We start from the raw sequence: 72,089 nt of genomic DNA on the forward strand, positions 1-72,089 counted from the left end.
AGAAATTGAATAGAAGATAATAACTGAGAATAATTGAAAGGGTCCACTATTTACCTAGGAAAATTGCACTGTAATGTTCAACCTTGGGTCCTAACAAATTATTCAACTTGAAAGATTTTCTAAAATAGGACCTCTCAATAAACATCTAGATTATTTAACAGAACAAAAATCAACTTGGCTTTAGACCTTCAGGAACAACAGGTATGTATATCTCTATGCCTACAGACATATATGTGTATATGGTGCCTGTCCTCTTAGTACTTACGAAGTAGTCTCAACTCATGGTACCAATTGCATGCCTGTTTTCATTTGCATTGACTACCTGGTTTGGGGGTTCACTATTTGAATATAAGAGGTAATTCATGGGTCTATTCTAACTCTGCTGATGTGGAAATATTCTTGGAACTAAAGAAGTGTTTTGCTTTCACTCTCTGGCTTGCAGAGGATTTTGTTTTCTTTTATTGTCCTTGCTTAAATGTATTTCAGCATGTTAAGCTGTTCAACAGTGATTTGCTCTGAATGTTGCTACATCATTCATCTCCATACTCAATTTGTTGCTGACAGTAAAATTCACCCCAGGAACCCAAACCAACATACATACACACTCCCTCCCTTTCTTCCCTTCTTCTTCCTTCCCTCTCTCCAACTCTCTCCCTCTCTTCTTCCTTCACTTCCCTTGCCTTTGGGAGGGTGTGATGGTTAATATTGTCCACTTGATTGAATTGAAGGATGCAAAGTATTGTTTCTGGGTGTGTCTGTGAGGTGTTGCCAAAGGAGATTAATATTTGAGTCAGTGGAATGGGAGAGGCAGACCCACCCTCAATCTGGGTGGGCACCAACTAACCAGCTGCCAGCACAGCTGGAATAAAGCAGGCAGAAGAACGTGGAAGGACTAGATTGGCTGAATCTTCTGGCCTACATCTTTTTCCCATGCCAGATGCTTCCTGCCCTCAAGCATCAGACATCAAGTTCTTCAGCTTTTGGACTCTTAGACCTTTGGCCACAGACTGAAGACTGCACTGTCGACTTCCCTACTTTTGAGGTTTTGGGACTCAGACTGGCTTCCTGGCTCCTCAGCCTGCAGATGGCCTATTGTAGGACTTTACCTTGGGATCGTGTGAGTACTCCTTAATAAACTCCCCTTCATACATACATCTATCCTATTAGTTCTGTCCCTCTAGAGAACCCTGACTAATACAGAGGGCCTGACCTATCTTGCTTCCTTGCAATATCTTGACTAATTCCAGTGGCATTAGTTTATAATTAAATGAAGTGGATTAAGGTTTGGGAAGTATTCACTGAGGACTCGGCAATAAAGGCATTTTGAAGAACACAGAAGGTATCATTATCAGGTACATAAGCACGGGAGATTTTCCTGATTTAAATATTATATATCGTTCTGTTTTTGTTTCTTAAATTTTGATTTCTGCTCGTTAATACTACATGGAGGGATAAGAACACCGTATAAGAAATTTGGGTGAATAACACAAAACATGTAAGAATAATTACAACATCTGATGAATACTATAATCAGGACAGGAAGCAAGTGCTGGGAGGCAGAGTGGAGACCAATTTTATGCTGCTTGAGAGGTTAGGTATTTACTTGACAGGGACGTGATTTTTTTTTAGTTCTTTCTTGGAGGATAAATAGAATTTCACTATTTAGAGAAAAGGAATGTGGCTTCTCAGGCAAGGAACCAGTGCAAAGAGGAACAGTGAGAAGCTCTTTAAGATTATGTTTTAGGGTAGTTGAGACAAAAATGGAGTAAAAGGCTGGGAAGCACTGTAGGCTGAGGACACAGCCCAAAGTTAGACTTCATCCTTCCTTTGACAGGGACCATCACAGGGTGTTAAGCAGGAGGACAGGATTAGATCAGTGTTTTAGAGAGATTATTATTGAGGTGGCAAAGAGGGTAGATGATGTGGCTGGAGAGACTGCCAGAATAATTCATGTAAGACAAGATAGTCTAAATACGTTGTCTTCAAACATTTTGCTCGTGAATCCCTTAAAAATTTTTGAAAAACTATGTTCCTTCTTGCATATTTTTAAGTTGAAGCATACATTTTTATCATAAGTTTAAATAATGGCAAAATGTTATTTTCAGTTTGTCATAACAATTGATATTTTAAGATGAAACAGTATAAAACTATTTTAAATGTATCCAATAGAATAAATATGATAGCAGTTTTATTCTTACCCACGAAAAAATATACAATATCTTATTTAATCTTTATATCCTTTATTCCTTTCTATCCTTTAGCTTCTATTTCTATGCTGCTTCTCTTCCAAAAATGTTATGATCATATATTTTACTTGAAAGTCTTTTATTGTTCATCATGTATTTCTTTTCAACAAAAGTCTATATATACACACAAAATATGAAATTTTATTTCTTAAAGACAATAAAGCTCTAAGAGTGTTAAATTTTCCTCTGGGTTGAGTTTTCATGGTAACTAGTGATAACACATAAAGTTCTTTAAACACACTACAAAGTTTGATAAATATTTATTAATTATTGTTATTATTATTTGAGACAGAGTCTCACTCCGTCACCCAGGCTACAGTGCAGTGGCACAACCTTGGCTCATGCAACCTCTGCCTCTCGAGTTCAAGCAATTCTCCTGCCTCAGTCTCCCGAGTAGCTGGGATTACAGGTATCCATCCCTGCACCTGACTGATTTTTGTGTTTTTGGGAGAGACGGGGTTTCACCATGTTGGCCAGGCTTGTCTTGAACTCCTGACCTCAAGTGATCTGCCCACCTCGGCCTCCCATTATAAGCATGAGCCACCACGCCCAGCCAAATTTTGATAACTGAGACATAAAAAGTAAACAGTTATTAGTAGGGCATTTGCTAATGAAAGTGATGGAGGACTTTTTTCCAATTAGTTCATGTATCCCAGGATAAATATTGTTTATGTATTGACTGGATGATACAAGATTCATTAGCAACTTCGTAATTCTATTTCTTATTTAGTTATTATTTTTTGAGACGGAGTCTAGCTCTGTCACCCAGGCTGGAGTACAGTGGCATGATCTCAGCTCACTGCAACCTCCGCCTCCCAGTTCAAGCAATTCTCCTGCCTCAGCCTCCAGAGTAGCTGGGATTACAGGTGCCTGCCACCACTCCTGGCTAATTTTTGTATTTTTAGTAGAGATGGGATTTTGCCATGTTGGCCAGGCTGGTCTCAAACTCTTGATCTCAGGTGATCCGCCCACCTTGGCCTCCCAAAGTGCTGGGATTACAGGTGTGAGCCACCCTGCCTGGCTCATTTTTAAAGATTTAAGCATTAAGAATACTTATGAGTACTTCAAGCATAAGTATATGGAAATGGAAGAAGTTTTGATATAATAATGACAATAAACTCTTTGTACTCCTTCTGAGTTACATACCAAAAATCACGGAGTTACATTACTAAGTATAATTTTTAATGACCCATAGATTGACAAGTCAGGCCTCTTTCAATTCTGGAGAAAGCACAGAATTAGGAATCACCTGATTTGCAAATAATTTTTAAAATCCAGTTATTAGAGTAATTCACTTTCTCAACACCAATATCAATATTTCAAATCATTCCTTTATGTGATGGCTTGAAAGTTTCATAGCATTGCAAATAGATGGGATATATACAGTTCCTTTGAAAGAAGACCTATTTTAAGAGGGAAAGTGAGCTTGGGTACCTCTCCTCCCACCACAGGTTATTTCTCAAGCAGACCAATTTTAGGAGACATTACATATAGAAATTAAATGTGAAAATGGATTTCCTTAAAACTATACACGTCCACCTATCCCTCAGAAAGCTTGGAATGTTTCCAGGGCACACCTGTCCCATTGGTAGATCATCCATCTACCTTAAGAGTAGGAAATAGATAATGGAGAGCAAATGGCAGGGTCAAGAGATTTAGGAAGAAAATTGACCTGATGGTAAGGCAATGAGAGAAAATGGTGAAATGTAACTACAGAGTTTCTAGGTGGATGGGGATATCATTGATCCAGGAAAGTGAACATATTTTGAGCCCATGTGTTTTAAGCTACATTAAGTTTAAGGGATGTGTGAAACATTCAGCTGGATCTATTCAGAGGTAATATACATATGTGGCTCTGGTCTTCAGGAGAAAGATCTGAGTTGGAATTATAGATTTGGAAATCCTCGTTGTTTAGATTATTATGGAAGGCACAGATGTACTTATCTTCTTAATGAGAACATTCAAAGTTGGAAGAGTTTTGCAAACATTTTCCCTACCCCTAGAAAGTAAACACTTTAAGAATCTAACTTATACCTTTAATTTTCCCAGGGACCCCAGTACAGGGTTTGGGCAATGTGAATGAGTAAATATCCCTTGCATAACAAGGAAAGCAGAGTGGGTGACTACAGCTAAGCCTTATGCAAGCATCTGGAATCCACAGATTCCTTCCTTAGGCTCCATCCAGACCTGGATGAAATTCTTTTTTGCGGGGGACGGAGTTTGGCGCTTTTTGCCCAGGCTGGAGTGCAATGGCATGATCTCGGCTCACTGCAGCCTCCACCTCCCGGGTTCAGCAATTCTCCTGCCTCAAGCCTCCCGAGTAGCTGGAATTACAGGCGCCTACCACCATGCCCGGCTAATTCTGTATTTTTAGTAGAGACGGGGTTTCACCATGTTGGCCAGGTTGGTCTGGAACTCCAGACCTCAGGTGATCCGCCCACCTCAGCCTCCCAAAGTGCTGGGATTACAGGTGTGAGCCACCGCGCCTGGCCAGATGAAATTCTTGATAGCTGATAGCAGCCGATGGCTTCTGGAACCAAGGGAAAGTATAGTAATACATTCAGCTTTGTATTCTAACTCTGATTGAGGAAGGCAGTAGTTGTTACTTTACATCTAGAATAGAGATTTCTAAGACAGCAGAAGTTACATAAATGGAAAGTAAGCCTGAATTCAAGCCTCAAATTTCTCCACTTCTCTTAGTTCAACTCATGGACAAAGCTTTAATCATTGCCACATTAAATAATTTAAAGAATTGCAGCACAGCCCTGAAAGCAGTGACAATTCCCACATTTGTCTTACAAATAAGGATTTTGACTACACTATGTAATAACGATTGCATTTTTCCCTGGCTTTCTTCTTTCAGGACAAATCAAAGATTTACCACATGAATGCCAAATCAAATGGCTAAAGAGAATACAGTGTCACTCGGCAATGTCAGGTCGAATTTTCTTTTCTTTTCTTTTTTAATGTAGAGGTTTTTAAAAATTCCAGATTGTATAGCATAGAACTTTCTCTACTTGTAAGCACCTCTGTATCTTCCTAAGTACACTTGCTTAATGATTCCATAGGAGTCCACTTTAAGAGGTTCGTTGTTACAGATTTAGTCATAATAGTAATGACCATTTCTCATTCGCGTATCTACTATTCTGTTGCATATTTTATATATGTTGTCTCTAATCTCCATTTTGAAGAAGATGAAACTGAGGTTCATGTGTATGAAAACTTACCCAAGCCCTAACAGCTAGTTAGTAAGGGAGCCAGGATTTAAACTTTGTTCTTTTACTATCCCTACTGACGCTTAAAGTCACTGAAAATATAGTATAGGTACTTAGAGAAAGAACACACTGAAGTCTATGATGTAGTTTGTTTGTAAAACTGCCAGCCTTATGAAGTCAGTTCTTTTTGTTTTTTTACGTCATACCAATTATATAAAACAATGTTAACTTTAAGAATATTCTGATTCCGATGGTTTAATATTCTTATTGTTATGATAGGTTTTCGCATCGACTTTTCTCTGTGGTTCCATTAGACAGGGCAAGGACAACAGCAAAACCTGAGGGTGTTTTTAAAGGTACATACCTACTTAACCATTCTTTACTGTCTTCCTGTTTCCAGTTTCAGGACTTCAAGTTTTTATGAGCCTCAAATATAACATAATTTATCCATTAACCTTACTGTTCATAAAGGCACAAGCATGCAGTCACAATCTCAGATGCTAAGACCCAGGTGTAGTGTGGTTATAGACTGAGCAGATTAGCCCTAGATGGCTAGCTTTCCCTACAGGAAAACAGACGATTTCTACAGAAAAACACAATACTTGTTAATCTTACTGATTTCATTTTTGCATATTATCTTCCAATCTTTAACTGTATACATACAATCACGGTATAACCACAATTTTGAATTATATGTTTTCACACATTAGTCTCTCTTATTTTTAATGACTGCACAATACTCTTTTGAGTTTCTTCTATTTGTTACCTATGGTGGGCATTAGATTTTTCCAAGTTTTTGCTTTCTAGAGACATTGTAAAGAATATCATCATGCATGTGGATCTTTAAAAAAATATTTCCCTAAGGTAATTCCTCCAATAGTGAATTGAGTTAGAGTATGAATAGTTTAATGATCGTTGATTCATATTTGGAAATATTCCTTCTAAAAAGATAATCAATTTATACTGTTACTAAAAATAAAGGGCTAACCCTGACTTGAGCAACTTACAATGTTGGTGACGTGCTTTAAAACATGTTCTAATCCCACAGCTGTGAAATGCACCCCTCATATGTAAAGCCTGCTGTCAGGGAATCATCAATCTTCCAGACCCTTCACTCATTGAATTTCTTAGATGGTTTTAAACTTGATGTCAAAATAAGGTGAAGCCAGACTGCATAGGTTCAAAGTCAGTTCCGCCATCTATCAGCTGTGTGATCCTTTGACAAATTATTGAATGACTTTGCATTTCAGTTTCCTCATCCGTATAAGTAGAGTACCTACTTCACAGGGTTTTTCTGAGGGTTAAATGCGATGCCTACCACATTTTGAAATTAAGCATATGTTCTTTTGAAATGAAGCCTGTATCTTTTTTCAGTATCCTAAATTGTGAACAACAGCAACAACTTTCAGGATAGATTGAATGTTGGTGAACAGCACAAAGCTATCTGGAGGCAGGTCTACAACAGAGTTCATTTACGAAGCTGGGTCATAAATATCTCGTCTATCAAATATGTTTAACCTTTTTAAAATGCTGGCATTTAAGCATTAGCTTGGGAAGAAAATTTACGTCTTTGGATTCATATTCTCGAGCCCGTCATTTCATTGCTGATCAGTGCCAACCGAGTTACTGCTATTTTATTTGTCCCCAGTCTGTGTAAGTTTGCCTTGTTTCCCCTTTAAATGGATGGATGAGCTTGATCCCAAAGAAAGTAAGTAGAATATTTTATTAGTCTTGAGCTCTGAGAAAATTAGCTTGTATTATTTACTTGTCTTCTACTCTCCTTAAGAAACTTCTATTAGACAGATGCTAAAACTTTGTATCTATCCTCCATGTCTCAGTTTTTCTCTCATACTTTTGAGTTTTTTGCTCTGTCTGCATTGTGTTCTATAAAGGAACCAAACTTAACCCTCCACCTCATTAATTCATTTTGTATCTGCATTCATTCTCCTATTGAGCTCATCTATCATGTTTATTTTCATGATTCATTCATTGATTCAGCAAATTTTATCAAATGCTTCTGTGGTGACAGGGGTTGTCTGAGGAACATTTTTGTAGATTCCCAGATCTTTGGGGGGATTGTAACATCCTCAAATCTAAGCTTATTTTGTTGTCTTGTTTAGGGTGCTGATGTTCCTCAAATTTCTCAGATTTGATTCACTACTTTGTCATTTGAGAATGCCTCTGTCGTCTAGGATCATCCATGTGGGATCGGTTCAGTGAAAGGTAGCCCATGTTGATCCTGCAGAACGCTGGCTCATGCTGCCACATGAGGGAGGCCAGGAGCCCGCTCTCTGTGCAAAAGGGCCTCTCGTCTCATTGGGGAGCTGTAGCTACTGAAGGTTTTGTGGGTATTCTCTGGCCCAAGGCCCACAGTCAGGGCTTTGGCCTGAGAACCACTGCTGCTGCCACCTCCTGCTCAGCCGAAGTGGGAGAGATGGTCACATGATCCAGCTGTTTGAAGCGCAGCCTCTACAAGGGCATTTTCCAAGACCTGCTCCTGGTTTGCGGCTTCCCTGTGGTTACTCCCATTTGACCTACACTCGTCATTTCTGCAAAGCTATGCTTTCCTCAGGTCTTATTTATCAGATCCTGCTTCTATCTTTCAGAAACCCCTCAAAAGCATTGGTCAATTGATGAGATTTTGCTTGCACAATGCCATTATTTCATTTTTTTGTCTCTTTTTTTTTTTTTCCTTTTTGGTGAGGGAGGTTTGGGGAGGAAGAGAAGACAATGACATTTGCGCAGTCTAACCATCTTTATCCCATCTCCCTTCTTAAATGGCATTTACTTCAATTCTGTTCACTGGTCAGCCTAGGTCTTGGAGCTTAAATCTGTCTAAACTGCCAGATACCAGTAATAATACTCAGAAGACTGTTCATGTATTTAATTCTCCCTTATTTCATGTATTTATCTCCCTTAAGTGTCATAAGTGAAGTACAAGGAAAGTGCTCTGATGTTCTGAGTTCTAGTTGAGTGAAGGCATCTGAGTTACACCTGGAGAAAAAGGAAGAATTTGACATGTAGGACAGGCATATAAGAAGATAGCAACTAGGCTGGGCACAGTGGCTCATGCCTGTAATCCCAGCACTTTGGGAGGCCAAGGTGGGTGGATCACTTGAGGTCAGGAGGTCGAGACCAGCCTGGCCAACATGGTGAAACCCTGTCTCTACTAAAAACCCAAAAATTAGCTGGGCGTGGTGGCGGGTGCCTGTAATCCCAGCTACTTGGGAGGCTGAGGCAGGAGAATTGCTTGAACCCAGGAGGCGGAGGTTGCAGTGAGCCGAGATCTTGACACTGCATTCCAGCCTGGGCGACAGAGCGAGGCTCCGTCTCAGAAAAAAAAAGATAGCAACTAGTTTGGTTTGAAACACTAATTGATGACAGAACTTTTAGATACTTAAAGCAATAAGGAAAAAATATTTGCCAATTTTTGGAAAAAATAAGCTGTGTGAAAGATGCAATAGAAAAAAATTTCAAAAACTTAAAAAGTTATAAACAATAATCAGATGATTTATCACAAAAGTAATCAAGTGATAAGGCTAATATTTTCCATTAGTGTGTGCATAAACATATACAAACATATATACATGTGTATATATACATGTATATATACACACATACACACTAATGGAAATATATTGGCCTATATACATATATACACATAGTGTGGGTGTGTCTATATATATGTAAATTCTTCACTTATATTACTAAGTCATTTTTTTAAGCAAGCATCTGTTTTTATTACAAGAGAATTTAACCTAATACCTTAGAAGATATTGATAAGGTGCTTTCGATGGAATGGCCCACTCTTTAGATGCTTTCTGCAGAACCATTGAATAGATTCTCAATCTCAATTGGCATAATTGTGACAGGGTTGATCCTCTAGGGAGTCATTTCTGAATATATAATTTTATTTTAAAAATTCAATATTAAAAGATGATTTATGGCTGGGCATGGTGGTGCATGTCCGTAATCCCAGTGCTTTGGGAGGCTGAGGCAGGAGGATTGCTTGAGCCCAGGAATTCGAGACCAGCCTAAGCAATACAGCAAGACCTCATCTGTACAACAAAAAAATTTAATTAGCCATACACCTGTAGTCCCAGATACTCTGGAGGCTGAGGCAGGAGTGATGGCAGCAGTGGCCTGTCTGAAGCATCATGCTCCGTGGAGCCAGCAGGGGTGGGAACAGGTGGGAGGCCCACCCCCTACTGAGTTGACAGGGCAGGAGCCCCACACTCTTGGGTGCAGTTGCAGCCACCCAGCTATGGCTCCAGACATGGGCATCCCTGCACTCCTGGAAGCCCCTCTGCCACCACAGGCTCAGAAGTGCCTGCTCCTGCTTCTCCCCACTCCTGGCACCTGCTCCAATTCTGGAGCAAAGTTGAGGCTGAACCCAGGTGCTATCTCAGCCTGGCTGGGTGTCCATGTGTAAGGTGGTGCTGACACACCAGTCCCACCACCTTGGCCCCCTTTGAATTCTGGGCACCAACAAGCAGGGGAGGGAGGCCAAGGGGGCACTGAGGGCAGGTTGGCACAAGCCTGCAGGTGCCCCTTGGTAGGAATAGCCTGGTTGCTGTGGATGGCATGTTGATGGCGGCAGGATGGAAAAGGGTGGGTCCTGGTGAAACCTGACCTTCAAGCCAGGGATGGCCTGAAGCCTGGGGCCTGAGCTGCAAGTTCCAGGTGGAGTCCACTGTCTGGAGTGAGAACATAAGGTGCTTTTTCCCCCCGACCCACCCATGGCCGTCCATGGACCAATCAGCACACACTTCTGCTTCTGAGCCCATAAAAACCCTAGACTCACTCAGACTCAAAACAGACCCTCAGGACTACCAGCTGCAGGAAGAAGTACTCACTGCGGGCCTCCTTGACTCTTCTGGAAGATCTGCCTGTGGAAAGGAGCTACCCACTGCAGGTCTCCTTGACTCTTCTGGGTGACCTGCCTGTGGAAAGGAGCTACCTACTTCGGGTCTCTTCTCTGCTGAGAACTGGACACTCTTTGGGATGACCTGCCTGTGGAAAAGAGCTACCTAATGAGGGTCTTCTCTCCACTGATAGCTGGACACTCATCAGGATGACCTGCCTGCAGAAGGGAGCCACCCACTTTGGGTCTCCTGAGAGCTGTTCTATCACTCAGTGAAGCTCCTCTCTGCCTTGCTCACCCTCCAGTTGTCTGTGCACCTCATTCTTCCTGGATGCAGGGAAAGAACTCAGGACCTGCTAAATGGTGAAACTGAAAGAACTGTAACACAAACAGGGCTGAAACACGCACCCCCCTCGCCCCACCACTCACCACACCACATTGTGCGTGACGAGAAGAGGTGCAGCTATCTGGGGAGTCCAGACCTAAGGGGTCCCTAAGCCAGGGCTGTGACACCCTCTTTGGAGCTCCGTGGTTCCTGGCATCTCCAAGCTTCCGGGCGGCAGTGTCCCCTTGTCCAGATGTGGGTGCCTGCAGTGGAAGCCACATGTGGCACATCTGGTCGAGCTGCAGCCTCGCATGAAGCTGCCTGCACCAACACAGCACCTGGTGTGCCTGGCTGTGTGCAGTGTCTGGACCCTGCATGCACTTGCCCACACACCCCTCGCTGCTCCATGCCTGGCTTGTTCTTGGCAGGTGTGGGATCTGGACTGGAAGCAAAAGCCAAGCACAGCCTGCCAGGCTGAGTGGCCAGAACAAGCCCGGTGGGCATGAGCAATACTCAGGCAGAAGGCACCACCGGCCACAGATGTTTCTGGCTGGCAAAGTGACACCCCAAGGATCCTGTGACAGGAAGATCACTTGATCCCAGGAGTTTGAGGCTGCAGCAAGTTATGACTGTGCTACTGCATTCTAGCCTCGGCAACAGAGCAAGATCGTGTCTCAAAAAAAAAAAAAAAAAAAAAAAAAAAAAAATGATTGACCAACATTTGCAAAATCCTAGCTGAGGAACTGGGGGCAGAAACGGTCAAGTCTATGTTACCAAGAGAGGTCTCAAATGGTGAGGCATAAAAGTAAAAATTTTAGCCTTACCCTAAAGGGACATGGATTTTTAAAAGGTTGAAAAATAGTGCTTTAGGGATGGTTCTAGGACCTAAATCCTCAATAAATTGCTTTTTTCCTCAAAAATTAAAAATGACCAAAGTTTTTGGAAACCACAGCATATATCTAATGCCACCAAACCATAAGCAAAACTCATCTGTTCTTTAACATATGCAGTTTGGTTCTTCTACTGACTTTTTAAAATAACACTGACCTACAATTTAAGAAAAAGTATTAGGAATTTAGCTTTTATTCAAAATTAAATAAGCAAAAGCAAAAAGTTTAAGAAATGTTTACAAATTACTTACATTAAAGAAAGTTAATAAAGACAGTCACAAATTTGCAACAAATAATTACAAAAGTCTCTAGGGCGGCATGAACATAGCCATGTCGCAGCGCGGCCGTCTAACTGTGACATGAGTAAGGCAGAACTAACATTTGCACCGAGACCAGAATTAAAAACAAAAACAAACTTTAAAAGCTTAGTTCTATATTAAACTTCTTCTCTTCTCCCAGATCCTTAATGGGTTTATACTATGCATTTTTTTTTAAACACATCATGTCAAACTATAAATTACATAAATGGGCAGTTAATGTGAAAAGCCCCCTAAAATGTACAAACTAACTGGTACTGAATTGAGTTCTCCATTTACCTTTATGTACAATTAAATGTAAACTATATTTTCACAGTTTTGAGTGTTTTATGAATAGATGCACAGTACCATGTCAGGTTTACAATAGTTCCTGAAAACTGGCTCTAGGTTCTGCATCCAATGCCTGTCGGCCACTGTGATGCAAGTATTTACATAAATAAGAAACTGTGTCATAGTCAATGGTCAAGACAGTTCAGCAAGAGCAGTATTTCCAACAAAGAATGATCCTCAACACGGTATTTTACATACTTGTGCAAATATAAGCATTAGGACAGATATATCTGAGGCAAATTCAATTTCCAAAAACTTGTATCGCTACTCTTGTAAACTTGGGCAACAAATGACCCTCAGCAAGTTCTGCTCTCTATGGCTTTTTTGTTTGTTTTAAAATTTTAAAGCCAGAGAAAATGCACACACACTACCCAACCCCCACAAGCACGCACGCACGCACACACACACACTCTCTCTCTCACAGACAGAGTTCTTATTTCATTTTAGAGTATGGTACATAGTGCAACTTCACAATGTAGAGGTTTAACACACATTCAGTGCGTGTTTTTCTGTGCAAGTTCTTAGTGGTCTAAATCCTAGTCGAAGGTATTCATTTGCAGAACCACATGATTCAGGAGGTTGAAGGAAAAAGAAAAGTTTCATTACATTTCTGAAACCAGCACTAGATGTGCAAAGGCAGCGGACAATCTGGCCATCGATGCAACCAGATTAGGGTAACTTTAAAGGGAGATCCAAGCAGTTACTTAGATTGGTCTCTAGAAAAATAGGTCAGTATATGCTGTATCTTTGTCAACCGTTCTTTCAAAGACTTCATTGACAAAACCGACAGCTGGTACCGTGGATCTACAGGGAGAACTGCAAGAAGCCACCAACACCATGCGGGTCCATTAGGGGTTGCCTAAAAACAATGGGCAGTTCATAGCATTAATAAAACAAGGATTTATGTAATAACAACAGTAGCAAACCACCAAAAAACTACTATTTATTGAACACTTTTACTGTGCACCAGGTGCTATCTCCAGTGTCCTTAACAATTATGCACAGTATAAAATGGGGGAAATTGAAGCTCAGCAATGTATGCAAATTGTCCAAGATCTCTCGACTCATATGTGGCAGAGCCGAGATTCAGATCTAGACCTGACTCGCCATAGTCAACACGCTCTCCTTCCTCCTATTCAGTACTGCCTGAAAGCAAGGCTTCTCGACCCCAGGGTACCGACACTTTCAGCCAGATAATTCTTTGTTGTGTGTGGCTGTCCTATGCACTAGAGTACATTCAGCAGCATCTCTGATCTCTATCCACCACATGCCAGTAGCACCTTCCCACCCAGCTGTGACAGCCAAAAATGTCTCCAGATAATGCCAAATATCCTGTGGGGGCAACATGCCCCTAGCTGACAGCCACTTTCTTGGGCTATATATTTAAAGCATTAAGAAATGTTAATTGAGATTTAAAATTTCCTCAAAGTATGATGGAACCCTTGGAAAGATAGAAGAAAAAGGCCCCAGCTTCCATTTTTGTTCAAAAAAGAAACATATCTCCAGTAAAAAGGTCCCATTGATGTTGTAAGGGCTATATTAGCTATTGAAAAAACTAGAAATTTCCATAAAAGGATTTGTAAGCCACCTTCAGTGAACCTTGAATTGCTATTTTATCAGACTTAAAATATAAAGCTTCAGAATGACAAAAGGAGCTTTGGCATCAGTGCTGATCTCAGTAGGCCCCTCTAGAATCAGATTTGGTTTCTCTATCTGTGTATTGTCTGCTGTCAGCTAGGCATCGCTACCTCCTCAGCTGCATTCCAGAGACGTCAGAACCTGTCTCCCAGAATCCCCTCTGCCATAGGGTTCCAGGTTAGAGTTGGCCGATGAAAGGCACTCTTGTGGGGTGTGGAAGCTGGAAGAGAAGTCATTATCCTCTGAAGATTGTTGCAAAGTATGGGGAGGAACTTTCCAGAGGGCTCCTGGAAACCCCTTCCTCCACTGCTGTAGACTGAGATAGTGGTGGGCACTCGCCACGATTCCTAAGAATTATAGCCACTTCCCCGCTAGTTCTTCCGAAGCACCCTGTTGGCCGTTTCTGATGCGGGATCTCTGCTGGCAGATTCCCTGACTTCTGCAGGTGACACCCTGACCTTCACTCCACAGCTCTCCCAACCACTATATCAAGTCTACATCCTGCATTAAACCCTTCATTCCGGGAAGATGAAGAGTGGTTGCTTTTGCTTTGCTGCCCGAATCCTAACTCACACATCGCTATCAGAAAGCAGTGATAGAGGACAGGGTAATCAAAGGCAAGGGTGGTGAAGGTGATGGGAAAGTTACGTTGAATTTTTCTATAACCTGTTTTGTTATTTAAAATTTGTTATTCAATATTGTTCTTATCAAAGCCTATTTCTATAATGTTTAATCAGATTCAAGTAATCAGTTGAAACAAATAGATGGCAACTGATAATATGCTAAACAGAATGAATACTAAATTTGGAGATGGCCTAATGTTGGTGTTTCAAGTTGAGGTGAAGGATTCACTTGGGATTCAGACAGACGTAGACCAACCCTTGAAACCGGGAATGAGGCGATGTGCATTACAATGAGGCCTCTTATCTCTCCATCTTCACATATTTACTGACAGCCATTCCTTTGTAAAGTCTATCACCTTCTGATCAGAAACGTTTAATTCAATTCAAAATGCTTATGCCTAAAACGAAGTGCTTTAGTGAGTCTATGATCAGATTTTCCAGGAGCCAGACCCTTCTTTTATGCCTCCTGCAGTTTTGCTTGCACAGAAAGTGCCAGATACACATTTATTAGACTAAGCTTAAGTGTAAACCCTAAGTACCAGCAAGACTAAAAGAATAAGTTTCATGAGGAGTGAGGTATTAAACATGAAGAGACAAAAATGAAGTGGTGGGGTCAAATGTTGGGAGATACAAAGAAAGGTGAGAAAAGATGTTTTAAATGTATAGAAAATGGTTAAGTCTCGCTGTTGTCAAGGAATAACAGCAACAGGCAATGGGCTTGAAGGCATGGTTAGTTGTCTCACAGTCACAGTTTCTAGATAGTAACATCCCATTTTTAATTCCTTACCCCTCCTAAAAATCCTAAGGCCTTGCTCCCTCTCTGGCACTCTCTGCTACAGGCATCTCAGCTGACACCTATTTCCAGCCTCGACCTGTACAGAATGTAGTGGATACCACTGCTCTAGAACACTCATGATTCTAAAGACCAGGTGGGGCTGGTGTGGGGAAGGGGGTAGTCAAAGAAAAGGTAGTGCAGAAAGGACAGTGAAAAAACAAATGTAGAAGTTTGCAAATTTGGGTTTACAAAAAAGTGACTTTTGGAAGAAGAGAAAAGCCACCATACCTGAAGGTTTTCCTCCCTCTCGGGCATTGATCCAAAGTGCTGAAGAATTTGGCTTCGAAATCTGTCTCTTAAATTCTGAAACCAGCTGCAGGCTTGAGAGTAAACCAAATCATGAAGCTCTCTGAGATTCTTAATCTCATCTTCATCCTCAACCTAGAAATACAATAGTCAGTAAGACTTCTGTATCTAATCCCCCATCCATATGCCAACCGACACAAATGGAAACAGGCATCAGAAGAACAGGGCAGTATCTGTTCCAGTGCTGACCTCCCAGAGAGTATTATTCCTATGCTAGACTACATATTTCTGTCTCACATGGGGCTGACCAGACTAAAGAAAGACAGCAAGGCCTGACCTGTGCCTAACCTTGCTGACTTAGCAGTGCAACATTGCAGAACCCTACTAAGAGCCCCCAAGTGGGAGGAGTAAGACTGAGAGTGCGTTTTGGTTCAAAGGTCTACACTAATTTGGAATTCCTTTTGTCTTTATGGATCAATGGCTTTTGAAAGCAGTGGAACAAAAAAGTGGATGATAGTTGCTACAAAAAAGAAAAGATGAGTGGTTAGGGTGTAGATGACATGACAGAAAGTAGTTAACAGGAGGAGTCCACGCACAGTTATATCTTTTACTAGGGAACTGGGTCAAAACACAAACACAAACAAAAAGCTACAACAAATAAGTTAGCATATAAAGCCAGTATGTCAGAGTCACACAATGATGAACCTCTGCTGGAAAGGCCCAAGGCTGGCTGGGCGTGGTGGCTCACGCCTGTAATCCCAGCACTTTGGGAGGCCAAGGCGGGCGGATCATGAGGTCAGGAGATCGAGACCATCCTGGCTAACATGGCGAAACCCCGTCTCTACTAAAAATGCAAAAAATTAGCCGGGCGTGGCGGCGGGCGCCTGTAGTCCCAGCTACTTGGGAGGCTGAGGCAGGAGAATGGTGGGAACCCGGGAGGCGGAGCTTGCAGTGAGCCAAGATCGTGCCACTGCACTCCAGACTGGGAGACTGAGCAAGACTCTGTCTCAAAAAAAAAAAAAAAAAAAAAAAGAAAGGCCCAAGGCTATGGCTACCTCTGGAACCCCTCAGTGTATTCTTTAGACTACTGGGTCACCAAACTGCAAATGTAAAATTAATTGCATCAGGCTTCCAGCCTGAGATAGAAGGGTGGTCTCAGAGAACACAGGTGGGAATATCTAAGTTTAACTCATCCATCTTATATTGATTTCTTTAATGCACACTTACATCCCACTTGCTACGTGCCAGGTTGTGCTCTGTCTCATATGCTCAAACTCATCTGAAAAAATACCAGGCCTGACTCAGCCTTTCATACTTCAAGGATGACTCATATAAAAACAACAAAGGGACTCCGAAAACATTTTGAAACATAAAAATAAGACTACAGCACACCAGAGACTAAAAAGCATACTTTTTACTTTGGAAAGATTTGAAATGAAAATTAAAACTAAAGTTTAAAGAGCATCTGCTTTTTGCATAACAATGTGAATGTACTTAATGCCACTGAAGTGTGCGCTTAAAGATGGTTAAAATGGTAAATTTTATGTATATTTTACCACAATAAAAATAAACTTTTTAAAAAAGGTAGAGGAGCCACACAATTGAAGAATTTTGGTCCTGAAATGACTACGCAAGATTCGGGCCGTTGCTAACATACACTGACAGGAGCAAGAAACAAAACTTATGACTTGTTCAATCTTTTTTGTTTTTTTTTTTTTTAAAGCATCTGCTTTGCACCCTCACAAAATTCAAGAAAACAAATGACAGGCTCTAGTAAACAAGGAATGATAACAATTATAAGAGTCTGTGATGACAAACGGAGCTGGCCAAAAAGCAGGCAGAGATGCTTTTAAAGTCTCTGCCTGCTTTTTGGCCAGCTCCATTTTAAAAGCAAGCTTTTAAAGTCAAAGTACTTTACTGTGATAATTTTAACAGAACTTAAAATTTCATTAGAAGTCACAGAAAACAGAATTATTGTAAGAAGAGGAAAATTTGCTATAAAAAGCAAATCTGAGAAGGTTTTCCAGAATGGACAAGAAAATCATTATATAGATGAAGACATTATGATGAGGAAAAATTACTGGACATTCCGAGGACCACAAAGAGGACTCAAGTTTATAAATAATTTATAATTATTTATAAAAAAATTTATTAAAAAAAATTTATAAAAAAATTTATAAAAGTTTATAAATATCAAATCTGTGATACTTTTAGAATGTGATTCCATTGCCTACATGTTTATCAGTATTAATACACATAGTCATGTAATTTAGCCATATACTCAAGTGATTTTGTCATCAAATCCAATATGTGAAGACATAAATTTACATGAAACTGAAATAGGGTTATTAACTCTACAAAGGAGAACCTTTAGCAAGTGATTCCATTAATCAAGTATGCTTAAAGTTGGCACAGATTATACCAATCAACTCAAAATTTCAACTCACACAATACTTTTGGCCAACTGCACAAGGCAAAGTACCCCAATGCATTTTTATAATAAGATAGGACAGCCAACGTCAGACTAATCAGGTTTATCAGCAGAGAGCCAAATGGCATAATGATAAAGCTCAGAGCCTGAGTCAGAGAGTTTGCTTTAATCATTTTTGTTACATTATCTATAGGATCTTAGGCAAATTAATTAACACCTCTGAATTATACTTTCCTCATCTACTATTTCATAGAGTTGTGAAAATTCTATGAGTTAATGTTTGTGAAAATACCTAATGCCAATATCCAATAAATGTTGACTGAAATGAAGGGCCTAAACAGATCAATGAACAAGTGACGGGATAAGATCTGTTTTTTAATGCCTTTCCAAAAGAAATTGCCTTCAATTTGGTATTTATAGCATCACAAATCATTTTTCTGGTTCCTAAACTAACTGTAGTAGGTAAACTGGGTATTGCAAACATCAAAAGGGCCACATTAACCCTATTCTAGAAAGACATCACAAAACCACTACCCTGGTAAGATATCACCAACATGTACACTGACAGTGCTTTCTATGTCTGCCCCAGGGTCTCCACACAGCATTCAACTCTATTTTATCATTAAGGTTATCTTAGGCACAAGAACAATCTTAGTATATAAAACAATTCTTACAAGACTTAATGTGTTTACATTTACATGAAGTTTCAATCTACTAATTCCATCAGCTTCAACTACTAATGCATTCAATAAAACAAGGCAGAAATGTAAACCTTTCAAAACTTAGATGGGCTGGAAGTTCAACTTAACCACTATAAAGTACCTATCATGTGTATACACACATGCACATGTGTACATATACACATTCTAGGGCACTGGGCTGGTTGTTAAGCCTGTAGAAATAAAGAGAATCTACATTCTAGTCTTCCAAGTTCTCTTAGAATGTGCAACAATTGCAGAGCAAGATACGAAAAAGGTAACTTGGAGCGCATTCTCAACAGTGGTAAGGCTCTCTGATAAGAAGAACTGGTTCATGCGCCTAGAAAATAGCCTGCATGCCTGTACCAATCCCTGGAACAGGATACACTAAAGTATGCTGGCAAAGCACATTTTAAAATACCTTAACATCTTCCAGATATTCAATGTCGGCAGTGCAATATCCATCTTTCATTCCTCTTTTTAAAACCCTAAACCGCTTTCCTCCAACTGTATCAACCACAGACCTTCCATCAGGTAAGAAATGCACGTTTCTAATTTGTAACATACAACCATAATCTGCAAAACTAAAAGAAAACCTTGATTAGTAACAAAGTTGAAAGATAAACATGCAAGTTCTCATCCATATTGAGAGGTCTAACATAAATACAAACATTTTAGTTCACAAAAAGCATACCTATTTTGTGTATCACTGACACACATGCCAAACTGTTTGGTTCCAGTCTGTATACTTCTTCGAATCATCAATCTATATCTTGGCTCAAATACATGGAGAGGGCAAGGCACAGTGGGGTAGGCCATAGTGCAAACAAATATTGGAACATTCTTGGTCAAGCTGAGGGAAAAACAGTTTAATGATTTGAGTTCATACAAGAAAAATATTACCAAACACATACAAAAAATGCGTGAGGTTTATAACAGTAATGAACTAATGTAAAACAAAAAAAGAATAAGTTCTAAATAAGGTGGTTTTTATTCTTGGCAAGAACAAAAATCAGCAGCCCGTTCATTAAGCTCACACTGATGAAATATTAATACTAAAAATCTGCTGTGATCCTATTTATAAGAGTACATTGAATTTTAAGACACCAGATTATCTTACAGAGCTAAGTGTCTTTATGAATCAATTTATAAGTAATATTTTATATTAAAATCTGTTTATAACATATGACAATAAATATCTTTTATGCAAACACTCATAGTTACTCTTAGATAACAGTAAGAAAAAGTGAACTCCCACAACAGACAAAAAGCAAATAATTAAAAATTCTCAGGCATTAAAATATTTTCAAACGCAAGATCAGAAAACATATTCTGATGAGATAACATTTTTTCCAAGTAATTAAAATGATATGACATTTTTCATTGCCAGATTGGTGGAAAGAAAGAGAAGGATAAAGGCAGTGCCCAGTGCTGTCTGAGACAGGGAAACTGGCAGCGTGGGGGCAGCCTGAAGCAGCACAGGCACACTGAAGAACATGGCCACAGACAGCAGAAACCTTACGTTGTTGGCAGCAAATGTTCATGTTCTTGGAACCAACCAGCTTATTTTCAGACATGAGTGGACAAGTGCTACATGAATGTTCACTGCAGCAATGTGGGTAGTAACCAAAATGCAGAAGCATAAAGAGGAGACTAGTAAGATCAATTATGGTACATAGGTAAAACAGAATACTATGTTTCCATTAAAAGATGATGTGTATGAACTGAATTAGAAGAAATGCTTATATCAATGAGAGGAACAGGTTTTAGATAGAGATCATGAATAACATGATCCCACCTTTGTTTAAAGCCTGTTTATACATACTGCATTCAGGTTTGCAAATACGTATGCCAAAATGCCAATAGTTGATTCCCTTTGGGTTGTAGATTACGGCTTTTTTTTAAATGCTCATTTGTATTTTTGAGTTTTTTTCAAAATGACCATCAATTACTTATATAAACATACGGTGAAACATGTTTAAAATATGTGTTTTAAAAAACAGCCCCATTAGTAAGCAGCTGGACACCCTGACGCTTCTCTTCTCTCCAACGCGCAGCTCTCTGTGTGTGACTCCCTCCTCTGTCCTTTGAGTCTACCACTCCTCTGTGGGCGGGCTGGTTGTGTCACTGTGTTTCAATTTTCAAAAGTATAACTGCAGCTTTCTTAAATCTAGATGCTTCAGCATTGATCAGAAAGGTTCATAATTGTCACATCAGAGTATTTTGTAAATCACACAATAAAATACCAATTCTGTGAGAAGACAAATCAATACCTATTTCTATAAAGAAAAGAATGGCAATCTTTCTTCTATGGAAGGCCCCTGGCTCACTGAAGACATCTGATGGACACATGTTGAAAAAGGAGAGTCTACAAGCACAGCTTTTGTTAGAAAGTGACATATAAAATGTTCAATTTATATTCTGAAAAGTACTGGAAACAAAAAGTTGTTAAATAAAACAGCACACACAAATTATAATTTTGCTTTTTAGTGTGTTCAATTAAAAGAGAGTAAAAGAAATAGAGTAAAGAAATTTAAAACCCGTGAATAAAATTTAAAGAGACCCAAGTAACTGGTCAGAGGGAAAGACATTTAGGGAAAAGAAAGGGAGAAAAATGGGAAAGAAAAACAGGAAAGGGACAATGAGCAATGCCTCGCCCTGCCTACCCAGCTCCATCAGCTGCTGTGTTCTCTGCAGAGTGGTCTGAATTACCAAATCCCAAAGTTACCTCTGAGATTTTCACCCGCCCGACACCAACTCAGTTGTGCTCCCAGTCAGTATCTTCATTAATTGAGGATTTGGCCCTGAACACCCCTCTTCCAATTTCGATCTCAGATCTCAAAGTTTGGAAAGCCCCCTTCCGGGCCTCCATGTGACAGAAAATCCCCTGCTAATCTAGATTACTGACCCTCAACCTTCCTCTCGCCGTACCATGACACATGAGAGCTGCCATCACCACCAATGTCACTGTCACCAGCGCCCCCTCTCTATTTCCCATTCCACTGCCTGATGGCACTGTAGGAAATTCCTCCTCCGCCTAAAATACTGCTTCAGCCCACAGAGCTGAGTCAACAACTCCCTGTAAAACATCCGGATGTTACCAAGTGAACTTTTATAAAATTCTGTCTGTTGAGGACCACAGAAACTGACCAGTACTTCTTGACTAGACTGAGATGAACTAAAGACAGGATCCAGCTTGCGGTGAGGTTTTCCCTTACTATTAAAGGATAGTAGTTCATAATTTTTTTTTTTATGAGAAGAAACTTACTGTGAGAGTTCAGCAGTTTCTTCATCATATATTTTTTTTCTCTCAGACAGTTCATCAGGCAGATACTTCACTATTAATTCTTCCAACAGCTGTGTGACACAGTACCTCCTATCTGCTAGATACTAAAAGACAATATTATTTTACATTCCAGCAGTGGTTTTCCTACAGTATAAAACAGGCAACACAGTTAACTGATATATTAAAGCCTTTATTACATATTTATACCATCAATTCTGGATTAATTAGTGAGGGGAACATTACAATGGATGATGCTAAGCAAAAAAACCTGTCTAAGGCTTTGCTCAAGAGCATTAAAGATAGTTGGCTGCAACCTGAACCAAGCCCTGTACAGAAGAACTGCTTCCTGCTGTGACCACAGCTCCTCTATGAGCTGCAGAGGGCCCTGCCCTGCCGTCTTCCATAACAGAAGCCCTTTTCCATCTGACAGCTCATGGGCACTAAACTGTCATTTTAACTGAGATACAAAAAGGACATAAGGAATAAATAAAGTAACACATTTGCCTTATATAAGAAAAACAAAACATCTGTTCTGTTCCCAATTTCAGACACAGTCTCTAGATAATTTTTCTTTCAGATTTTTCTTCCACTATCACCCACTACTGAGTAGAGGAGTGGACCTTGACTCTGTCCTTGAGTGACCCAAGGACGGTGCGTTTCTTGGGACACTATCACTCAGACCTTATCAAGATATTGCTTTTCCTATATGACCCATCCACCCCAGCTCTATATAAAGTCGTATATTTGCGCTGCCCCCTAAATATTCTGAAAAAGTACTATCCTCATGCATTTTTGTGTCATTTTCTATTCCAACTTATAAGTCATCTCTTTCACTCCTGCCTATGAAAAACATGTCTATCCTTCAAGGTCTGACTCCAATTTTACCTTTTTCACAAACTCTTCCTTAGTTATTTTTTTCTCTCCCAAGAACCCATATTTTACTGTTTTCACCACATAGTAGGCATTGTAGCATGTAGTAGATGTACACAGATACATTACATCTCTGTAGTTAAAACTAAAAATTGCTTAGGGTAGGGCCAGGGACATGGTCAGGGTGTGTGCACATAACTTTGTACAAAGAAAATGCCCAATACATATTTATTTCATAAAATTAGTGAGGAAAACGTCCTGGGAAACAATCACAAGATGAAGCCATCCTTGAATCTGCAGTCAGTAAAAGCAAGGGTTTTGTCATTATCCAGTGAAAAATAGATGGGGAAATGCGAGAGGTTGGGAAATTGGTGGTGGTTTTCAAGGTTGAGCATGAATCAGGGCTTGTTAAAATACAGACTACTGAGTCCCACACCAGAGTCTCTGAGCATCTGGGGCAGGATCCGAGAATCTATGTTTCTAACAAGTTCTCAGGTGATAGATGCTGCTGGTCAGGGGAGCATGGGGAGAGGTGGCCTTGAGCAGGTAATACATACACAGATAATAAGTGTTTATCATAAAATTAATCAAAGTAGACATTATAAAAGCAATTCCATTATCATTTTCTATTAAGTTTAATGAAGATGTTTCAAAATCTAGGGAAATACAACCTCCCTTACGTTACTGATAAAAATCTGAATCAATGTAACATTTCAGGGGATGAGGCAATCCAACAATTGGTTTCAAAGGCTTTATAAATGTATGGCTTTTGATCCCATAATGCACTTCCCAAAAATTTAACCTAAGGAAATGGTCAAAGATGCATACAATCATTGATTTTAAATGATGTTGGCAAAAGCATGGTATATGAAAAAGAGAACAAGAAACCTTATATATCCAACAACAAGGAAATGTTAAATCACTGGACTAGTATGCTGCTATAAAAATCATGTATCTAAAGTGGATGGAAATGGAAAAATGAGCAAAATAAAATGACAAGTAGGAAAAATGTAAAACTGAACAGCATACCAATATTTTTTAAAGTATATGTATTTTGAATTTACAAATTATATTATGTAGGGTATCTTCAAAGTTGGAAACAGGATACTGCTAAATAGTATGTTAGTTATACTTTCAAAAAATATGCTTAATATATATTTTGCAATCTCCAGGCATTTTTTAAAGAAGGAATGCCCCTAATCAAAGCAATGGATCTAATATGATGCCCAAAACCGCAATTACTTTTGCACCAACCTAACAGTTAATCTGGAAAAACAAGCATCAATAGTTATCCTGGGGAGTATTTAAATAAAGTCTGGAAAAATAACATGTTTAGAGTACTTCATCTAAAAACATTGAGCATATTAGCTGAAAATGGAACTAACAAACTCTTTTAAGAATAAATTTATCTGATGTTTCCTGACTTTGAAAACATCCTAAATAGCTTTTGTTTTACATATCAGCTTGTTTTATAGATATATATATATATGTAAGACACATCTCAAATGTAGTAACAGACATGCTATTGTGACATCCGTACTGAGTTGTTTTCTATATAGGAAACACTGTATGTATATTCATAATGGTTTCATGAATTTTTCAATTCATATTTGGAAGGTACTTTTCTTTAAGTAATCCTGTCAATCATCAGCATCACTTTCCCCAATCAATGCTACAAACTGCAACTGCCTCTCAGAAGCACAGGCTGTAGCCTGACCGTAGGTGCTCTGCAGTCACTCGAGCATGATTAAGAGGGTGCTCTCTTCTCATCAATTAGAGAGGACACCCACTGAGATCTAGCTACTTTCCTATCACAGGTTATTAGCACTGATCACTGACTCTACAAGAAGGGGTATAGGAAGCTGTACCTCCCTCTCTTCTTTCCAGTCTACCACTTTTCTAGAGCTGCACTGTCCAATGTTGTAGCCATTAGTTACATGTGCCTACTTAAATTTAAGTTAATAAAATGTAAATATAGTTCCTCAGTCGCACGAACCACATTTAAAAGCTTAATAGGTAAACATGGCTAATGGCTAATACATCAGACAGCAAAGATATGGAACATTTCCATCAATGCAGAAAATTTTATTAAAGGAAGTTGTTCTAGATGTTAAGGAAGCTGAAATGGTCCTCAAATCTGGTTTATTATTGGGGGTTGGAGGCATGGCAATAGGGTTTCCCCAATATAGTCATCACCAAAATTGAACTTATCCCTGACCAGATAACTAACCATACCCACTTTTGTTTAAAAAAAAAAATTAAGTACAAGGGGTTTGGTCTTCAGCATCTGTCTTCTTTCCCCCCATCTTCTTCAACCTCATTTTTCTCCAACATTAGCATATGGGTAATAAAACATTATCCTTGTTAGTCCCTCAGCATACAGAATGTAATTCTGAACATGATCATCACTATTTCTATGGCTGAACAGAAATTAAACCATGCTGCCAAACTTAAGACCAACAAACAGACACATATACAAATATTTACCTCTTTTAAGCTTTCTTTGCAAAGAGGACAATATGGTGCATGATCTAAACAACGCTCAAGACAATTCTTACAGAATGAGTGTCCGCAAGGGGTTGTTACTGGCTCAAAAAACAACCTGAAATCAACCAAAATACATGTTAGTTTTCACATTAAACTATCCACTGGAAAAGCTTGTACTACTATAGAACCATAACACTAATCTCTATTTAAAGGAGGAAGAAGGAGGGCCCAGCAGGCAGGAGAGGAGGGAAGGGGCAATGATAAGTGTAACCATACCCTCCAGAATGTTATAAAACTTCTCCATCAACAGAGGTTCCTGCCAAGGGCCTAGAGCTGTCCTGACTAATGCAACAGCCCCTGGACACTATGGCTACTAAGCACTTGAAATGTGGCTAGTACAAGCTGATATGTGCAGTGAATGTAAAATACATACCAGATTTCAAAGACTCTGCAAAATAAATAATGTAAAATACATCATTAAAAATTATTAGTTAGCTTTTGTATAGCCTTTAGATTCCCATTTTAATATCAACTTAAAAATGATTCCTTAATAGGTTTATAAGAGCCTTATGATTTAAAACTCATAAAAAGACGATCTAATAAATAATGCAGTTGAATCTTAAAGAAATGTTAGGCTTAATACCATTTAGTATTATTCAAACATTGCAGAAAAACTAGTTTTACTTATTTTTTGAAACACGATAGTTTTGAATTTGCTAGAAATAGATTTAGAGGTACTTTAGGAACTGTGCAGTATAATCCCCTCACTTCACAAATGAAGAAACCAAGGCTCAGAATTAAGACTTGCTCAGGAATATAACTGCTACCAGCCTAGTGTGACCAGCACTAGGCCTTCTGTCCCCATATGAATCTTTTGATCCTACACAATTCATGTAAATGAGAAATGTTATTTCAAAACATTTAGTCTTCTAGAATTATAGCATTCTGAATAATGGAAATCCTTATCCTTATGTTACTTTAAAAAGATTTTATGGTTAATATACATTAATAAGATAGGATCATATACCTAAAATACATAATTAGAATTCATACCCAAATTTAAAACCATGGAGATAGGTAAGTTTCAATAATAATATCTATAACTTTCCTAGTACTTTACAATTTCCCAGATTCCTTTTATACTGAAGCCATGTGATTCTCACAACAATAAGATGTAGGCTATGCAAAGCTTGACCCCACTTTCTAAATTAGGAAACCTGAGGTTCAGAGATTCAGTTATTTGCCCAAGGCATGAAAGGTAAACCCAGGACTAAAATTCATGTGTTTTTATTTTTATTCCAGCATTCTGTTACTTTACATTGTCTATTATTACCTTTATCTACACTGTATTTTATTTATACTAACATAAAATATTCATCTTCTATAAAGAAGATATATGCTTACCTCATGCAGAGAGAACACTCGAAATCTGAGACATCGATTAATTCTTCTGGAATATCACCATAAGCTAAGGAAAACATACAGACTTCATTGGGAGTTTCTATTAAAACAAACACATGGGGTTTTCTTCTTTAGGAAAAACTTTAAAGACTATTCTGACTAAATAAATTTATTTTATATAAGTGTAGAGCAAAATGTTTACCTCCTTGTTTTTTAAGCTTATTTCTTCCATCTTCATTTACAATCATATCCTGTTCTAAAAGAGACAACTTTCTTTTCAGCAGAACACCTTTTTCTTGAACAGACAGAACAGGTTCTGAGAACACTCTTTTTAAACAGTCCTCTCTGGCAGGCGTTTCTGCTGAATTTATAGACTGTGCTGACTGAGCACGGTTTAAGCTTCCTTTGACGGGCTCTGAAGTGACCTCTGGTATTTCTTCACTCTACAAAAATACAATAAACAAAGGTAACCGTATTTCTTTACTATCCTTTATTCCTCTCACCAAGAATCAAACTGAAATGAAATTTCAATGCCTTATAATGCTCATTTTAATGTTCATTTAATAGCACTAACTTGATTCCAATACTGTGACAAGTAAATGATTTTTGCCAGCACAGTTGGCCCTCCGTATCCATAGGCTCTGCATCCGTGGGTTCATCCAACTCGGGATAGAAAATATTCTAAAAAAAAGCCTGAACATATATAGACTTTTTTCTTGTCATTATTCCCTAGACAATACAGTATAATAACTATTTACATAGCATTTACATTGTATTAGGTACTATAAGTAACCTACAGATGATTTAAATATACAGGAGGATGTGCATAAGTTATATGCAAATACTGTGCCATTTTATTAATACATCAGGGACTTCAGCATCCTTGGATTTTCGTCTCTGTGAGAGGTCCTGGAACCAATCTCCCACAGATACAGGGGATGACTGTACTTACACAGCCCTAGAAATCAAGCTGACTTTTGTTATAATGAGGTTTAAAAGTAGTTATGCTATAACACAGCTGTTCCTACCCTGAGGAAACATAAATGCAATGTTCTATACATATTTTTAAATACCTAAAAGTTTCCTGACATTCACGTGACCTAAAATTGTGATTCATTAGCAAATATTTTACATAAAAGATTTTAGTGTAAAATAAAGGCTATAGAAAAAATTCTACTAAGATAACTAACCAGGTTAAAAGTACTTAAGTAGGTGCTAGTACTTGAAACTAGGAAAGTGAAGATCGTAGCTTGTAAAGAAATAGATACGCTAAATTCATGATAACCTCGTCTCACCCCGTACCTGCTTTGGGCTAGGTTCACTGGGAGACTGAGACTCTTCCATCACTGAAGGAAAATCAAAAGGTCTGTTTTTAGTACATGGTAATGAACTCCAGGAAGATTCCTTCAGGCCTTCTTTTAAGTTTTCAGGTAATAATAAATCACATAAAATCTGTAAGAGAAATATTAAAAGTAGAAAATATAAAATATTTGGTTAAGGATAATTTCATATAAATGTACCTAATTAAGAATATTTCGAAAGTTTATAGCAGACATTATGTTTAATGAGCAGGAGAGGAACAAGGTAAGCAACACTGTAAGTTCAAAAGTCTTGCAAAACTAGGTATGCCTCATGGGGTCAAATCACCCACAAAGAAACTATTCAGAACTTTGAAAGGAAGGCATGGGAGTAGTTAAGCCTCAGGATAAAGGCTGATCTTTTAACACAAGGAATATAAAAAGATCTTAAAAGAAATATTAAATATTTACCTCTGAATCTTAGTGAGCCCTATCCTATCAAAATAGTTCATGGTTCACCTCAATGTAGATTTATGAGGTTGGCCTTGGGGCATTTATGTAAACTAAACTTGGACTTCTAACTACAAAACTACAAAATTCCTCGTATACACTCAATTTAATCTCTCACTGAACAACTAACCTGTGTGGGCAGTTACTGCTGCCCAAAACTTGGTTAGGAGCACCCCATGGCAGCTTCCCTATAATAGCTAGGAAATAAACTGGGAGACAGCTGGAGAATCAAATTTCTGGGTGCTTATCTCAGGAATACGCCTAAAACTCCAACAGAAACCGGCTAAGATGGGGGAATAACGTGGCTAGAATAAAATGAAAGGGATTCTGATTATTTTTGGTTGTCAAACAATCTGTATTTATGGGTATAGCACATATTAAAGTCTAAAGTGGAGGTTCGGTTTTTCAGATGCTATCTTTCAAATACACAAAAATCAGAATAAATCACAAATCATTCATGGAAATATAAACAATGTAGATAAAAGCATGTATCTTTGGTAGGTGCTCAGATACTCCATTTAATAAGCAAACATTTAAAAATCTGTATATACACATTTATATTTCCTCTGTTTTAAAAAATGTATTAAACACACATCCACCCTAGAACCCAGCAATTCCACTCTTAAGTTTTTGCCAAAGAGATGTAAAAACATATGTCCACAAAATGACTTGTACAAGAATACTCATAGCAGCTTAATTTATATCAGAAAAAAATACTGGAAACAATCCAAATGAAAATCACTACCAACTGAAAACCACAAATTCCATTATGTTCATATAAAGGAATACTTAGACAACAACAAAAAATTGACTTGATGTATCTAAAAAATATTATGTTCAGCAAAAAAAAAAAAAAAAAACACAAAACCCAGACACAAAAGAGTAAATACTGTATGATTCCATTCCAATGAAGTTCTAGAATAAGGAACACTATTCTACAGTGACAAATCTGAACAGTAGTTGCCTCTAGGAGCAGGGGATGGAGGATTTACTGGAAAGGAGATGAAGGTACTTTCTAGGGTGATGGAAATATTCTCCGTTTTGACTGGGATGCTGTTACACAGGCATATACATTTTTCAAAATTCACTGAAGTGTAAAATCCACGCATTTTATTATATGTAAATTATACCACAACTTAGAAAAAGTATATTGGAGAAAAACAAAATATTCTAAAGCATTATTTGTTTTGCATCCACCTGATCCTATTAACCAGCAAACAAATAGTTACAGAAATAGAAGGATGTCTGGCAGCATACAAAATACAGAAACACATGCTCTTAAAATTAAAGTTTGCAATCTTACCAAGAAGATAACACTAATGAACATGGAACAGTCAGAAAACAGACAATAGTAAACATTTTCTTCTTAAATCAGTGGGCTAGAACGTATAAGCAAACAAACCTCATAGAGGCTATACCAATGCCAGCTGGATTCTTAAGGGGGTTGAGATCTGAGAAGAATCTCAAAGTTCTCATGCTGCAGGGTACATAAACATCTCTTGGGCTGGTTCTTAAATGGCTGCTCCGATTTCAGAGATTCTGAATCAAAGACTTGTAGTTGGTGGGCCCAGAGCTCTTCAGGTTTAACATGATCCCCACATGATTCCGACAAAAAGCCACACTCTAAGAAACACTGCAACTGTGATAAATAATGTGGCATGTTTTGAGTATATAGAGGAGAGCATCATGACTGGGACCCTGAATTTGGATTAGCATAGATTTTCTCAAAGAATTTTTTGAAGACCTTACTCTTTCCAGATATTCTGTGAATAAGTCTTGCAAGAGCTGAGTGCTATTTTATTTCATGCTGGCATATCAAAAGCTATGAGATGTTCTGGAGAAACCTAATTAACTTGGCTTAACCCAGTGCTTCCCAGTGATGAAGTGAAGTGCTTCACTTCATCAGACAGCTCCCTTCCTTCCCCCATCCCCTATTTTAAAAAATTAATAACTATTAACATACCACAAATAGAACAAAGTATGGAAAGTGACATCTGGAGTATTGAAAAATATAAGGCAAAACAACTGGACTGGGAAATACTATTGGCAATCCTGGGGAGTAAGCAAGGATAGACCTGAAGTAAAAGGCAAAAGGCAGGTCGATAAGGCTTCTGAGCAGGAACATAGTGATAGCAACGCTTAATTAAGGACCATCGGTCTGGCTCAGATTGAACAAACTATTAGAAAACTGACCAAAAAAATGCATTGAAATATCTGTGAATGAAATGTTTCGATTTCACTACGAACTCAATACAGTAAGTATATGAACCTGAAAACCACTCAAATTGTCCCATTTGTTCCTAAGTTAGATTTATTTACTACTTATGTTCTTATTCCAACTTTTATTAGCATTTTTTTAAAAAACCCCACCTGTCTCTTAGCCCTACCTTGAACTGTAATTGTTAGTAAACTGATTACCTTTTGTACTTGCAGCTTTGCAGGTGCAAAATCTTCATCAAGGGCTAAGCACTGGAGAAAGAGCTGTAAGGCATCACCTAAAACACCGGCATCGTAGAGTACTTTTCCTTTCCTGAAGTAGACCTTCAATAAAAGCACAGATATAAAACCTTTGTGGTAAGAATTGCTTTTTAAAAAATCATTATCAAGTAAAGAAAAACAACAGTTTGCTCAGCAATGCTGATTTTGGGCCGACTGCGGTAGCTCATGCCTGTCATCTCAGCATTTTGGGAGGCTGACAAAGGTGGATCACTTGAGTTCAGGAGTTCGAGACCAGCCTGGTCAACATGGTGAAAACCTGCCTCTACTAAAAATACAAACACTAGCCAGGTGTGGTGGCATGCCTGTAATCCCAGCTACTCGGGAGGCTAAGGCACGAAAATCACGTGAACATGGGAGGCGGAGGTTGCAGTGAGCTGAGATCACACCGGTGCACTCCAGCCTGGGTGACGGAGCAAGACTGTCTCAAACAAACAAAAAAAGGAAATGCAGATTTTAAAATTCTGAATAATTGAGGCCAAAGCATTTTAAAGGCATACCTACACACCACCCTGGAGAAACACTAAGAGGGGAAGTGAGGCTCAGACAATGACTTTTTGACCAAAGTTCCACACCAAGTCAGAGCTTGGCAGGATCAGAAATACCACGTCCCCACACTTGAAGGAAATTACTGATTTAAATATTATTGATTTAATAAGAACTGTTTGAGGGAAAAGGAAATTACATGTGAAATTATACTGACTTTAAGAATGCATCAAAATTAAAGAAATATTAAAATGTGAAAAAAATTTTGTCCTAGATTTAGGACAATATGGTAAATCTCTTCCAAGTTATCAGGACTCTATAATCGCCCGTGCTATTTTTTTAAGAAAGTACTTATCGACATAACACTTTTCATAAATCCCTTTTGTCTTTCACTTTTCTCCTTTGTAATGTGAGTTCAGCAAACTCTATGACAAAAATTAGAATCCCACTAATTATCACCGATAAACCCAAAATTCAGTTTGTGGGTTGGTCCAACAAAGCATCAACTGATAAGCTTTAAATGTTCCTTGCTGATGTGATCAGAATGAAAGAGATTCTTAGTATTAACATCAGAGGAGCAGAAAGAACGTTCTAGTCAAACAGTTTTTTAGCTACCACTTTAATGGCTGAAGAAAACCTTTCTGATGACATCACTTCTGTGCTAAGTCCAGAAGATTCCTTTTCAGTAGTTTTAAAGCCATGCACACCGACCACTGCCCTCTTATTCTGAATATATTTGCTTTGTACTAACCAGTCATGCCATCATGAAACTCCGTATCATTTCTCTCATTAATTTGTAATTTTTAGAGCAGCCTTACTACACTGTCCTCAAAGGCACAGTTTGAATGGAGGGAAAAAGTCACGTAAAAGAGTAACTTATATCTTAAAGAACACATTTGGACTAATTTGCCTTGACAATTTGATAAAAAGGAGAATCTGTAAACTGATTGTATGTCATACACACTCCTAAGTCTTTTTAAAAGCCACAAGAGCAAGGCAACTTCCTTTGTCCCTATCTTCTGAATTAAATCACTGCCTAATCACATAGTTACCATATAATACCTCACAAAGTTTCCAACTTTAAGAACCTATTATCTTTCCATTAATAAATCTCATTCAATGAAGTCCAGTTTGCATCCATCTTCACAATATGGCAAGTTGTATTTCTTTGCAGGTATTTTGTATAATAAAGTCTTTTTTTCCCGTACCATGAATTGTTTGTTCCTAATTTATGAAAGAAAAGTCTCTTATAATTAAACAAACTGTGAGATGATACTCATCCTCTCAAAATACTGAACCCAGATTAGTTTTTGAGATGGGGTCTGTCACCAAGGCTGGAATGCAGTGGTACTTCAGGGGCACAACCTCAATCTCCAGGACTCCAGTGACCTTCCCACTTCAGCCTCTCGAGTAGTTGGGACTACAGGCACAAACAACCATGCCAGGCTCATTTTTGTATTTTTTGTAGAGACGGGGTTTCACCATGTTGCCCAGGCTGGTCTCAAAATCTTGGGCTCAAGCAATCCATCCAACTCAGCCTCCCAAAGTGCTGGGATTATAGAAATGAGCCATTGTACCTAGCTGAACCTACATTTCTGGAGCACTAGGTATTTTATTTGGAGTCAACCATCTACTTTGTCAAAATTCGTAACTGTGAATGAATGCATGTCCCCTATAGTTGAAATTTTACAATTTATGCAAACATAAAACAGTAATTTTACCTCAGGCCAATCTGGAAGTTGAAAAAGAACTGCATTTAAATCTTCTATGGCTGCTTTAAACTCTTGGAGACCAGCATATGATTCCGCTCTGTAAATTTTTACAATCAAGTCACTGGGCTCTGAAATAAATATTTCATAAGGATATGATTACTTCTAAAAGATTATTACGTAATCCACAAAATATGATCATACCAGATTAAGAAATGACTTAGTGATTCCAGGGTTAATAATCACCAAACTAAAGTCTATAAGCCAAGGGCAGTACAGGCACAACCCATTTTACATGTTGAATCTTATCTACAAGTTGTATCAAATCATTGTAAGTAGATCATTTTTGTGGAGGAAACTGTTTTTCAGAATATTGTAAATACTTTTATGATATGAATAATCACTCCTAAGAAACCTTTTTTTTTTTTTTAACAAAGGGTAGTCTATAAAGATTTTAAAGACTTATTTCTTAGATGTTTAGATTTGCCTTTTTATAGTAAATCTTATATTTTTACCCTACTTTCTAAGTCCTCATTTATAAAAATAGCCATATGTGTAACTATTGCATGTGGAATTCCCACAGTGACAAGGGACTGACAAAGGCTCAATCTTATGAGGGTATACAGTAGTCTTGATTCTGGAGGAAATGAGTTAGTAAGAGTCAGCTTTTAAGAGATCGAATTGTAATTCCTGCCACTAGCAAAAACGGTATTGGCCCACTTCAAAATATATTTAATTTAAAATACTCCTGAGAAAAAAGGCTTTGTTATTCGTTTCACTATCATCTACATCTGTACTTAAGAAGCCAAATTATTATCTTATGGCATTCAGAATTTCAGACACTTAGCTGGTTCACTGATATTACTGCAATCAATTACTAAAGGTATGCAGATTCTAAAACTGATGTCCAAGCAAGAAATTAATTTTTAATATAGCAACAAATGACACCAACTTGACTCTTATTTTAAAGCTATCTTTGAGATCTTTAAAAGCATAAGGTATTCACTGTAAGATGGGCATAAAGACCTTAATGCCTCTAAATAAAATTTAATAAAATTCATCAATAGCTGCCGGGTTTACTCTAGTTTTTAGATGACTGCTTTTCTATTGATAACTCTCACTTGAGCAATTAATTTAGGAAGGCCTCTTTCCGTTGCTGGTGTCTGAGAACTGGAATTACAATGTTCCCACAATTTTATATCAATGAAAACATTTAAAGAGTAAAATTAATATTTTATAAAACTTTTTACTTCTTAAAAAAAACATGTCTAGAGTATTTTGTCTGGTGCTTCTTAAAGCAATGAAAAATTATCTCTGAACAAAATGCATATGAATTAAAAGTTCAATATGATTAATCAATCAAGAATTAAGAGTTCCTAGCACAAACCTAGACCCTGTAGCTATTCAAAAATGGTTTACATTATTCCTGTCTTTGAGGAGCTTATAATCTAGCTAGAAAATTTTACTGTGAAACAGCATCATGCAATACTGACTTGTCAAGTACAACTGGAGTTGAGAAAACAGAGCGATGTATGGCAAAATAGTCTAACAACGAGTAGTAAAAGCATCAGCATCAACAACTCCAGGTGATAAAGGACTGGGCTCAGAAGTGCAGTTTTCCACCCACAGCTGGGGTGCTTCCAAAAGCATCCTTGAGACAGACTCCGCTCAGTACCTCCAGCGAGAAGGAGTTCACTATCGCAACAAGCAGCCTATTCTTGGATTTTTATTTTTTTTAATTTCAATTTTTTTCTTATATATCAAGTTCTCCCTTCTTTATATTTGATGTCATGCACGTTCAGAACTGTTGAATATTTCCCCTTTTATCCATTGCCTTCACTGCTCAATCACCTTTATAGTTTCTTTATGGCAGCAGTGAAAGAAGTGACTCAGAAGACCTGTCTTTGAAAAAACAGTCAAACTATAAAATGTATCCACTCTGACCAAAGCAAAAAAAGACATATTCCTTCCCCTCTCCACACAGAAAAATTCGAGATATTGAGATCTCCCTAAAGGAGGTCCGAAACAGTATATGTTGGGGTAAGAAGAGAAGATGCACGCTCTAAATAGAGATAAAAAGAGCCAGATTTTAAAACTCTTGCTCCCTAACTCCTTGTCTGTAATGTTCTTATTGAGAATTTCCAATGTTAATGGATTATTTTGAATGATTATTTTTTTGAAAAAAAACAAAAAACAAAAAACCCCTCATCAGGTGAGTTCAAACTTCCAATACTTTTTTTAAAAGATTAGGACCATCACACTTACTGATCTCAAATTCTTTTTAATTCTAAAAAAGAGCCAAGTGCGCTAAAAAAGCATACACAAGATCTGCCTTCCATGTAAACTTTCACGAAAGACAACAAAATAGCAATCAGTCCTGACTGTATCATTAACTTAAGTTTGAAAGAGTCAATAAGTATTTACTGTATGCTCTCTATGTGACCTTGAGGACACTAGAGAGAACTAGTCACCTCGCTGCACACGCCATCAGGGAAGATCCTGGTGCTCACTCCATTACTGCAGGTATCTGTAGTACCCAGCAAGTGCCTGGCATATTATATACTTTCCATTTTTGAAATTGACAAAATTTCAAAAGTTGTCAAAATTTGATGAAGTTGTCAAAATTGACAACTTTGACAAAATCCAAAGACTAACATGGTTTGGGCTAATTGTATTGAATATGACTGTGGTACCTAACTCTGTGATCTTATTCTAAATCACTTGGTGTCTCTGGTCTTGTTTCCATATCTACCAGAAGCAGGGACAGATGTACTAGTCATCATTTTTAATTAACTCCCTGATCTTTATCTTTAGTCCTGATTTTTCACCCTAACTTCAGATACATCAAATTTCCAACTGCCTGCCATACTTTTTCTCAAACTCAGCATGTTCTTCACCAAAAAAGCATTTTTCACTGTATTCTCTATCACTGACACCACTAACTTCCCAAATCAGAATCAACTTTGTAAATGTCACCTCCTATGATATGCCTCAAATCTGCCCTTTTCCAATCCTATTGCTAGTAACCCTGGGTTAGGCTCCCCAAATCTCTCTCTAGTACTATTGCAATAGCTTGCTAACTGATCTCCCTGCCTTCAGTTCTACTCTACCCTACATCCTTACCATCCACAAGATAAAACAGGTATTATTTAGTACAAGATCCTCCATGCCTGGCTCCTGCCCATCTCTCCAGCCTTAATTATCATTATGAACCTCCCACTCACTCAAAGTCCCAACTATACCTCACTACCCACACTGCCCCATGCATACCATTCTATTTCATGCCTCCTTCCTGTGCTGAGCTCCTCCCTTATCATACCATTCTTTATCTTGATAACATTTTATCATCCAGCAAGACTCAGCTCACCAATCTCCTCCCAAGATGCTTTGCTTTAGGTCTTCCTCCACAATTTATGATAACCACCAAGAGCATGATCTGGCTCCTCCACCTACTCACTGTGACTTGGGGCAAATTGCAAGTAATATCTGTACTTTAATTTCCTTAGCTTTAAAATTCAGGGGCTTTTAAAACATTAACACCACTATGTGCTGTTCTAAATGATTTACAATCTTCAGCACAATTCTACACGGATCTAGGATTGTCCACATTTCTATAGAAAACAGCGGAGAGCTTGCCCATGATCATACAGCTAGTAATTGGTGGATTCGAGATTCTAACGCAGGAAGCCAGCTCCAGAGTTCTAGCTGTTTACCGCCACACTATTAATATGTTGGTAACAGTCTCTACCTCAAGGGTTACTCAAGAGAGTAAGTTAATGGGTGCAAAGTACTTAGAACAGGGCTTGGTACATTGAAAGCATGGCGTGTTTGCTATTACGATTCTGTACCTTCATTGTATATATATGGCAATTATTAAAGTAATTTAAAGATTTTTGAACTCCATTATTTCCTGCCTTTTATCCTCAGATCCTGGCTTTGATAAATGTTCCCTGAACTACGGAAAATTCATTAAAATTTGATTCCTTAAGCTCAATTCATGTTCCCATTTTCTCTTCTTTTACATCCAGTATGATCTGTAAGTCATTCGGCAAGTAAAAAGATTTAAATAAGACTCTGCTCCCAGAGGAATCTAATCTTCAGCTGTCCAAAGCATTTATTTCGTGGGTTGAAGAGACAGTTGGTCACGGTTTCCTATCTTTGTTCCAATCCTTAGGGATCCGTGATTAGTAACAGGAGTCTTAAAGTTGTTTCTTTAGTTCACCTTCAAGAAAGTTTTTTCAAATCACAAAAGCTTAAAAAATGTTTAGTCATAAAATTTGAAAAATATAGAAATAAGAGTTAAAAACTATCTTTTTCCCATCACAAAGAAACAGCCAGTGTTGGTATTAACAAAAGAAAAAAATTACCACAAATTTAAAGTTCGAATTGGCTTTTATCTGTGATTCCAGAAATGGGCAACACCTCATTCTACAAAATGAGTGTTCTGATGAGCTAAGCAGAGGAGGTTAGCCTTCTAGGCAGAAAAGGGCTGAAGAAAGCAGAAATAAGGGACACAAATTGTTTCAAAGCTGAAAACTTTCTTTACAGAGTTAAAACAGGACTTTCTTATTTCACTAACTCAGGTTGACTGAAATCTCTCTTTTTTTTTTTTTTTTTAAAAGAAAACTGGCTCATTTCAATTCAAATTCAAAGTTCAGTTTGATTATGTGGCACTTAGCACAAGGGCCTCCATTCTAATTCTGTCTGGTCTGCTGGTGCCAATAATTACTAATATGGGAATAAGGGGTGTGGTCAGTCTAAAACAACAGCCTCCCATGTATTTTTGTTCTTTATGTGTGAAGTACATTATTAATATGTAGTTTTATAAAATATATCACATATGCTGTTTATAATCTGCTTTTTTCTTCCCTGTAATACTAGTCCACATGATTTTTAATAGTTGCAAAATATCCTACTATATACACAACCTATTTAAAAATTTCCTACTCTGCAATTAAGTTACTTCCAACTTTTGGCAGTATAAAAAGTATAACAAATGTCTATCTATATGTATCTGCTTGCCTTTTTAGTTATTTGCTATACAGTATGTAGAAAGTTATTTATTTACTGTACTTTATTTTGTTATTTATTTGAGAAAAGATCTCACTCTGTAGCCCAGGCTGGAATGCAGTGGCATTATCATGGCTCACTGCAGCCTCGACCTCCTGTGCTCAATAGATCCTCCTGCCTCAGTAGCTGGGACTCCAGGTGCATGCCCCCACACCTGGCTAATTTTTAAAGTTTTTGTACAGATAGGGTACCGCTATGTTGCCCAGGCTGGTCTCAAACTCTTGGGCTCAAGTGGTCCTCCCTCCTTGGTCTCCCAAAGTTTTGGCATTATATGCATGAGCCACCATGCTGGGCCTACAAAGTTATATAGATATACAACATTTCCAACACATTCTGCCAACCCTTCTTTTATAAAAACTTTATTTTACACTCCCACAAGCTGTGTTCTCTTTGCTAGAAATATATAAATTAAAAATAGTTTCATAATTTTAACAACCTCCATTTCTTCATTAAGTTTGACCTTTAAAACTTTGTGTTTATTCAGTATCTGCGCTGTGTATAAGTTCTCTATTCATATCCTTTTTCTCATTTTTCTGAGTGTCTTTTTCTTAGATTTATATATCAAGCTATCAAAATTTTCAAAGGCTTACCAGAATATCAATTTTTTTTTTTTTTTTTTTGCTTCTATTGCTTCATTAAGTTCAGTATAGTAGGACTTGGTTACCAGGGCTGAGCTCAAAGCTGCCAACTGATAAGTTTTTGATGATTGATTAAGAATGTTCAGGAGTAGGAGTTTGGGATAGTAAGATCATAAACACTGGATACAGAAATTGGGTTCACATCCCCTTTTGGTAGTTTAACTGTTTGAACTCTCCTTACCTATAATATGTTTACCTCTAAAACACCTACATTTTATAACTGCTGTGAGGATTGAATAAGATAATGCATGTTAAACAGTTAACACCACACCTGGGACATACATGCTCCATCTATAATAGTTGTTGATAACATTCCAAAATATCTCAAAACAAGGTGATGAAGATATTAGATTAGCCCTTGATACAAGGTACAGAAGAGTATTTTCTACCTTGTCTTTTACCCACATAAATGGTAGCCTAGATAAGAAACATCTGTAGGGATCAGCAGAGCAGACTGGACAACAGACAGCACAAAGGTGGGTCAAGGGGAGGGGAAGCAAAAGAGCTTATCAAAGGGAAAGAAAAAACCAAACAGAAGCTTCCATCTTGCATTTTAGAGTTCCCTGAAGTCATTCAACTTCAATAATAAAACAATCCCAATTTTCAGAAATACCTTTGGAAAGAGGCAGAATACTACACAAAATCATTTAAAATTTTACTTGAGATTTTCCAAGCCTCTTAGAAATATTCCAACAAATACAAAAATGATTCTGAATAAACAAAAAGTTAATATATAAATAACTTGAAATCTAAGATAATTCAGTTTTGGTAAATTCTGCATTTGATGAATGAGGAACAGATTAAAAAACAAATTATTCATTTGAAATGGGACACTTCAGTTTTTTAATCATTTATATCAATAGCCATTATAGTTGATCTTTTTAGTAACCCTGAGGCACTAAAAAAAAAAAAATCCTTAAAGTATCTTATGAATCAAAGAAAATAATTAGAGATAGTCTTGGTTAAGAAGTCAATTAGGCGGTAAACCCCACTTTCTAGGGATTTTCAATTTGCTGCAATTATAAAAGAAACAAAAAATACAAACTCTACAAGGACAGGGACTTTATTTTACTCCTTTTTATATTTCTAGCACCTAAAACAATGCCTGGTATATAGTAGCTACTCAATAAAAAATTGTTGAATGGTAAGAATAGATTTATGTTTTACATGCTAATTTTAAAATAAACTTTGCATTTAGAACCAATATGCACATATTTGGGTTCTGCTTTCAGTTTTAACTTGGTCACTTACTTGCCTTAAGAAAGTCACCTAAAATTCTTGGGACTTTTCTTAAATCTGTGAATTAGGTATGCTAATACTTACCCTCCTATCTCATGTGAGTTTGTGTATGGATCAATTACGATAATAGAAATGAAAATACTTGTGAACTATAATCACCATACAGACATCAATGTTTACTGTTTCAAGTCCTCTGCACAATAAGGAAGGACATAAATAAGTTACAGGAGCCTCCCTTTATCCGGGGGGATACGTTCCAAGACCCCCACGGATACCTGAAACTTCGGAGAGTACCAAGCCCTATATATACTATGATGCCTATGATAAACTTTAATTTATAAATTAGGTATAGTAAGAAATTAGTAACAATAACTGATGATAAAATAGAACAATTATAACAATATGCTGTGATAAATGGTACATGAATGTGGTCTCAAAATATTTTATCATACTGTACTATGTGGGTAACTGAAACCACAAATAAGGGGAAACTACTGTATTGTTTAAATTCAAATTTCTTCATTTTAACCTAGTTGAGTTACGAAATAAAAACCCTCCACATTTTCTTTAAATGGATTCAGTATTTACCTATAATTTGACTGGTCTTCTGATAGCTAAAGCTTTTCAGTATCTATAGTTTATTGATGAATGCTAAACTGCTAGTTAACATGTGTAGACTAAAATCGGGATGTAATCTTTACTCTCTCTACCAAGTGACAGAACAGAACAGGATGTAAAATCCCAAGGTTTAGATTCCAGTTTCAGTGAAATCACCTTCTGGCTAAAACACACTTCTACATTTTAAAAATATTTAATCAATATTTACTGGGCATTACTCTGTGTCAGGCACTATTTAAAGCACTTAGCATGTTTTTACTCATTTGATTCTCACAACACCCTATGAGGCAGAGACTATTCTCATTTTTCAGATAAGGAAACCAAAACACAGAGAGGTTAGGCAACATGCACAAGGTCGGAGAGAAACGAAGGCTGCGTTGGGAATGAAAGCCAGGTGTCAGCTTCCAGCATGCAGAGCTTTAATCACTAAGCCACACTGCATGTCTATCCATAGGTGCCTCAGTTTCCCTCTGAGGATAATATTATGGTACTCCATAGAATTCTCTGTGAAGATCAAATGATATTAATATGAATAATGTAAAAATACTGGGTAACAGTCAAGGATCATATTTTTATTTTTATTTTTATTTTTTGAGACCGAGTCTTGCTCTGTTGCCCAGGCTGGAGTGCAGTGGTGTGGTCTCTGCTCACTGCAAGCTCCACCTCCAGGGTTCAAGCAATTCTCCTGCCTCAGCCTCTGCAGTAGCTGGAACTACAGGCACGCACCACCACGCCCGGCTAATTTTTTCTATGTAGATACAGGGTTTCACCATGTTGGCCAGGCTGGTCTCGAACTCCTGGCCTCAAGTGATGCGCCCACCTTGGTCTCCCAAAGTGCTGGGATTACAGGTGTGAGCCACCATGCCTGGTCAAGGATTACAGAATTAATATTAAAGACAAAATTTTCCTTACCCAAATATTTTAAAACAAAATGTTCTCCCCCTTACAACCTTTATTTTTCTTTTAACCTGTACAAATTGTAAATTACACTGTTCTGTTGTCTTCTTTTAGAGGAGAGGTGAACACACGAAGGAGACAAGTCTGTAAAAAAACGTTAAACACAAAAGGCAGACAGCATGGCTTAGTGGGATCATTTCAATAGGCTCAAGTACAGAGATTCAGAGCAGGAAAAACTTTACATAATATCCTTGAATACTAAAAAGACAGAAAGTTATGAAACATCTGAGAGTTAATACCAAAAGATCAATGGTTTAAATGTTATCTAAATATATTTCAATTCAACAGAAACTTATGTAATCTAAATGGGAAACTTCTGATTTTGGCAAAGGTTTTCAAGCTTTCTTTTGCTGCTGGCAGAGATAAGTTTGGATGTGTGTGGGCTAACTGCAGACTAGATTTTTTCTAGTTAATAGTATTTACTTGTTTCATTATAAGAATTATATGAAAAAATTATAGTGAAGATCTTTTTTTCATTATCAACAATAATGACAGGGTCATTAATAACTACAACTGTACAGTTACATAAATACATGTCAAATGCCTAACTTGCCAATTTCAAAGAAGTTAAAGCCTAACGATTATACAAATAGATTATGACTGTACTCGTTAACATTTTGATTTATACCCATAAATTGTGAAACACTTATAAATCAGCCCTTTACCAACTCCAATAGCTCTAAGATTTTTTTCTCATTTTACTTCCCATTAATAATTCAAAAGATTTAAAAAACTTATCCTCATTAGTGCCATTCGGACATTTTCAAGTATGGAATTAATGATTCTTGAAAGAACTAAAAATGAGGAAAAAATTAGCTAATGAGGTGAAAGTCGGAGGACTCGGGTTCTATTCCTGCAAGAGTAGAATTAAGTTGCTTAGTGCGCAAAATCCCCACGTGCAATCTATGCAGCTTGTAAAAAGCAGAGATTACATCTTTCAGAGCCTTTTCCTGTTAAACATAACATCCTCGATACAAGAACCAGAATCTCTGTTAAGTATTATTGGTCACAGAATGTTAAGCTAGACCTCAATTAGCAAATGTGTTCACTGTTCTTCCATGGACCAGGACCTGGATTCTTGTGAAACACCTAATTTAAGGTCGAATCACTACATCAGTAGTAGTACTGTCCATAAGTTTCAGCCTCAGTGACCAAAAAAACTTACTTGGATATGTATAATAAACATTTTCATTGGATGAGCTATAAGGCAGGATGAACCCTAGACCAACGTTTAGGAGAAGTGGAAGATACAGCGCTGCCTCTCAACCAGTTAACAGTGTCACTGTGCGCAAGTCTTCACTGCCTGGCATCTGCTTCCTTGCTTTAAAAATCACACCATGGTCAGTTACTAGGTGGTCTGTACAGCTGAGTCCAGTTTCCCTTCTCTTTATTCACCCAGAGAGGCAGAGTCATCCATATCAGAATTCTGTATTCCAAACACTTTTCTTTTGTTCTGAGCCTTTCTATTTTATAACTGCCTACTCCTCATAAAGGCACTGAAAGAATACAAAAATCTCCGGTGTTTGTGCTTCGAACTCTAAAGATATTAAACAATGCAAGATCTTGACATTAGTTCAATATGACTAAGCACTTGGGACAAAAGATGACCCGAAAGATGATCCTTTCAGTTACACAGTCTATAAATTTACCTGTAATACCTAAAGTCAGCTGCTATTCTAGATGTCTATTTTCTTGGGGATTATTCCCCCAACTATCATTTCATGCCAATGGATAGATACTAAAATCTTGAAATACGCGTAACACAAGGTTTATCAACAGTGGCACTTGGGGCCTGATAATTCTTTGTTGTGGGAATCCTGCTGTGCCTCGTAGGATGTCTGAGCAGCACCCCCGGCCTCTCCCACTAGATGTCGGTACCAGCACCACCACCCACAAGAGGTGGCAACCAAAAATGTCTCCAGATATTGCTCTAGATAATGTCCCCTGAGAGAGGGGAGGTAAATCCCGCTGGTCAAGAACTACCGATTTAAAGAACAATTCTTCCTTTTACATAAGAGAAGCTTGACACTGCCCCTTTTCAGCGCCTAAAACCACCTTAAGAAGAAAGTGCTAGCTAACCTAGGTTAGGAGGCCGAGGCTGCTTCTTGGAGACTAAGGAATGCACTCAAGACCTACAAGGCCTTTCCCCACAGCTTGATCCTAAGTGGAACGGCCAAGAGAAGCGTGGCAAAGAACTCTGGATCAGGAAGCCCCTCTCATCTTTACCATAAGCTAGGTGCACTGCAAAGTACATAGGAAATAAGCATGATCTGAAACAGGCCAGCTAAAACTTTCGAGAGAAACCAGTTCAGGCATTTCCAGGTAGCAAGGGACCACCGGGGCAGCTCCGCCCCAAGCCCCAAGCCCAGCGGCCTGCGGGGCCTCCCGGGGCCGGGTGCCCGCGCGGAGCTCCCGCCACGCCCACCGGACGTCACCCGTTACACAACGACCCCCGCCCCCAGCTTATGCAATTCTGCCCTCCCGCGGCTCCCAATTGTCCCGGTGACTTTTGTGGGTGAGGAAGGGAGACGCCACCTTCCCGGCCTAGTTGTCCTCGCGGGGGATTCTCTCCCCACCCCGGCAGTCGTTTCCCCGCGGCGGGCCTGGCCCGAGAGAGTCAATTCCCGGAAAGCGCGCAGCAGGAAGCGAGCGGCCGCTCGGGATAGCTCAGCTCCCACCCATCCCGCGCCGGGGCAGCCACGGTCCCGGTCACCCACTCTGCGCCCGGAGCGCGCGCCCGACGGCCAGGCCGCCGCCGAGGGAACCCCGCGCCGAGCGCCCCTCCCCGCGCTGCGTCACAGTCGGCTCCCAGGGCGATCCCCATTGTGACCGAAGCACCCCGGGGCGCCGCCCCCTCCCACACCCCCCAGCACCCCGAGACCCGAAACCCAGTGGCCCAGCGGCCCTGGGGAAGCAGAGAAGACTCCCGGGACGCAGACAAGCTCCGGGTCCCGGGTCCTCCGGGCCAGGAGGGTGCGGTCGGCCCGGCCCCGCCGCATCCCCGCGCGGTCACCTGCTCGCAGCGCCTCGCAGGCGGCGGCCAGGGCCTCCCGGTAGCGCCCCTGGTGCAGCAGCTCCCCGAGTCTGCCAGCCGCCCGGGCCCGCTCGCGCTGGCCCGGGAACCACTTCTCGGCCAGGTGGTTGAGGACGACGCTGGTTCTGAAGTCTGAGGCGGCGATGGCGGCGGCCAGAGGCGGCGGCCGCGGGGCGGTCCCTTCAGCATCAGTGGCACTGGCGGTGGCGGGCGGCAGCCGGTCCCGGCAGAGGCGGCAGCGGGCGCGGAGTTCCCTCCGCAGGCAGCGGCGGCAGTAGCTGTGGCCACAGGGCACGGTCACCGGCTCGCTCAGGAAGCCCCGGCAGCCCAGGCATCTGAGGAGCCCGCAGGCGCCGCCGTCCGCGCCCGCAGCCGGGACCGCGCTCCAGCTCAGCCCGTGGCGGAGCCGGTAGTTGAACACCAGGCAGTCCACCAGGGCGCCCAGGCACTCGGGCCTGGCCGGGGCTCCGCGGCGCAGCGCCGCCGCGAACGCCTCCAGCGCGCCCTTCAGGTGGCCGCCCAGCGCCAGCAGCTCCCCGCGGCGAAGCAGCAGTTCCCAGCGCTCCGACTCCGCGGCCGCGCGCTCCAGCCGAAGGCCGCTGCCGCCGCCCACTTCCCAGAACCGGCCTCGGCCCTGCGGCGCCGGGGCCATCTCCCGACTCCCTCCCGGGGAACTCCTCGCCACCGCCGGAGAGGACATGGCCCGCGGAGGGCTGCGCTGCCGCCGCCCGCCGCCACGGTCCCGGAGCCTCCCGGGCGCGCGGCTCCGCACGCGGCCCGCGAGCAGGGGGGCGTGGCGCGCGGACACGGCGGGGCGGCGCGCGCCCGGGAAGCCCCGAGGGCGGGGCCTGGCGAGGGCGGGGCCGGGCTCGGCGACGGCGCCGGGACTCCCCCACGCAGCCCGCGGCCGCGCTCCCGAGGAGCCAAGCGCTGGGCCCCGCCCCTGCGAGCCCCCTCCCGGCGGGGGCGCAGGTCAGATGATTCCTCCGTCGGAGATCTAATTGGCTTCTCCGGAAAGGAGGGCTCGGCTCGTGACGGAACAAAGCCCGATGGAACCCGGAGCCTCAGTCCCCGCTTGCCTGCTCGCCGACGCCCCCACCTGCGGTGGCCCGCGCCCCTGCCGCGCGGGACTCAGGGTCACCACCCCTCCCCCGACGCCCCCGCCCAGGCCGGACCTGCCCCAACTCCTGGCGGGCAGGGGTCTCCCGGCGTGTCCTCACGCTTGTGCGGGTCTGCATTTTCATTCCTCTATGCCCAGGTTCCAGGTGGGCGCTCCCAAGCAGGGGGCCTGGGAGGGCACCTTCGGCAGATGACTGGGACTCTTCGGTTCTAGAGGACTCAACTTTAAACATGAACACAAAACCCACGTTCCTGGGGCGACTCCCTCCAGAGAGCAAGGAGTTTTTCCTGGTGCCAGGTGACTGCTGCCCGTTGCTTAAAACTCATCGTAGGCCCACCTCGAGGGAGAAAGCCCACAGGATCCTCAGGTGTCTCCACACCTCAGGCACTGCCTTACAGCTGGTTAAAGTCTGTATTTGGCATATTTAAAAGAAAAATGTTTTTCACGTGGCGCTCACCGTATTACTACAACCCAAGCAGGGTCTGCAGTTTTGCCAACAGAAGAAAATGATGGGGTTGATATATAATAGGTGCTATTTCCCTTAAACTTCACAGCGGCAAGTTTAAAGCTCTCCGCTGAAAATATTTATAGATTTGATTATAGGGTATTAGATTGTTAATGTTGGGAGTCACTTAGAACTTTTAGTCCTTTTTCAAATGATTGGAAACAGAGGGAAAGTTATTTGTCAAAAATCACACAGCTAATAGAGATTTTAAGATCACGTCTATTCCACTATTTTACTACGTTAGACTGATCATATATAATATTTAATAAAATAATAGTAATATTTCATAGAAATATATGAGATTTTCAAAGTAAAGGAAGTTGCTAATTGGAAAGTTCACCTGAGCATGGTATGTTTGAAAATGGTATAAGTTTAATATTTCTCTTTATAAGGAACGGCACTTAAGGCTAAAAAATGTTTTGAGTTAATGTGTTTTCACTACACAATGAGCAAGTCGTGCAACGGCAGAAAAGATTGAGATATATTACCCTAAAGGGAATGAATAAAAAAGAGGTGCTTGAGAAAAAGCCAAGCCTCCTGTTCCAACAGGATGCAGACAGAAACAAGTTCATTTATCATTCACATTGCACCTGAAGCAAATTGCAGCTAGATCCAAGGAGCACCTCCTCAGCATTTGGCATGGGAAGCACTGGGATTAAGTCATGAGATAACCTTCAATCCAATCCTAACTCCCGAAATGACTGCCTTCCCTCAACAAGCAGAACAGTGACTTTCATCTGAGGTCCACATACTGCCTTGAGACTTGAAATCGCAAATAATATAACAAATATCCATGTGTACAAGCACATTCATTTTTGTAATGCATTCTTGTTCTTAATGGCAGCTTGCAAAATGTACAATAGTAAATAATGTGTTCATGTTTATTACAAGGAGCATAATAAATTAATAAACACTCATAAACTTCTTTTCAAATATAAAGTCGGGTTCTATTACGGGATTTCTGCCAAAAGTACAATATGTGGTTCAGAAAAATAATGTGAAGTATTATTTGTCCTTTGGAGTTCCTTTCCGTAATAAATATGACAGATAACCACATCTGATTCTGATGTGGAATAAAATGGCACAATTATGATAATGAGAGGGAGAAAAAAATGGGACCGTAGGAGGAATCTTACCGTGTTCTCCTTGGCATTTGTGAATGGTTATAATTCATGTTTGCTGGTTTATACATTTACATAACTTGTTCTCATTTATGTAACTTATTTATGTAAGAGGCTGTACTGCCGCTGTGGCCTTTGTGTGCTGCATAACTTCCCTCTGAATCAGGAAGTCTAGGCAAAGCAGTCACTGGCACTGTCACAGGTCACCCTTCCATCATTCTCTGCCACCCAAAAGTTGCACGATAATGTGACTGCTTGTTTAAATTCAAAGGTGAGAAAAATTAGTGTCCTTCTACTTTCATTTCCTAAAATTTAGACAGGTCTCTGAGTCACCCAGCGGGCTGTGATGGAGAAGAGGGAATCCTGCTAAACTGCCCCTGGCTAGGAGAGGTACAATGGAGTGAAGAGCTCTCCTTTTCCTTCCGCATTACTTGCTTGTGTCATTCTTTGCTGACAAAGTAGTAAAATCATGAGATTTGTATTCTGTTTCGGTTTTTGAGTGTTGTCTTCTAAAATAGATCAGTTATGTAAGAGAGTAAGAAGAAAAGCGTATCTGTTTCCTAATTTGGAAAATGCTTATCACCATCATTGCCTGCTTATCCCTGCCTCCCACTGCCACACCATAAGACTTTTCCTGATATAGTTTGGTAAACTCCTATTTAAGAGTAACATAACACAGTGCTTTTCTTGTATACAACTCAGCTGAAGATGTGTATTTGAACCTCTTTTTTTTTTTTTTTTTTTTTTTTTGCTGTGGGTGAATTTACCATTTGTTTCTTTACATTCCTATTAAAAAAGAAACTGAGTTTGTCAGTCCAAGCAAAATACGTCCCATTCTTAATTCATTTCAGTTGATAATGTTCTATTCAAAGAGAGTAAACTATAACATTTCATATAAACTACCTACCCAATAGCTCTTTTTTTTTTTTTTTGACACAATCTAGCTTTGTCACCCAGGCTACAGTGCATAGTGAGTATATAGCTCACTGCAGCCTTGACCTCCTGGGCTCAAGTGATCTCCCACCTTGGCCTCTCTGAGTAGCTGGGACTACAGACGCATGCCTCTCTGTCCAGCAAAGTGCTTTTTTTTTTTAAAAAAAAAAAAAACCTCATTGTAGAAGCAGGCCCCATTACGTTGCCTGGTTGGTCTCAAACTCCTGGCCTCAGGCAATTTCCTTGCCTCAACTTCCCAGTGTGCTGGGATTAGAGGCATAAACCACCACACCTGGTCCCCAATAGCATTTTTCAACACAATACACAGATGGAGAGGGCTCTAGAGACCACCTTGTCATACCTCTCATTACATATATATAAGAAAATTGAGATCTGAGAAGCTGCCAGTTTCATAGAAGTCATACCAGCGAGGGAATCTGGACACCTGGTGCTGACTGTATTTATGCCTCTATGCCAGCGAAGAAGTCACCTGCGTTCCCTAGGCCTCATTTGCTATCTGTAGAAAGAGGGAACTGGAACTACCCCTAAGGTGCCTTCTGCCTCTGGAGCCAAGCCCCAGGGCTTGGTTTGAACACAATAAGAGGAGACAGAGCGTCTCCCAGACTGAGGAACACAGCAATGTGATACCTGCTGAAAATGTAACAGCAGGTGAGGGCTGAGAATAGAAGAGAAGGGTATCAAGAAACACATTTTGTTGGTGCGTACCCATCCCTGTTTAGAAAGGGGGAACCAGTCTCTGAGACCTGAACACCTGCAGTCACTGCACAGGGATCCCCTATTGCACTCACACCTCCTTGCCCCTACTGTAAAACTGTGGGAAGCTGAAAGAAAGCCGAGGGTGGGGGGGCCGAGGGGGGGCTGATTATATAACTTGGGCATTTGTGGGAAACTTTATATAAGATGCTAAAAATACAATATATTATTGCTATAATAGCGTTCCAAGTGAAAAGCCCTAATGAGGACAACCTGAGTAGGTTAAATAGAGCTTATATGAAGTGTAAGTCTAAAGCCAATTGCCTACAATGACTACCATCTAACCAAGTACCGTTTACTGCGCGTTCTTTGTTATCCCTACAGGGTACACAAAGTGCGCAAGGGCCACTACCTTTACAAAGGGTGCTATGCTTCATTCTTCATTTCTAATACTCTGAAGAATCTAGAAATACTAAGTGTGTGACCCATGGCCTATTTTGCTGGTAGTCAAAGTGATTAAATGAATACATTTCCCTATATCAAGCTGTTTAAAAAGTAGACATAGGAATAAACCCCATATATTATTTAACAAATTCTAAGAATTTACTACATATGAATCCCCCTGGTACTTTCCAGCCTCCTTCCTTGCTGCCCCCCGCCCGCACCACGCCCTTGCCTTCAGTACTTATCATCTGACATATTACATACACATTACTTGTCTCCACCCTCCAGAATGTAAACTCCTTGAGATTTGGGATTTCTGCACCTCTTGTTCACTGACATGTCTCTAGCACCTAGGCACCAAGAAGACACTAGAAAATCATTGTTAAATGAGCCCACCCACAAAGATATCATGTACTATTCTTCATTCTTGTTAGTGATAAAAACCTGGTGGGGTGCGATGGCTCATGTCTATAATCCCAGCACTTTAAGAGGCCAAGGCGGGTGGATCACCTGAGGTCAGGAGTTGGAGACCAGCCTGGCCAACATGGTGAAACCCCGTCTCTACTAAAAATACAAAAAAATGAACTGGGTGTGATGGCACATTCCTGTAGTCCTAGCTACCCTGGAGACTGAGGCATGAGAATCACTTGAACCTGGGAGGCAGAGGTTGCAGTGAGCCAAAAATGTGCCACTACACTCCAGCCTGGGTGACAGAGACTCTGTCTCAAAACAACAACAAAAATCCACTTACCATTAATACATTGGGGCAATTTATTTTCTTTATTTCTCTTCTGTTATGGATTGAAGGTTTTTGTCCCCACAAAAATTCATACATTGAAATGTGATCCCCCGAGTGATGGTATTAGGAGGTGGAGCCTGGTTGGAAGTAATTAGGTCATTAGGGTGGGGCCCTCGTGAATGTGATTAGTGCCTTATAAGAAGAGGCCAGACACTATTCACAATAGCAAAGACTTGGAATCAACCCAAATGTCCATCAGTGACAGACTGGATTAAGAAAATGTGGCACATATACACCATGGAATACTATGCAGCCATAAAAAAGGATGAGTTTGCGTCCTTTGTAGGGACATGGATGCAGCTGGAAACTATCATTCTTAGCAAACTGTCACAAGAAGAGAAAACCAAACACCGCATGTTCTCACTCATAGGTGGGAACTGAACAATGAGATCACTTGGACTCAGGAAGGGGAACATCACACACTGGGGCCTATCATGGGGGGGGAGGAGGGAGGGATTGCATTGGGGAGTTATACATGATATAAATGATGAATTGATGGGTGCTGACAAGTTGATGGGTGCAGCACACCAACATGGCACAAGTATACATATGTAACAAACCTGCACGTTATGCACATGTACCCTAGAACTTGAAGTATAATAAAAATAAAAAAATTAAAAAAAAAAGAAGAGGCCGGAGAGCTAGCTCAGTCTCTTTCCATCAAGTGAGGATACAACAAGAAGTAAGCAGTCTGCAACCCAGAAGAGAGCCCTTGCCAGAATCTTACCGTGCTGACACCCTGATCTCAGATTTCTACCCTTCAGGACTTTGAGAAATAAATTCCTGTTGTTTGTAAGCCACCCAGTCTATGGTGTTAGGTTGGTGCAAAAGTAATTGCGGTTTTTGTCATTTCTTTTCATCGCAATTGCATCAACCTAATACTTTGTTACAGCAGCCCAAGCTGACTAAGATAGCCTGTCTTTCTCTGATACTTCCCATTCGGTGTGTCAGACAGTCCGCTTGACCACTCTTACCCCTTCTCCCCCAACACCACCCTGGCCCAAGACAGTAGCATCTCTTGTTTTATTTATGTATTTATTTAATTATTATTATTTTTTTTTTTGAGACAGAGTCTTGCTCTGTCACCCAGGCTGGAGTACAGTGGCACGATCTCGGCTCACTGCAACCTCTGCTTCCCGGGTCCATGTGACTCTCTTGCCTCAGCCTCCCGAGTAGCTGGAATTATAGGTGCCTGCCACCACACCCGGCTGATTTTTGTATTTTTAGTAGAGACAGGGTTTTGCCACATTGGCCAGGCTAGTCTCGAACTCTTGACCTCAAGTGATCTGCCTGCCTGCCTTGGCCTCCCATGTGCTGGGATTACAGGTGTGAGCAACTGTGCCCAGCCTACATCTCTCGTTTTAAAATTAAGACAAGTTTAGGTATTCTTTAGGTAAGAGAAATAATTTTGCACGTGGAAACAGATATAAAGAAAGTTATGCCGGGCGCAGTGGCTCAAGCCTGTCATCCCAGCACTTTGGGAGGCCGAGACGGGCGGATCACGAGGTCAGGAGATCGAGACCATCCTGGCTAAAACGGTGAAACCCCGTATCTACTAAAAAATACAAAAAACTAGCCGGGCGAGGTGGCGGGCGCCTGTAGTCCCAGCTACTCGGGAGGCTGAGGCAGGAGAATGGCATAAACCCGGGAAGCGGAGCTTGCAGTGAGCTGAGATCCGGCCACTGCACTCCAGCCTGGGCGACAGAGTGAGACTCCGTCTCAAAAAAAAAAAAAGTTATATTCGGTAAACTATATATTCGGTAAACTATTTATACCATATATGTGTCAATCAAGAAAGCAAAGAAATAAAGCATTAATAATTTGAATATATAAATAATATATATTCTCCAGCATCATTATTGGCATTAGTGTTTTAATGTGCTTCCTAAACTCCTAGGAATATCAGCAAGGTCTGAAGATTTTAGAAGATTTGGTGGGATGCCTATACAGGTCAAAAGATCTCAGAGTTTTTCTCGACTCCTCTCTTTCTCTCACTTGGCATCTGATCTGCCAGAAAATCCTTTTGGGTCTACCTTCAGAGAATATCCAAAATCTGACCCCTTCTCATCTCTCCCCGGCCACCACCCTTCCCGAAGACACCAGCATCTTTCTCCTAGATCCATGCATCAGCCTTCCAAGCAGCCTCTGCTTTGATCATTTCACTCCTTCCTTCCTCTACAACACAGCAACCAGAGTCATCATCTCAAAACTACAACTAGGTGCTCTTCGAAACACAGTATCTGCTTCCCATTGCACTCAGAAGAAAATCCAAAGTCCCAACTGTGACCTGGAAGTCGGCACTTAATGTGCCCTCACTTTGCAACCTCATTTCTGGCTGGAATCCCCAAACTTCACTACTGTCCAGGCACGCTGGCCTCTCCTGGGCCTTTGTTTTTTCTGTTCTCCTTGCCTGAAATGCTCTTCTGATCCATAGTCCCAAGCCTCCTTCCTTCCTTCCTTTAGACTTTTATGCAATGCCACCCGCTCTGTGGTGACTTGCCTGGTCTCCCTATCTCCTTTTCCTGTATTTTTGTCTTTAGCATCTATCCCTAATATACTGTGTATTTAATTTATACTATATATTTGGTTTTGTACATTTTGTATATTTGATTTACACTGTATATTTGATATTATTTGTTGTCTTCTCCAAATAATATAAATTCCACAAGGGATTTTAACTTCTTTGTTCACTGCTGAATATTTGATGCTTGGGACACATAATTGATCCTCAATTTAAAAAACGGTTGTATGAACAAATGAGAAAAGGGCTGTGGTGCTACACACAGAAATGTGTTTGCTTTGATGCTCAGCTCCTGACTGTAATGGTTGTGGTCACTTGTGCCACAACTAGAAGGGGGAGTGAAGCCCGTGGAATTAAGGATGTGGACTGGAAGCTCTAACATGGTTTCCTAGGACAGGATCTAACAAAATATTAATTATTTGTAAGAGAGAGAAGTAAAAATCAAGTTGTAATATCCAGCTTCCTGAAAAAAAAAAAATCACTAGCTCTAGTGACCAACACTAAGTGATTTTTCTCCTTTGGAAGGTTCCTGAAGATAGTGGCAATCAGGTAAATCCCCCATGCCCATCAAATATAGAGGAGCCCCTGCCACTGTTCTCCTCCCATGTGGTTTTGTTTTAGTCCCAGGATTATACAGCGTGGTTGGGCTGTCACCTAGTTCAGAGGACGAAGGCATGCAGTGCAACTTTACTTGGCACATTTTCAGCTCCTGTGTTATTTTTAAAAATCTGAGTTATGCCGGGCATAGTGGCTCACACCTGTAATCCCAGCACTTTGGGAGGCTGTGGCGGGTGGATCACAGGGTCAGGAGTCCGAGATCAGCCTGACCAACACAGTGAAAAATACAAAACATAGCCGGGCATGGTGGCATGTGCCTGTCATCCCAGCTACTCAGGAGGCTGAGGCAGGAGAACTGCTTGAGCCCGGGAGGCAGAGGTTGCAGGGAGGTGAAACTGCACCACTGCACTTCAGCCTGGGCGACAGAGTGAGACTCTGTCTCAAATAATAATAATAATCATCATCATCTGAGTTATTAGGTACATTGTAAAGGATTCAGGATGGCAGTTCATAAAATAATGAGCGACATAGATAAGATAAATACATCTAAAGTTTTGTTTAAAAGACTGGAGTAAGTTAGTTGGGTGGGGAGGATGTTTGGCGAAGGAAGTTAAGCATGTTAAGTAGAAAAACACCTGTAACTAGGTTAGACCAGATGATCTGTATTCCAATATGGCCTAACAAGGAGACATGATGACTTCAGATGATGGAAGAGTTCATGATCAGGGGATGAAATTGTATAGATCAGAGTCAAGACCAGGAAGAAATGGCAGAACAACCAACCAGGTCAGCAGCTTAGAAAGTCAAGAGAAACAAGAGGAGAAGCAAGATGTAAAATACATCAAGTCAATGTGCATTACAGATGAGTTTTAGTCAGTGTCTAGTACATGTTTTAGGACAGGCACAGGTCTTGGACTAAAGAGAAGGACGTTGGATGAAAGAGGAGGCCACATATCTCTTTTTCCAATTCTGAAGTAGCTAGAGGAGAGGACATTATTTTCAAACTTAAGTGAAGTTAATTAGGTAGAAAACATCAAGGACTCTTTTCTGTAGCATGGAACACTAATGTCTCTATTTGGATGGCTATGACAAAAATACCCTAGACTGGATAATTTATAAGCAACCAAAATTTATGACTCACAGTTCTGGAGGCTGGGAAGCCTAAGATCAAGGCAACAGTAGATTCTTTGTTTGGTGAGGGCCTATTTCCTGTTCATAGATGGTGCCTAGTTGCTGTGTCCCCACATAGGAGGCTCCTTCACATCTCTATAAAAGAGGCACTAATCCCATTCAATAGGGCTCCACCCTCATGACCTAATCACCCCCCACATCACTATCTCTTAATACTATCACACATGTAGGTGCCAACATATGGGGGGACGCCAACATTCAGACCACAGCAAATAAATATCACAAAAGTTAACAAGATATAAAAAGGTTCTAAGGAATAATGGATACATTAAAATACTACTAAGGGGATGGGTGCGATGGCCACATCTCTAATCACAGAACTTTGGGAATGGGAGGTGGGAGGATCACTTGAGTCCAGGAGTTTGAGGCGGGCCTGGGCAGCACAGTGAGACCCCGTCTCAACACAAAACTAAACAGTTAGCTGAGTATGGTGGCTCATGCCCATAATCCCAGCTGCTTGCAAGGCTGAGCCAGGAGGATTAATTGAGCCTGGGGAGTTGAGGCTACAGTGAGCTACGCTCACACTACTTCACTCCATCCTGGGCAACAGAGCAAGTCCTTGTCTCAAAAAAACAAAAAACTAGGCCGGGCACGGTGGCTCAAGCCTGTAATCCCAGCACTTTGGGAGGCCGAGACGGGCGGATCACGAGGTCAGGAGATCGAGACCATCCTGGCTAATACGGTGAAACCCCGTCTCTACCAAAAAATACAAAAAATAAAAAAATAGTCGGGCGACGAGGCGGGCGCCGGTAGTCCCAGCTACGCGGGAGGCTGAGGCAGGAGAATGGCGTAAACCCGGGAGGCGGAGCTTGCAGTCAGCTGAGATCCGGCCACTGCACTCCAGCCTGGGCAGCAGAGCGAGACTCCGTCTCAAAAAAAAACAAACAAACAAAAAACTACTACTAAGGGAAGTCAGGCTCTACAGAACTTCAGGTTAGTCAAGAAAAGCAATGATGTTTTTTCATGATCTATCCGTTGATATTTCTGTCATTAAAAAAATGCCAGGCTGGATGGTCCAGAGGGCTAACATAGTAGGATGGTTCCCACATTCTTATTTTTAAATAAATATTTAAAACTTTCATTAGCTTTGGGGGTACAAGTAAATTTGGGTTACATGCATGTATAGTGGTGAAGTTTGAGATTTTAATGCACCTGTCACTGGAGTAATGTACATTGCAGCCAATATTTAGGTTTTAATCTCTCAACCCCCAATATTCTTCTGTCTCTACCTAGTTAATGCCATCAACTCCCTTAGGAAACCAAATCACGAACATGTAACAACTTGGAATAAAATGCCTTGCAATTGGAAATATCTTGACCAGACAAGTCTAAGTAAAATGTAGAGCGTAGAAAGATGTTCCAGCACATGTAAGTTTATGGTGACCTTTTCCACACCCAGCTCCTGTTCATATGAGCCTTCAGAATTCTGATCACCAGTTTAATCCGATGCTCACCCTGGTCTTTGTGAAAATTCCAGACAACTCTTCTAATCCAGTGTAGGGGGAACCAAAGTTCCCCCATGGACATGTTATTCCCAGAGTAACCTTGCTACAAGTGCTTTCGGCTTTAGAGGATTTACGAATCCAGTTGCCACTATATCATTGTCCCCAGTGACAGCAACTCAGGCCTAAAAAATTAAGGTCTCTCCCATATAAAGTGGCTTTCCTAGATTTAGATCAAACCTTTCCGAGCAGCATGGGGGCATTCTGAAACACCTACTTTTTTGTTTTCCCTAAATTTGATGATTCTAAATATGAGTAGACAGCTCCAATACAGCCAGCAGTTACTGAGTGTACTCAACTTTCATTAGTATCTACTTACATAAACAGCTTGCTTAAAAGAATGCTTTGGAATTGCTTATATGATAAATCAAGCTTGTTTTGTGTCTATATGGAAACAAAATAGATCCCTGTATGTGCATAGGAAAATTGGCAACTGCCAAGATGGTATTGTCACCTGGAATCCTGCCTTGGGATGGATCCTTTAGCCAAGGAGATCAACAAAGTTGGACCTCTGGGCCAGCAGTCTCGGTTCTCATGATAGTGAGCAAAGAATTGCGAACGAACCCCGAAGTGCAAGCTCAAAACAAGGCTTTCTGAAGCACAGTAATGCACTCTCAGAGGGAGGCTGGGCTGACCTCTGCGAAGTGAAATCAGCCCCTCTTTATAGAGCTCAGGATGCTTTTGTGCAGTTTGTGGGGAGGAGTTGAGGCTCCGGCTGTGTTTGAGTGACAGGATTGTGTCATGTGATTAGCAGTTTATGCTTATATCACTGAACTTAGACTGCACGTCTTTACTTATACTTTGTTAAGGAAAGTCCCCTCAGGGGGGCAAAACCACATGTAAATTTTATTATAATGACTGTATAATGAGGATGAGGTTACCCGGTTTTATGGCCTAGATGGACTGGGCACGCGCCACATTAGGGGATTTTTATCTGTGCCCAGTTCTTCTTTCTCCAGGATGTGCTGGCCACAGACTTTACCACAAGCTCCATCTATCAGGGTGGAGTTAGGGTGGTCTTGGGGGCTGAACTTAGGTGGGCCAGGGCCTGCCTTAGTGACAGCCCTTCTGCCCTCCTCTCTTGCCCCCTCCCAGTTGCTAATGTCTATCTAACCACCTAACATTATGAGGGGGACGCTATGTTCCTGCGGTAACGTCAAAAACTGTATTACCAAACGGTAAGTCTCCTTGATTCTGTCCAGCCATGGGAGAAATTTCTCCAACTCTATGTAGGAGGAGAGTGTTGTAATAGATTGTTTCTAAGGTCCTTTCCAGTTCAGGGAGACTACAATCTCCGAACAAACACGTTCCTGTCATCCAGTGGAAATGAAGCCTTCAGGGCCCACAGGTGATACCTTTTATTTTGCAACTTAAAACAAAACCACCCCTGAGCTGGCCCTCGGCAGAGTGGGCCAGCCCTGTGGAGGCAGTGTCTACACAGGCCTTGCAGCTTCCACCCGGCACTGGGCAGGGTTTCTGTTGCGTTGCGGGGCAGGACCACCACGTTGTGGGTGTGGGGAGGGAGATGTGAGGACAAAGGGCAGAGTGACGGTGATAGGTGATTGGTCACGATGGGTAGAAGGATGGTTTAGGTGGAGACATTGGAGGAAGGCGAGCAGTGGCGGATTGGGCTCGGGCTGTTGTGAATGAGTGTCTGCCTGGGAGGCCCTGTCCAGTGCACCCCCACATCTATGCACCCCCATATCTGTGCGCCCCCACATCTGTGCACCACCACATCTGCCCACCCTCGATGGGATGGGCATAGTCTCGATCCTGGCACAAGCATCGACCTCAGCTGGCAACAAAGGCCTGAGTAGAGGGTAATCGTTGTCCCCATTCCAGGCCAAGCCCTCCCTTCCTGGGTGTTCTTGAGCAAAATGGGGGCCTGCGCAGGAGCCCCGGGTTCCAGGGAGACCTGGCGCAGCAGGGCAGCCTTTGAGATGTGGTGAGAAAGGTATGAAGCAGCCACCAAGAGCTGTCTTAATGAAACATTGCCATGAGCTGCGGATCTATGTAACCATATTACCCTGTGGAAAACTGCCAGCAGAGGGCAAGTTTAACAGCTCCACGGGGAAGATCCAGGGACAGCTGTGCAAGAGAGAGTGTACTGTTTTCAAGTACACATCGTTCTGTTGAAAGAGAAAACTTTAGACAAATTAAATTGAACAGAGTTTAATTGTGCAAAGAATGATTCATGAATCAGGCAACACCCAGAACAAGTGGAAGTTCAGAGAGCTCCCTGGGCAGGGATTATTTATAGACAGAAAACTGGAAGTACCCTACAGAAATAGCTTGATTGGTTACAACTCCGGCATTTGCCTTTTTTGGACGTGGTCTGATCAGTGGGTAGCCTGTGATTAGCGGAAGTTCGGTTGCTATGACTGGCTGTGACACAGCTATTTGTTACAAAAATATGCTCCTAAATTAGGGTTTCAGTTTGTTTACCTACTAAGTTAGGTTGTGGCTCCTGACACAGAAACTCAAGGTATGGAGGCAGCCTCAGGCCAAAATTAAGTTAATTTAACAGATTTTTGAAAGAGACTTTTTCCACATAGCAAAAGAAGAGTGATGATCCATCTACACACCATGGGAATGGTGGCTGTGGACTTTGTATCCACCAGCCCCAGCCGGGAAATATCTGATGCCATGCTGCTGGCATGACCAGAAGTGGCTGAGAGACTGGGCATCGTGGCTCACACCTGTAATCTAGGCACTTTGGGAGGCTGAGGCAGGTGGATCACCTGAGGTCAGGAGTCCGAGACCAGCCTGGCCAACATGGTGAAACCCTGTCTCTACTAAAAATACACACACACACACACACAAATTAGCCTGGCATGGCGGTGGACACCTGTAATCCCAGCTACTCAGGAGGCTGAGGCAGGCGAATAACTTTAATCCAGGAGGTTGCAGTGAGCCGAGATTACACCACTGCACTCCACCCTGGGTGACAGAATGATACTCTGTCTCAAAAAAAAAAAAAAAAAAAAGTGACTGAGACATCCAAGGTAGAGGCTGTAGGCCGATAAAGACCTTCGAGGCAACAGGGCTGCCTCCTTGAGGTTTTTAAAGATGGCCATCCACAGACAACAGTTCCACCTGAAGCTCGCCATTGGCCACTCATTTCACCTGCAGCTGTGCCCCCGCAGATGCAAAAGATCTGGAAAAACCTTGTTTATCCCCTAAGACCACCAACGGAGGCTTACATCTGTACCCAGGCCATCCCAGCTGAGGACACTATGGGGATACCTGTGTGGGAGGCAGAGCCCAGTGGCCATGGTGTTCCATGGAGAAGGGAATCTGCATCAGGCCAGCATTAGGAACTTCCCACGGTCCCTGAGGTGCTTGGGGTCACCTCCTCTGATTACGCTTAGGGGGAAGAAATTCAACACGTCTCTGGCACGTGTGTTCATGGAAGTGCACTCTTCTTCATTCATTCATTCATTCGTTCATTCAATGCAATCAGTGCTCAATGAAGGGGCAACAGCAGCGGTAGCAACAGGCACGAAAGCAGGTGCTATGGACACACAGGCCACCAAGTCTGCAGACTCAGAGCACATTAACACAGCACCAGCAAGAGCTGCCTCCATGGATCCAGTAGGATGTGGAACCAGCACATCATGGCAGGTGTGCTCAGAGGATCTTTAGGTAGTTGGAGCAACTGCTTACAAGCATGTCCCTGTGCTCAGAGGGTATGTCCAGCATGCCAGGAGGAATTTCTGGTCTCTCCCCAGAGAGCAGCCCGAGTGTGGTGGCTGAAGGAGCAGAAATGACTGGCAAGCCTGCTGCAGAAATTGTTAAAGGCCTAATGGCAGGACCCCCTCGTCTGGGCCTTGCAGATGAACGCTACATGAGTGAATGAATGTGACAGGAGCCAGAAAAGTCTCCCATCCCAAGACTGAAGCCCAGAGAGAGAGAGAAAGATAAAGGACAGAACTCCCACAAGACGCCACTGCCATCACCAAAGGACTGGGGGACACAAGTCAACCCTATGAGCATTCACCTTATGGTCCTTAGCTGAAGATGGTCCCTGCAAGGGACCAATAGGGATGAAAAAAAGAAAAAGCTAGAGCAGTCCAGGAAGCTGAGGACACAGCTTCTCCTCTCTATGAAAACACCAGTCCCATTCGCACCACAAAGGAGTCTAGGTTACCTCAAAAACTGCGGGAGAGCACACACCTATACTCGCAGTTACTCAGGAGACTGAGGCAGGAGGATCCCTTGAGCCCAGGAATCCAAGACAAGCCTGGACAACATAACAAGACTTGTCTCAAAAAAAAAAAAAAAAAAATTAATTAAAAAAAAAAGAGGGGGAGTCAAACTACAACAAGTTTAGGGTCTTCAAGCGAGAATGACTCTTCGCGAAGTTCAGAGCCTGCTTCATTCACCTGGAAGAGAGTAGAGAGGTGGGATCAAGTCTGAGACAGCAGAAAAGAGCAGCATGGAACACCGCAATGAGCAGAGTGTGGCAGGGCCTGGGGATCACTGGGACCATAGCTGAGATGAGGGGGACAGTAACTTTAAAGCCCATCAAAAAAGGAATCAGAGCGTGGAGACCAAGGGGTTTCTAGTTTAGGTGGCCTTGATTTAAGTAAATAAATATAAACAAATAAAATACCTTCTCAGAATGAAAAAAACTGTTAAGTATCATCCAAAGGCACGTGTCATTTCATTTCATCATGAAATTCACATATATGCATTGGGAAGAAGCATTGTTTGAGGTAGGGAAGAAAGAGTCACACACCTGAGTGAAAGGGTGACCATGGCCTGTGCTGGTCTGCAGGAGTTTCTTACCTTCCTTCTTTTTCTCCAAAAGGCATACATTTCACTATTGAGCTTTGCGATTCTTAAATTGTAGTGGGTCTGAGAATCATCTGGGTGGCTTTCTGAAATGCAGATTCATGGCCCTAGACAAACTGAACCAGGATCTTATAGAGTGGGACCATCTTAGGTGATCCTCATGAGATGATCCAAGGTATGGACTCAAGGCTAACATTGGTACATGGTCCAATGTAAGAAGTGGTCTTGAGAGTTAAGTAGGTTTTCATGTAAATGTGCCCATCCTTTTGGACTATGCATTGGTTCATTTCAATCACAGCTACTGTCAACATTTATTCATTAATTAACCAATATTGGAATAAGAGTTTACTATGTGCCAGACACTGTTTTAGCTGCTCTACTAGTTGAACCTTACATTTCTTGAAGATCTGGTTTTTAGAATGCTACATGTAGATTTGCCTGGTGCTCTTTAGATGCTGGCTGGCATGTCATTGTATGAGTGAGTGTTGTACAACCGACCGTTCCTCCTAAGGGAGAGGGCATGGGAAAGAGAAAAGGGACAATGGCCCTCTTTATCGTTTTCCTTCTGACAATAACCTTTGCAAAGTATAGAACATTCACTGACTTTCCAAGGCTTTATAATGTGTTGTTTATTTAGAAATATAAATACACTGTGAAATATGTGATGGGGGAGGTTGTGAAGCAACCGTCACATAATACATAAGAAATTATAAGTCTTTCTATTTTGAGACAATGTCTACATTGAGAAACAGATAAATCTATGTACCCCTCCCTTTAATCAGTAATCTTATCTCCAATAACACTGGATTGCACTTGCAGTAACTTGCAAGACTGGAAAATAGGTTAATGAGTAGAACAGCATACATATTTCAGGAAAAGAAATAGAATGCTTTATTGCCTCAAGATACCAAATAATTGCTTCTTTCTCAGTATTATCTTGTCTCAGCCTTGTAAAAGTAAAAAAAAAAAAAAAAAAAAAAAAAAAAGTCCTTCATCAAACGATAGTCACCTTTAGAACATTGTTTTGCTCTGGTTTTATACATCAAGAGAATGAGAGGTCTGCCATCTTGACATGTGTGGTCTAAGGTCTAAAATTAAGGCTCAGTGTTACGCGCTGCCTTGACATCTGTTGAAACTGGGAGGCCTTGAATGTTCTCACTGCAATTTCCCCTCCTTGCTCTGCTCTTGTGGATAAGGTCCCTTGGCTGAACAACCTTCCTTTCAAGAGTACGAGAGGCAGTTCCTACTTGTCCTGGCGTATCCTGGGGTTTCAACTTCCTGCTAGTTTTCCAAATTGTTCAAACAAGCCAATCACTTCCTCCTATGAACCAACAGACACCTCACCCTCTTGATATTACAAAGCCTGCCTCCCGCAGCCCCTGGTTGTCCACTCTGCTCCTGAATACAACCCTCCTTGGTCTACGGTGTCCCCCTAACTCCCCGGGCAGTGAGTATATCTGACTAACAAGTTGCTGTTGATCTTATCTTTCCAGTGTTGGTAGTAGCATCTTCAGCCATCCTTATAACCCTAGGGCAGGAGTCCCTCCCTCACCAATTGAATGAACAGGAGGTGATTAAAACATGTTTTATCCACTGAAATAGGATCTTGATTTGAATAAAATATATATGTGTAATTTTAGAAAGCATTAAAAATTAAGTATTTTTTTTCACCACTACTAAGATAACCAGCAAAAGGGCTACTTGGATATTTTCTTTTTACTGTAATAAAAAGTAATATTTGTCCTTGTAGTACTCTGGAAGCAAAAATATGAATGGTAGACCAATTGCACAGTGTCTTAAAGGACCATAGGTTATCACAGTCACTATTGAGCCCAGAAATTAGTCAATTCTGGATGAAGGAGGAACTTCTCAGGAAGCTAACTAGGCAAATACAAGAAACAAGGCCTCCCACAAGTTTATTTATATATGGATTAGGAGTATGATAACACCTATGGGTTGACTCAATAAAAATAAGAGCACAGGTCACAAGGCTCATAATAGGACAGCAGGCATCATGGCTGTAGAAGAAAGGTTTGGTGGGAAAGAAGGGAAGAGAGTCCCGGGAGCTATTTATTACCATCCAATCACTTCTCTGACTCTACTGTACATGCCAAGCAGGGGCACAGCAGCCCTTCTTGATTTCTACCCAGGCATGACTTTCATGCCCTAGTGCCAGGCAGCAAGGCCATCAAGGCTCATGTAGGCTCAGTAACGATTACATTTTGTAAAGGATAACCTAGGAGGTGAAGCCAGCAACAGGGAAGAGGGCTTTGACCCACTGAAGGCAGCACTTGGTTTGGCGGTTGCCTTCGCTTGTGTTTGTGACTGCCTTCAGAGTGCAACGCTGAAGTGAATCATACAACTTATCTGCACAACATCAAATGCAGCTGGCTTTTCTAGCAGCAAAGTCGCTACCATTTATGAGCAACTACATGGTTGCCAATCACACACTGGTTCATTATCTTCTTTAATCCACTTAATTTTTTGAGATAGGTACTCTTATCTACCTACACCTTGCAAATGAGGAAACGGCATTAAGCAACTTATTCAAAGTTGCATAGCTAATAAGGAGTAGAGCCTGGACTCAAAGCCAGAGCCAGGGTTCAATCTTTTTTTAAAATCAATTTTATTGTATATATTTGAGGTTTACAACATGATGTCATAGGATACATATAGATAGTAAAATGGTTACTCTAGTGAAACACACAAACATATCATCTCACAGAGTGACTGCTTTGTGACAAGAGCAGTGAAAATCTACTAATTTAACAAAAATCCTTAATACGGTACAATTTTATTAACTGTAGTTCTCATGCTGTACATTAGATCTTCAGACTTGTTCATCTGTACGTATCTGCCACTTTGACCTACATCTCTTCATCCCATCCCCCTGCCTCTTGACCTTTATGTTGTTGTTGTTTAGATTCCACATAAAAGTGAGATCATGCAAGATTTTTCTTTATATGTCTCGCTTATTTCACTTAATATAATGAAAATGGTGTGTGTATACACATATATATGTAGGTATATATTATATGTAATATATATAATGAAATATTATTCAGCCTCAAATTAGAAGGAGATTCTGCCATTTGTCACAGCATGAATGAACCTGCAGGATTCATTCTTAATAGCACCCAGGGTGTGTCTGAGCATTTCTGGGGAGAAGGGACTAGAGAAAGAAGGTTACCTAGGACAATCAACTCCAAGTACAGTACTACTAAGAAAACAGGCCATGTCTTTAATACAAGTATAGGCAAGTTTGTTTTTGATAGAGGAAAAAAAAAAAAAAACTCAACCAGGTGTCCCACAAGCATATACCATTGGGACCTATTCATTGTAGACTAGATTTCAATAGACTAATCATAATAGAGCTGAATCCTTTAATAGAAAGTGATGTTATAACTAAATAACATGAAATAAATGCATATTTACACTGTGTGTTTTCCTGTCACTTCCAAATAGCTTGCAACTAACTTATTGTACAAATTTATTGAGGCAGTATTTTGTGTTGTACAGAAAGCACAATCCAAAACATGGGTGCTCTGAAGGGCATCGATCCGCAGCCAGCACCATTCTGCATTGGTTATGCATTTCTCTCTCTTTTCCTTACGTAAGCGTGTTTATGTTATATAACATCAATACCCAGAGCAGTAGCCAAATGATGTTATGCTAACTGATGGGAACAGAAAAGTACTGCAGAGCTCAGCACCTCACAACAGCCCTTCCTTCTGATGGTATCTGGTAATTAGAAGCTACTCACCTTGAGAACACACCCCCTGTAGATCTGTAATTAGTTCATTTAGTTTTACTGCTTCTTTGACATTGATCATAATCTCCTTTGAAGTACCAAAAAAGAAGAAGAAGAAGAAGAATAGAAAAAACTGACCTGGCTCATACCTGGTGACTTTTATCAATGGGTCTTGTATGAATCTATTGTTATGAGGTATTTTGGACATAATGATTTATAATGGCATTTATGGAGCTTAATGTTAGGTCTGAAAGATTCACTTGTAAATTACATAACTTCAGTACATTCATGCTAATTGTGTTTTGGTTCAGAAAAAATGTTTAAATTGACATGAAATCACTATGTTTTGGAGACACTGTCTTTCATTAAGCCTGCTCATGGTAAAACCAGACTACTTTAGTATCCTTCAGTACTTCAGTACTTATTATAATTAGTATTTATGTACACTATTTAAACATATAATTATCTGCACACATATGCGCTATAACCTCTAATTTGCTTTGACTCCTTTTTTGTTGTTGTTGTTGTTGTTGTTGAGACAGGGTCTCTCGCTGTTGCCCGGGCCTGGAGTGCACTGAAGCACAGTGGTGCAATTGCAATTAACTGTAGCCGTGACCTCCTGGGCTCAAGCGGTAATTCCTTTTTAGCCTCCCAAGTAGCTAGGACTATAGGCACATACCATCACACCCTGACTCTTCTTTAATACATTGCAAGTTTTATGTTAGGATGGATATATATCTTCTGCCTCCACAGGCTTCACAACTCCAAGCAGAATTCTCTGAATATTGTAAACACACACACATACACACACAACAGGATGTTGTTGGACAAAAGAGTTTCAAATCAATTTCAAGTCAATTAACAATATTGTAGCTTTGGAAGTATCTCACAGGAATCAAACCTACATGACTTTTCCCAAATACAAGCCCTCTCTTGGGTAGTTTTTTTCTTAGAGTAAAACACTTCCAAATTACTTGTTTGTAGTTTATATAATCAAATGGCCTTATGCTTTGCTCCTCTGAGAGCAAACGTTAAAAGGAAATTCAACATCTAAGTATTCATTTGCAAAACATCTTACTGTATCTAAAGGTTAAAGATAGTTTAAATGTATATCCTATTTCTAGGTTATGCTGATTTATCTACTCACCTTTTTCCCAGCTTTTTTATTCAGATCCCATCAGTAATATTTTATTTTCCCAGTCCATGTATGCAAGTATTTCTAGATCCATCAGTTACCTTAGACGTGTTCCTTATTTAATAAAATCATATATATATATATATATATATATATATATATATATATATATATACACGCACACACATAAGTCCAAACTTCCCCAGTGGTTAAACTGGGAGAGATATTATTTTACATTACAAATAATTTTTCACTTTATAAAAAGGACCTCTCATCCCTTTTTTCAATAAATATCATTGATTATATTTGTAAATGAAGAGTTCTGTGGTTGGATGGTGGTGATGATAGCACAACAATGTGAAAGTATTTAATGCCCCTGAGTGGTACACATAAAAATGGTAAAGATGGCAAATTTTATATTATGTGCATTTTATCACAATTATATATATATAATTATCACAATAATATATATAAAATTATCACAATTATATATATTATATATGTATGTCTATATACGTGTGTGTGTATGTGTGTGTATATACGTGTGTGTGTGTATATATGTGTGTGTGTGTGTGTGTGTATACATATATATAAATAATTGAGGCATCTCTGTGGGCCTGCACTGTGCTGGGTGCTGGGTGCTGGGGCCAGGGCACTGAGTGAGCCAGAGGTCATCACTACCCGCATGGAGCCTGCAGTCTAGTGGGACAAACATCTAGTCCACTGACCACGTAATCCAGCAAATGTGGCCTAGTGCTATCAAGGCAGGAGATCAGCAGGACTTGTTTTCAGAACACTGGTCATGACCCCAGTGACGACCCCGCTGATTAGAGCAGGATCTAGTCAAAACAGGGTGCAGTGAAGAAGCTGGCCAAAACCAGTAGATGGTGATGAAAGCAACCTCTAGTTGCCCTCATTGTTCATTAGCATAAAGACAGTCCCACTAGTGCCATGACAATTTACAAATGCCACGGCAATGAACCACAGCAATGGCCCGTAAGTTATCTCATATGGTTTCAGAACATCCCTGCCTCATTTCCAGAAAGTTCTGAATAACTTGCCTCTTAATTAGCATATCATTGAAAGTGGGTATAAACACAGCTGCCAACAGCCCATACATTGCTACTCCGGGCACACTGCCTATGGGTTAGCCCTGCTCTGCAAGGAGCAGTCCTCTGCTGCTGCTGTACAATGCTGCTTCAACAAAAGTTGCTGTCTAATACCGCCAGCTCACCCTGGAATTCTTTCCTGGAAGCCAAGAACCCACCCCTCTCAGGGTGGTGATGTGAGAGATAGCCTAAGCATTGTCATCTTACCTAAAAATGTCCAGCCCTTTCTCCAATGTCTCTACATGCCTGCCCAGATTCAGCAACTCTTAGAAAATAACTGAGAAGTAAAGTGTAGATGAAGGAAAGTGTATATTGGTAAAAGCATATTAACTTCTGAAACAAATGAACCCACCACTGCAGTTAACTCAGTACACGTTTTTCCTGCCTCACAGTCATCCAAATGAGAATGTGGTGCTGCCTGCTCCTCAGAATCATTCAAGAATCCAGGTTGCCAGAGGCTCTGCCCTCTTAAGTAGTTGGCTTCCAAAATTGTCCTAACCATCAACATCCAGCAAGCAGTTGTTGGAAAGGAATAGATTACATGTGGGAACTTTTGCTTGCCCAGACCTGGACAAAGTGTCCATCACTTTCACTCACATTCCTCGAGATAGAATTCCACTTGCAAGGGAACTTAGAGATGTACCCTGGCTGTGGGTCCAGGAAGAAGAGGAAATGAGTTTGATGATCACTTAGCCATCTCGGTCTCATCAAAGATGCTGTGGTTCTCATATACAAAGAGTTATAAAAGTAGGAATGGAGGACAGATGGTTGGAAATTGTATTTTATTTACTCATTTGCTTATAGCTACAGGGATCAGAAATTAGGAGTCGAAAAACAATAATTTATTGTTTTATAATAGAAGAATATGTATTAGAAATTTGGAATAGTCATCAACTTCCCTCAACTAAAGATCTGGACAAGGAACTTGGTTACAAGCTACATTCAGGAAGGGGCTCAATAGTGATTCATATATAATATATGTTGGCAAACATTGAATTAGTCTCTACTTACTACAAGTAAAGATAAGAAATAAATGGATCCTATAAAAATTTGCTCAGATGAAATGAAATGAAATAGCATATGAAGACAAATTAAAAATGCACCCCTGAATGTGACTTATTACAGAAATCAGAAGAAAAGCACCCTCAGTAGACTGTAAGACTGAAAAGCTTCCAGAAAATAAAAGGTGTAAGTACAAGGAATGAAAAATCAAGAATGAAAGAATGGTCACGTAGAGAAAAGGAAAGGAGAGGGTTATGTATGACATTGGGCAGGATCAAAAGGACTCTAAAAATACAATGGAATAATTCACTGTTGAAGATGTGTAAGGCACAACTGGAGTAGATGAAAATGAGTTAGGGATATGGAAACAAAGTTGAGTTCTCACAGAATGAAAGTAGAGTGGATGGATGTAAAAAGGTGAAAGAAGGGAAGGTAGCTATGATCAGAGAACTCAGAGCATCGTATGGCTAAGTTAGGTTCTAGACAAAAGGTCAGAGAAATACTTTGCAAAAGTGATCATATATACATATACATATATATATGTGCATATATAGAGAGAGAGAGGGAGAGAGAGAGAAGAGTTTAAGAATCATTTAATTCCAGGCAAAAATCAAGTACAAAGAGATACAAAGAGCTACATCCTGGTGGCACTCATTTTGAATTATAAGGATAAAAAATTTAAATCATATCCAGGCTACAAGACAAGGTACTTAGAAAAAAAAAGGACAAATGGACAAGATTCACCTGGCTCTGAAAGTTTTGAGATCAGCTGGGACAGTTCTATCTAATATTAAGACAAAATTATTTCAGATCCAGCTCTTTATAGGCAGCCAAATTGTCCTTCAGGTGAAATAAAGATGTGTACATAAATGCCATAGCTTACAGATAAGTATCATCCATGTAAATTTTTGAAAAACTGTTACTTGATTATATAATCACGTTTATTACGAATGAAGCAAAATTATTAGCTGAGGAACAGGAAAATAATGGTGCCAGAGTACTTGGAGTGAGCACTCCAAGTATGTAGATTTAAATCTAATCCATGTGCAAAACTAAATGATCTAAACTATTTCTTGAAAGAGAAAATATATAATGTAAGATAATTTAAAAACAGTAGGCCGGGCGCGGTGGCTCAAGCCTGTAATCCCAGCACTTTGGGAGGCCGAGACGGGCGGATCACTAGGTCAGGGAGATCGAGACCATCCTGGCTAACACGGTGAAACCCCGTCTCTACTAAAAATACAAAAACTAGCCGGGCGAGGTGGCGGCGCCTGTAGTCCCAGCTACTCGGGAGGCTGAGGCAGGAGAATGGCGTAAACCCGGGAGGCGGAGCTTGCAGTGAGCTGAGATCCGGACACTGCACTCCAGCCTGGGCGACAGAGCGAGACTCCGTCTCAAAAAAAAAAAAAAAAAAAAAAAAACAGTAATATTAACCTATATTCTCAAGTTATACTAATAAAAATTGAAAAATCAAAGGGACTGTGATTGTATTTATATCATTAGCTTAGCTAGAAGACGACCCAAAGGATTTATTTTGGTTCAGATAATTAAGGAAATAAAAATCAAAGAAGGCTTTTGAATCTTAAAGCAAACCATGAATAGTTTAATATAGAGCTGTATCTCCCGAATCAGTAGAAAAGATAAAAATGAAACCATGTCTGCATTTTTAGCAGTGAGAAACAAAATGGAGTCATTGTTTAAAACAAAAAAAAGCACAAAACAAGATGACATAAGTGAGACCACACGATACGGCATAAGGAAAGATGTCAGAAGTTAGACTAACCTTATTAGTTATAAAAATAGATGGAAATGTACAAAAATAAAAGTAACAAAAGCAACATCAAATGGATCAAAATTCCCAAATTAACCTCAATAGATGGTTCCCGACTTATGATAGCTGGACTTACGATGTTTTTGACTTTACCATGGTGCAAAAGCAATACGCATTTAGTAGAAGCCGTACTTTGAATTTTAATTTTTTCCCAACTGTAGGTTAATGTCAGTGTTCTGAGCACCTTTAAGGTAGGATGGGATAAGGTATGATGTCTGGTAGGCTAGGTGTATTAAATGCATTTTCGACTTAAGAGATTTTCAACTTACGATGGGTTTATGTAGATGATACGTTTATCATTTATGCAAATAAAGAAGTTTAAAAGAAACATGAAACAAAACTATGAAAAACAAAAGTATGGAATTCATAAAGGTAAAAGCAGAAATTCGATAACACTAATACATTACATCTTAAACATTCTCATAAACTTTATAGATGTAACACAAGAAGTTCTTAGATACGAGTTATCTCAGGGAAACAATATTTACCTAAAGCCATATAAACCAATGTTATGTTCACTTATAAAGTGTCAATATTTGCTAACAATGACGGATTATGACCTTTTCTTGTCAAAATGACTTACCATCACCTACGTAGGTCTAGAGTGGCTTTTAAAATTCAGATATTCACTATTGCAGATGTGTGAAATGACTCACCTATGAGGATACTTCTCATGATATTTTTTTCACTGTGAAAAATTGGAAAACACCTACATTTCATAAAAGGTGGATTTTAATTTAATTATTCTATCCATATGGACTAACACTGTGCAATCAATAAAATGTTACTACAGAAAAATATCAGACAACATTGAAATGCTCCCAATATATTAAGATTCCAAAAAGCAACTCGCAAAATGTACTGCAATCTCGTTTGTTTAAATACACACACGCACAGAGCAGAGAGAGAAAGGGAACACTAGATACTGTAGATAAAAATTACAGTGGGGAGGGGAGGGAACTTAGAAGATGGGTCAATAGGTGCAGCAAACCACTGTGGCACACATATACGTATGTAAAAAACCTGCATTTTCTACACAAGTATCCCAGAACTTAAAGTAAAATAAAATAAAATAAAAATCTTTAAAAAATTACAGTGGGATTGCTAGTGATCTTTTTTTCTTTGTATTTCTCTGAATCTTTCCATTTCTAACATGAATTTATTTTATATTCAGAAAAACAAATCATAAATATTATATTTTTAAAAATATTAATGCCTCCTGTAATATTTTATAAGATGAGAAAGTCAGGTAAAGTAATGCCACACACAATTAGTCTTTCTTTTATATTTTTTAAAATATTAATGCCTCCTGTAATATTTTATAAGATGAGAAAGTCAGGTAAAGTAATGCCACACACAATTAGTCTTTCTTTTATATTTTTTAAAATATTAATGCCTCCTGTAATATTTTATAAGATGAGAAAGTCAGGTAAAGTAATACCACAATTAGTCTTTCTTTTACTTAGCATATATTTATAGGGTGTGTACTAACTGGTAGGGACTGTTTATACACTGGAGACAGAACAGTAAACAAACCAAGTCCCTGCCCTCCTTTCACTATAGAGAGAGGGAGAGAGAGAAGATAAATAAAAGTAATAACATTTGGTAACAATGTCATGAAGGAAATTATAGCAGCACAAAGAATAAGGAGTCATAAAGACAGATGTGTTATTTTATAGTATAGTATTGGCTTTTTTCCTTTTTTTGTTTGTTTGTTTTTGAGATGGAGTCCTGCTCTGTTGCCCAGGCTGGAGTGCAGTGGCACCATCTCATGTCACTGCAACCTCCACCTTCCAGGTTCAAGCGATTCTCCTCCTGCCTCAGCCTCTTGAGTAGCTGGGATTACAGGTGCCTGTCACCATGCCTGGCTAATTTTTGTATTTTTAGTAGAGACAGGGTTTCATCATGTTGGCCAGGCTGGTCTCGAACTTCTGACCTCAGGTGATCCACCTGCCTTGACCTCTCAAAGTGCTGGGATTACAGGTGTGAGCCACTGTGCCTGGCCTATTTTTTCCTTTGATTTTCAGTTGACACACAATTGTACATATTTATGGGATACAGAGTGATATTTTGATACATGTATACATGTGTAATGACAAAATACATAAAGATAAAAATAACAAACACCTCCAACGTTTATCATTTGTTTGTGTTATGGACATTCGAAATCCTCTCTTCTTTTTGAAAATATGCACTAAATTATTGTTAACCATATTTGCCCAACAGTGCTACAGAATACTAGAACATACTTCACCTATCCAGCAGTACAATGTAACTGTAACCACTTTCCCTATCCTCT

The 72,089-nt window shown here is 40.3% G+C and overlaps 1 protein-coding gene across 4 annotated transcripts; it reads right to left on the bottom strand.

The window, feature by feature from the left end:
* Positions 1 to 11,715: 11,715 nt before the first annotated feature.
* On the bottom strand, positions 11,716 to 45,557 carry LONRF1 (LON peptidase N-terminal domain and ring finger 1). 4 transcript variants are annotated; one of them, XM_030937966.1, is made up of 13 exons: positions 44,737 to 45,556; positions 33,214 to 33,332; positions 30,929 to 31,051; positions 28,005 to 28,154; positions 26,905 to 27,145; positions 26,706 to 26,769; positions 25,735 to 25,749; positions 25,302 to 25,416; positions 21,927 to 22,048; positions 19,353 to 19,511; positions 19,080 to 19,242; positions 15,512 to 15,664; positions 11,716 to 13,046 (listed from the first exon to the last, which is right to left on the bottom strand). In XM_030937966.1, exons 1-13 carry the CDS (start codon positions 45,455 to 45,457, stop codon positions 12,888 to 12,890), a joined length of 2,304 nt encoding a protein of 767 aa, XP_030793826.1. In that variant the 5' UTR covers positions 45,458 to 45,556; the 3' UTR covers positions 11,716 to 12,887. The 4 variants fall into 4 exon arrangements, with proteins under 4 accessions (XP_030793826.1, XP_030793824.1, XP_010378406.2 ...); XM_030937964.1 differs by having other exon boundaries at positions 26,706 to 26,802; XM_010380104.2 differs by lacking the exon at positions 25,735 to 25,749 and having other exon boundaries at positions 44,737 to 45,557.
* Between the last annotated feature and the right edge of the window lie 26,532 nt (positions 45,558 to 72,089).

Source organism: Rhinopithecus roxellana, chromosome 9 (assembly GCF_007565055.1).
Source record: "Rhinopithecus roxellana isolate Shanxi Qingling chromosome 9, ASM756505v1, whole genome shotgun sequence".
NCBI classification, from domain to species: Eukaryota; Metazoa; Chordata; class Mammalia; order Primates; family Cercopithecidae; genus Rhinopithecus; species Rhinopithecus roxellana.

Excerpts from the sequence above, each read along its gene's own strand:
- LONRF1 (XM_030937964.1), bottom strand. The coding sequence starts at position 45,457 with ATGTCCTCTCCGGCGGTGGCGAGGAGTTCCCCGGGAGGGAGTCGGGAG. Across the intron at positions 22,049-25,301 it reads GCAAAGAAAGCTTAAAAGAG|TATCTAGCAGATAGGAGGTA; the intron begins GTAAATATTTGT and ends ATTGTCTTTTAG. Across the intron at positions 15,665-19,079 it reads AATATCTGGAAGATGTTAAG|GTTGAGGATGAAGATGAGAT; the intron begins GTATTTTAAAAT and ends TTGTATTTCTAG.